We start from the raw sequence: 72,089 nt of genomic DNA on the forward strand, positions 1-72,089 counted from the left end.
TCTAGACACTCCAGCCAGGGGAAACAACCTCTCAGCATCTACCCTGTCAATCCCCCTCAGAATCTTATATGTTTCAATGAGATCACCTCTCATTCTTCGAAACTCCAGAGAGTATAGGCCCATTCTACACAATCTTCATTTCCCCGTCCCTTCACTCAACTATTGGTGGCAGAGTCTTCAGTCACCTTGGCCCCAGTCTCTGGATCTCTCGTCCTAAATCCCTTTGCTGCTCCACTTCTCTGTTCCTCCTTTAAAAGCCTTCGCAAAATCCATCTCTTTGACCACCTCCTTCGGTCACCTAATCTCTCCATCCACAGCTCAGTCTCCCTTTCCATGATTATTTCCATTTGTGAACCTCATTGGTATATTTTGTTACATTAAAGGTGCCATTTAAATGTAAATTATTGCCGTTGATAATGGCAATTATGGAACTTTAATAGTATAAAACTTTTCTGTGTGAGGGACCCACTCCAAGTATTGACACAGTTCCAAGGACCCTCTTTACAAACGTCGGAATGATGTTACCAGCCACACAAAGAAAACAATGCTATCATTGCAGTAATTTTTTTTATTAGCGTAGCACAACAGAAATAACATCAAAATTAGTCAGGAATACAGATTCCTTCCCTGTAAGAAAACATAAAATTACCCAAATCCAGGGAACTTAGACGTGGGTTGGTGAGAGCCAAAGTTTAGTTGCCCTGGAGTGCGTCTGGGGTACGACTGGAGTTTAACCAACTAAAACCATGCAGCCTTCCCACCTCCCCCAAGAGGATAAGCGAATAGTTAGCGGGTGAGTTCCCGCAGTGGTTCTCCCGATTGTCCGCTGCAACTTTGGTGGAAGAGCCGTGGAAACCCTGGAAAATTGCGTAAATGCTGGAGAATTCCCGTGGATCTTCACCCCCTCCCCCTGCCCACCAAGTCTATATGTGTAGAAAGTTTAATCTGATTAAGTGTTTCGATTATTAGCCTCATTAACTACATGCTGCCTGTTCATTCCTACTGCGAGGATGTTACACACCTACAAAAATTCTCTTTTGGCTTTTTTTGTACACAATGTAAGTAGTGATCCCAACGATCAAGCACACAAAAATTGTGACAACTACTGCAACACAAGCACTCTCTGATATATTATTGCCTTTTGGGTGCTCAATCAAAGGTACAAAGACAGAAACCTTGGCCACAATAGACATTTCAGAAGACTGATTGTTTTTATCGTATGCACGGAGAGCAAAGTAGAGAGTTGTCCCATTTTTCAGTTCTGTATTCTCAGGAACAATTGTAACTGTTTCCCTGGAGCCATATGGTCGTGGATTCAAGTTGGTCAAATTAACCAGTGCAGCCATTGAGAAATCGTCCCGCAGCTGTAGTAGGTTGTCACTCATTCTCATCTCATAGCGAGATGCTAAGAAAAGGAGAAATAAAAACATTGGAAATAAATGAATGCATTCACACGGGATCCTTGGCTTTATAAGTAGAGGCATAAGGCTGAATTTTGCTGGCGCTCACAGTACGGGTTTGGTGGCGGGTCTGCTGTCAAAATTGAAATGATTGACCGCGGGTTGGGAACCTGCTCCGAACCCGCCTCCATGTAAGTTTCCAAAGTGTCGGGTCTGCGATTTCAGAACAGCCCCGACACCAAGCGGCGGGGGAGGCATTTAAGATAGTTATTCATTATTCAATTTTATTTATCATATATGCAGCAGACTTGTGTACAGCACAACGAAATGTTGATTTTTACGAGTCCTCCCAACATTGGAATAAATATGGCATAACAATGATAAAATACTAATAGAAATACAGTAATAATAAATAAAACAGTAATAAATAATAATAAATTATACGTTCATGAGTCTTATGGCCTGGGGGTAGAAGCTGTTTCGAAACCTGCTGGTACGAGACCGGATGAGAGCAGGGCGAAGAGGTTGTGGCTGGGGTGGCTCGCGTCTTTAATGATTCTCAGGGCCTTCCCCCGGCACCTCTCGGGGTAGATATCCTGGACAGCAGGTAGTTTAATTCCTATAGTATGTTGTGCAGCTTTCACCACCATCTGTAGAGCCTTGCGGTCTGTGGCGGTGCAGTTGCCATACCAGGTAGTGATGCAACCGGACAAGATACTCTCGATGGTGCACCGGTAGAAGTTGGTGAGAATCTGGGGGGCCATTCCAAATTTCTTCAGTCGCCTTCTTCGTTACGACATCGATGTGATGTGACCACGTTAAGTCCTCCGTAATGAATACACCCAGGAATTTGAAGCTGCTGACCCTCTCCACCTCAGCCCCTTCGATGTAGATTGGTGTGTGTCCCTCCCCCTGCCGCTTCCTGTAGTCCACGATCATCTCCTTTGTTTTGCTGATGTTGAGGGAGAGGTTGTTGTACTTGCACCATTCTGCTAGAGCTCTTACCTCCTCCCTGTAGCCTGTCTCGTCGCCATCTGTGATCAGGCCTATAACGGTAGTGTCATCAGCAAACTTGATGATGGAGTTGGAGTTGTGCGTGGCCACGCAATCGTGAGTAAACAGGGAGTACAGAAGGGGGCTGAGCACACAACCCTGGGGAGCTCCCGTGTTCAGGATCAGTGTTGAGGAGGTGTTACTGCCTATTTTCACCACCTGGGGTCTGCCCGTCAGGAAGTCCAGGATCCAGTTGCATAGGGAGGTGTTAAGTCCTAGCTCACTGAGCTTGTTGACAAGCTTGGAGGGGATAATGGTATTGAATGCTGAACTATAATCAATGAACAACATTCTCACATAGGTGTTCCTCTTATCCAGGTGTGATAAGGCAGTGTGCAGTACAGTGGCGATGGCATCATCCCTAGATCTTTTTGGGCGGTAAGCAAATTGGAGTGGGTCCAGTGTGTCAGTTAGTAAGGAGTTGATGTGGGTTTTGACCAGCCTCTCAAAGCACTTCATGATGACAGAAGTGAGTGCTATGGGGCGGTAGTCGTTTAAACAGGTTACTTTTGTTTTTTTGGGGACTGGAATAACCGATGTCATCTTGAAGCAGGTGGGGACTACAGACTAGTACAGTGAACGGTTGAATATATCCGTAAACACGGCTGCCAGCTGGTCAGCGCATGCTCTAAGGACACGCCCAGGGATTCCATCTGGACCGGGTGCTTTGTGGGTGTTCACTCTCTTAAAAGTCTTGCTCACGTCAGCCATGGAGATTGAGAAGACCCGGTCGTCCTGAGCCGCGGGCACCCTTGTAACAGGCCAGTTGTTGTTGGCCTCAAACCAGGCGTAAAAAGTGTTAAGCTCGTCTGGGAGAGAGGCATTGCTGGGCATGACACAGCTGGGTTTCCCTTTGTAAATTGCTTGTTAAGTTAAATGCTTGTTAAACACTTGTTAACTACTATTTTACCAGCCTATTGCTATTTTCCGACTTGTGATGGGGATGTGATGAGTGGTACAGCAGGATGAGGTTGAGTGTGGCTTTGCAGTAACGTTTCGTGATCTACTGAGGTCATTGAAAGGTTTGCGCCACTGCAGCCAGGTATTCCTGACGACATCCCTGCTTTTGCCCTCCTGTGCAATGTGCAACCAGGCTGCATTGGTGTCCTGGGGAGGTCTCTTCCACCCTTGGAAGGGAAGAAAACCTCCCTGCATGCTGTGACTCCCTCCATAAGCATATGGAGGGATTCATGGGAGAGCCTGGGTGCAGCCGTGCACCTCTGTGCAGTGCTTGTCAGTGTTTGCAGCACCTCAATGCTGTAAAACACTAACAGCACAACTGTGAAAAAGAATGTGGCCATGGTCCCTTTAAGGAAACCGGCTGATGACGCGTCATCAAATGACATCATCAGACCCGCTTCCTTTTAATTGGCCGGGAAACATACAGGGCGGGCTTAACAAGCCCAATCTACGTAAAATCATTTTCACAGAGTGGCTGGAGCCGGGAGCGGGACCGGGACCCATCAACGACCTCTCCCACCGCCATCCAGCCTCCGATGCCGAAATCACGGCCATAGAGTACAAATCTGTTCAATTCACTCTTAGAAAGAAAAAACCCTTACAAGTAACTTGAATTCAGCAACAGTTACCTGTTCCCTGATCATAGTCTTCTCCTGGTGCTGTCCATTCCAGCTTAACTTTATTTTGAACTATTGTTGCTTGAAGGTCTGTGATTTTACATGGTGGAAAGTTTACAATGGGCGTTCCTGGGGGAAGTGTAATTGCTCCTCCTGATTTGACTCGGCTGAAGCTTCCTAACTGAGCCTCAAGATCTTCCTCGTTGACGGGAGGTCTTGGTGGGTTTGTTTGAATATTGCCTACATGAGAAGAAAGACATTGACGGAATAAGCCATATTCCAAGAGATACACCATCCTATGAACAGATTTCTGATATTATTAATACATGATATACTGGGTTTAAAAATCTAAAGGCTTCTGAAATGGGTTGGGTTTTGATAACACAAGCTGTAAAAACCACACAGGCTTTTGACATGGGAATTGATTGTTAATGCTAAAACAATGGCCCTATTGAAATAGCAGTTTGGTGCTTCCAGAAGGTCTGGAGTTTGGGAGAATGACCCAAGTAAAGTGTTAAAAACTAACACTCAGGGAAACAGAAACACAGAATATTAAAAAACCATGTGCCTTCGTAAAAGTAACATCAAATGAAAGACAGGAAACATAAGGTTATATATGCAACCAATTGAGATAGCTAGAAATGCATGAAACACCCTGGTTGAAGTGGTTTTAATTACATATTGTAAATATGATACCTACAGAACACTTTGAAAATATGACTTCAATAGATACACCAAGCAATTACATTGTGTTTGTATTGAACTTGGAACACCAGGGAGACAGGAGTCTGTGGTTATAAACAGTTAAGCCAATATTAAGAATTGAATGGAAAACATTCAATAAGAATGACATCAAATAAATACTACTGTCATATTGTTTTTATGATAAGTTTTTGAAATACCTAAACACAGAGGTAGGATTCTTAAAGTTAACGGCCAAGTTGACAGTAAGAATAGAAAAAAGTCAACAGAGGATGACTTAGAGATAATTAGCTTACACCAGCAGAAAACTTCAAAGGATAAACCACTAAAAAAAAGTATAAAAATAGAGCTTTTTCAGATAGACAGTCAGAAGTCGCTGGGAAGGGGCAAGTGATTCTTGGCTTCAGAACCACTCTGTAAGCCTACAACTCTGAGTCTCAGGTAATCAAGGTATTTGATTTTGGTGGATATCCTGGATTAGAATAATAAGAAATGTAAAAATGTACGAAGTTAAGATTTGAGAATAAGAATCTCTGAGGATAAGAAATGTAAGCTATTTGTTTTTGAGCTGTTATTGTTGCGACTGACTCAACAGCTGTTAACGGTATGTTGGCTCTTAAATAAATGTATATATTTTTAGAATTGTCTCAAGTAGTATTTCTGTATAAACTCGCAAACTCAATTTCTGTACACAGTGAGGAGTTGCAGAATTCTGGGGGGTATTCCGGACCCTCATAATATCCGGAAGGTTGCAGTCTAGTTAAACTTATTAAAAGTGCTATCCGGAGGATGGTAACATCTTCATGTCGTTTCTTTCCTTTAGAGAGAGATAGTCTGAACCTTTAGACCCAATTAAGCGTCTTATAGAATTCGGCTATCTTTAACTTTAGTTGAAGGTGAACGTCTGGGGAATACGTTTGATCTGGGGTAGCCCGAAAAGGGCTAGGACTAATAATTATCCCTTCAAGACAACATAGACTTAACTAGCACTACCCTTTAACAAAAGGTGCATTACGTCTTGGTCTACAGGACTGACCTGCAATTTCCCACAGGGCAAATTTCTGGCCTTGGCTAAACAGTGTCGGGGAGGTAGTGAGCTTGCAAATCCATTGGCAGGATAGGTGCACCAACGTCAGTGTTCTAGCTCAACATCCCCAGCATCGAAGCTTTGACCACGCTCGATCAGCTCCGATGGATGGGTCACATCGTCCACATGCCCGATACGAGACTCCCAAAACAAGCGCTCTACTCGGAGCTCCGGCACGGCAAGAGAGCCCCAGGTGGGCAGAGGAAACACTTCAAGGACACCCTCAAAGCCTCCTTGAAAAAGTGCAACATCCCCACTGACACCTGGGAATCCCTGGCCCAAGACCGCACAAAGTGAAGGAGAAGCATCCGGGAAGGCGCCAAACACCTTGAGTCTCCTCACCAGGAGCAAGTGGAAGCGAAGTGCACACAGCGCAAGGAGCGCATGTCAACCCAAGCACCCCACCCACCCGCCCCTTCAAACACCGTCTGCCCCACCTGTGACCAAGCCTGTAGGACCCACATTGGATTCATCAGTCACCTGCGAACTCATTTTTAATGTGGAAGCAAGTCATCCTCGGTTCCGAGGGGCTGCCTAAGAAGGAGAAGGAGAAGGGTAGTGAGCAGAAGCTCATCACTTTCTCACAGAGGGAGGGACAATCACACTTCAAGTCGCCCCAGGATCCTCTTGTAGTTGGGGACCAACAGGCAGAAGGCCCAAAGTTCTGATTTATTCTGACTCTTTCTCTCTGGTATTTTATCCTGACTTTCTTTCTCTAAAACAGAAAGTTAAATACTGCAGATGCTGGAAATCTGAAATACAAACAAAAGTACCAGGAAGGACAAGCAGCATGTTCTGATAAAAGGTCATCGAGCGGAAACATTAACCTTACGTTTCTCCCGCTACAGATGCTGCCTGACCCGCTGAGTGTTTCCAGCACTTTCTGGGTTTCCCCCCCTGCACCCTCTTGTTTTATTCCTAATTTCTTCTTTTTGTTTTATTTTCTTCTTATTCTGACTCGGGCTAATATTTATCCCTCAACCAACATAACAAAAACAGATTATCAGGTCATTATCACATTGCTGTTTGTGGGAGCTCGCTGTGCGCAAATTGGCTGCTGCGTTTCCCAAACTACAACAGTGACTCCACTTCAAAAGTACTTCATTGGCTGTAAAGCGCTTTGGGATGTCCGGTGGTCGTGAAAGGCGCTATATAAATGCAAGTCTTTCTTTCTTTCTTTTTTCTTTCTCTCTGCTGGTTATTCACTCATTCTTGCTCTTGGTTTATTCGGAGTCTTTTTTCTAGCAGTTTAATTCTGACTCTTTCTCTCTGCTGTTTTTTTCTGACATTTAATAACGATTAATATTTTGCTGTTTTGGCTCGAGTGCGGGTCAAATGCCTTATAAAAGGATTGGAGTACGTGAACCTTCTCAGATAGTTCCATGTAGCAAATGCAGTCCACTTTCATGGGACAAATTACTTTTATAGTACAGTAAATGTTTAGATGGGATTATAAGACATATACTGGTGTTGATTGTTAACATTTGAAACCTAACAACAAATATTTGATGCTATGACTTCTGAAGTTACTGCTGTACAGTTCAAAATTAGCTGAAGTACATCAAGTTCTTACAATGGTGACTCTGCCTAAGGATAGGTGGGTATAACATATTGAATAGAATAAACTAGTTGGCATTATATAGAATTTAAAAAATATTCATTTATGGGATGTGGGCATCGCTGGCAAGGCCAGCATTTATTGTCCATCCCTAATCGCCCTTGAGAAGGTAGTAGTGAGCCACCTTCTTGAACCGCTGCAGTCCGTATGGTGAAGGTACTCCCATAGTGCTGTTAGGGAGGGAGTTCCAGAATTTTGACCCAACGACGATGAAGGATCAGCAATATACTTCCAAGTCAGGATGGTGTGTGAGTTGGAGGGGAACTTGGAGGTGGTGGTGTTCCCATGCGCCTGCTGCCCTTATCCTTCTAGTTGGTTGCGGGTTTGGGAGGTGCTGCCAAAGAAGCCTTGGCGAGTTGCTGCAGTGCATCTTGTAGATGGTACACACTGCAGCCACGGTGCGCCGGTGGTGGAGGGAGTGAATGTTTAAGGTGGTCGATGGGGTGCCAATTGTTGTGTATGTACCTTTAAGGGAATAACTGGTCTTAGACTGCAGAACCGGCAATGACCACCCCTGTATAAAAGGCCCTAGCAGACTTCTTTAGTTTCAGTTTCAAGCTGCCTCTTGTTCAGTAAAGTACCTGTTAAACTGTTCTCCCGAAGTCCGTGTGTGATTGAAGCGCGGACTTTAAAGTGGCGACGAGTAAGTTTGAACTCACCTGCAGTGTGGCATCATCTCACGGGGATCTCGCCTGAAAGGAAGGTCCTGGAAGGTCGTAGTCTGAGCAACGGGCGTCGACCGAGGGCAACCGCCCAAAGAATCCATCGGTGTTTGGAGAATTGCGGGAGAGACTGTGGTCCCAGCGAATCGTGCTGGTAGCAGGTAGCGCGCTGACCCTTCCGGACTGCGGCGGGCTCAAGCTCGATCGAGCAGCTCTACAAATCGGGCCACGCAGCGTCGCCGGGAAAAGAAAACAAGAGAGAGAGGGTGGAGCGCACAGGGCGCGGTCGGTGCTCGAGAACAGGACAGCGGAGGGAAACTAAACGGGGGGGAAGGAAAGCGAGACGCGCCGAAGCTGCGGGTCGCTGTCATTACCCCGTAGAACGCTAGGAGCAGTGTGGCAGTAAGGGGAAGAAGCAAAAGCGCGGGAGGCGCCATTTTATCCCGCCGGGGAAGAAGCAAAAGCGCGGGAGGCGCCATTTTATTCCATTGGGGAAGAAGCAAAAGCGCGGGAGGCGCCATTTTAAATCGCCCAAGATGCCGAAAAGTGGCAGTATCACTGCTTTCAACAACGAGGTAGAAGACTGGACCACGTATGTGGAGAGAATTGAGGTGCACTGCAAGGCAAATGAGGTGGCCGATGGAAAGAGGGCGTCGGTATTATTAAATCTGATGGGTGCGAGTACGTACAGCCTATTGCGGAATTTAATTACCCCAGCTAAACCAATGGAGAAAAGTTTTGAGGAGATTGTTCATATTTTACAGGAACATCTAAACCCTACACCACTGCTGATAGCAGAAAGATTCAAGTTCCATAAACGAAACCAGCATAAAGATGAGAGCAATGCTGACTATCTTACAGAACTACACAAGTTATCAAAGCACTGCCAGTTCGGAGCAGGACTGGCAGACACCTTACGGGATAAGTTTGTCTGCGGGCTCCAGAGTGAAGGAACCCAGAAACGACTACTTTCAAAAAAGGACCTGACGCTAGAACAGGCTTTCAGCGTGGCAGTATCCTACGAAGCAGCAGCACGGGGAGCTGCGGAAATACAACAGAAACCACAAGAATACAGCGCTAACGAAATGGCATATGGAGCCGAAAAGTGCTATCGCTGCGGCAGAACAACCCATGAGCAGAAGGACTGCTGGTTTAAAGACAAAATATGCAGGCAATGCAGGAAAATGGGACATATAGCAAGAGTCTGCAGGTCGGGAAAGAAGACCAACATGACAAGAACTACTAAGGAACAGTACAGGAAAGTAAAGAAACTGACAGATAGTAGTTCAGAAGATCAGGAGAGTGCTAAGGACTCTGGGAGCAGGCGACTAAGTTGTTTAAAGTTACACAGCGTGCTCGCAAAAGGAGATCACTGAACCATTTGGGTCCCCAGTGAAGATGGAATTGGACACAGGATCAGCCCTAACTGTCATGAATCGACGAGACTATGAGCGGCTATTTTCACACATACCCCTAAAGGACACGTCCATTGTATTGAAGACATACACGGGGCAAAAGGTCTACCCCAGAGGAAAAATAAGGGTGCCAGTTGAATATAACGGAAAGGAAACACAGAAACTATACATGTATATACTACGTGATGGAGGACGTGAATGGATCCGAAGACTACAATTGGATTGGCATTCCATTCTGGCACTAACTGTGACTGACAAAAACGATGATGGCGTCGCACCTGGACGTCTGTCACAGATTCTATCTGACGCGGAAGAGGTGTTCCAACAAGGACTTGGGACTCTAAAAGGAGTAAAGGCAACCATCAAGATTGAGGATAACGCAACCCCTAAATTTTTCAAGGCCAGACCGGTGCCATACGCGATACGCCCAGCTGTGGAAGCTGAACTGGAGAGTCTGGAGCGTTCGGGGGTGCTGTCTAAGGTGGACTGGAGCAAGTGGGCCACACCCATCATTCCTGTAATGAAGAAAGCATTGAGCAGCACGCCTGGGGAGCCAAGGAAGGTTCGCATCCGTGGGGACTTCAAGGTGAATGTGAACCCAGTCCTGCACACAGTACAGTATCCGCTTCCGCGGATAGAAGATATTTTCGCCTCGCTATCTGGAGGGAAACGTTTTACAAAAATTGACCTGGCTCAAGCATATCTACAAATGGAGGTGGAAGAAGCATCTAGGAAATACCTCACGATAAACACTCACAAAGGCCTTTACCAGTACAATTGACTGGTATTTGGGGTGGCATCGGCCCCGGCTATGTGGCAGAGGGCAATGGAACAAGTCCTGCAAGGGATCCCGGGGACCCAGTGTTATTTGGACGACATCCTGGTTACGGGCGAAAATGACAATGAACACCTTGCCAACCTGGAACAGGTGCTCACGAGATTGCAGGAATATGGGCTACGAGCCAACTGTCCCAAATGCGAGTTCTTCAAGAGACAAATCTCGTATTGTGGCCACATGATTGATGAGGAAGGGTTGCATAAGTCGCCGGACAAGATTGAGGCTGTAGTCAAGGCTCCAGCACCAGAAAATATGTCGCAACTGAGGTCGTTCCTCAGGTTGGTGAACTACTACCATAAGTTCTTGCCGAATTTATCTACAATTCTGCACCCACTGAACGCCCTCCTTCAAACTGGTGTAACATGGAAATGGAGTGATGAGTGTAAGCGTGCCTTTCAGGAATGTAAATGCCAAATCACTTCAAAAGAAATATTGGCCCACTACAACCCAACACTACCGATTCGGTTGGCATGTGATGCGTCACCTTACGGCATTGGAGTGGTGTTGTCACACAAATTCCGTGACGGTTCAGAGAGGCCAATAGCCTTTGCGTCGCGCTCGCTAACCTCAGCCGAGCGTAACTACGCCCAGATTGACAGGGAGGCCCTCAGCCTGGTGTGGGGGGTGAAGAAGTTCAATCACTATCTGCACGGGCAGAAATTCACCCTACTGACTGATCATCAACACCTGGTCACAATTTTTAACCCAAAGAAGGGCGTTCCGGTGATGACGGCGCAACGGCTGCAAAGATGGTCACTTTTTCTAGGGGCACATCAGTATGACATAGAGTACAAAGGTACGAAACAACATGGAAACGCTGATGGGCTGTCGCGCCTACCGTTGCCTATGGCGGAAGAAGCACCTGCAGTGGACCCTGTGGAGATATTCCATGCGACCATAGTCGAATGTTTGCCTGTTACAAACGCAAGTATTGAGAAGGAAACCCGAAATGACCCGACACTCTCTCGGGTCTATGATTTGACGGTGAAGGGATGGCCAGCATATGGCGACTCACTGTTGCCAGCATTCTCGCCAAGGAGGGAACAGCTGTCAGTGTGCCGGGGAACCTTGATGTGTGGATCCCGAGTGGTAATTCCACCCAAGTTGAGAGATAGAGTACTCAATGAGCTTCACGAGGGTCATCTGGGAGGGGTAAAAATGAAGAGCCTAGCCAGGGTGTTTGTGTGGTGGCCGGGAATCGATAAAAGAAATCGAGGATATGACCAAGAGATGCACAGGATGCCAGAAGGTCCAAAACGCTCCACCACAGGCCCCGCTACATCCATGGGAGTGGCCCTCATCTCCATGGCAACGGGTACACATTGATTTCGCTGGTCCATTTATGGACTCAATGTTTCTAATTGCTGTGGATGCCCATTCGAAATGGCCAGAGGTCATTAAAATGTCCTCCACCACCACGGAGAAAACTATTGCAGTCCTAAGAACCATCTTCGCCAGGAATGGGTTGCCAGAACAGATCTGTTCCGACAATGGCCCACAGTTTGTGTCTGAGGATTTCCGGAGGTTCCTGAAGAATAATGGGGTGAAACATTACACATCTGCCCCATATCATCCAGCCACAAATGGATTGGCTGAGAGGTTTGTTCAGACCTTTAAAAAGGCCATAAAGGCAATGTATAATGACGACATACCACTGCAACACAAGGTGGATAACTTCCTGTTTGCTTACCGGAATGCAACACATGCAGTAACCAACCAAACTCCAGCCGTACTGTTTTTTAACCGGAGACTAAGATGTCGTTTGGATTTGCTCAAACCAAACATAAGACGAGATGTTGAGGATAAGCAGTTCCAGCACATAAATGAGAAGCCAACCAGGAGCTTCAAGATAGGGCAACCAGTCTTGGCCCGGGACTACCGAACAGAAAAATGGCAGCCAGGCACAATATGCACACAGCAGGGACCACTAATGTACACAGTGGACGTTGGAGAGAGCATCGTGAGATGCCATGCTGACCAGATTCTGGAGTCAAACTTGTACCACAAGCATGTGCACCTGGTAATGAGCCCGAAGTACAGATTGCGTCTACCTCAGAAGCAGGGGTATTGGAAGCTGACGAACCAACCAATAACAATGAGCCAGAATTGACTCCACCGCCAGAACAGGATACTCGAGAAAGGCGCTATCCAGTCCGGATCAGGAAGCCTCCTCAAAGACTGAACTTATAAATGACTATTTCTGTTGATGTATATATTACTGAGAAAATTGTAATTGTAATTAGTTATTATTTAGTTGTTAAATGAATGTTATGTACTGTTTATCTAAAAGGGGAGGAATTGTTGTGTATGTACCTTTAAGGGAATAACTGGTCTTAGACTGCAGTACTGGCAGTGACCACCCCTGTATAAAAGGCCCTAGCAGGCTTCTGTAGTTTCAGTTTCAAGCTGCCGCTTGTTCATTAAAGTACCTGTTAAACTGTTCTCCCGAAGTCCGTGTATGATTGAAGCGCGGACTTTACACCAATTAAGTGGGCTGCTTTGTCGTGGATGGTGTCGAGCTTCTTGAGTGTTGCTGGAGCGGCACTCATCCAGGCAAGCGTTATATAATATTGAGCTATAGTTGTTGTGTTAAAGCACAAGTCAGAAAGATGGAATTTACTGCAGTGTAGATAAGGGAATATGTTGTTTTTGCAATAAAGTTTGGAAGAGATAAGATATCAAAGGTGTGCACAGCAAAGGGTAACAGTTAGCAACTGTATGAACCCCAACAGAAAAAGCCTCAACAAATGCACCTTCGTGTGAAGCTAACATGTTCAGGAAGCGTACAATGCCAGTTGGCACTGGAGATGTAGAACGGCCCAGATTTCTATCAGTAAGAGATAGCAATCTCCCCACCACCCCACCCCCACACACACCATTATTTGCCTTAGGACTTGACGTGGGTTGCAAGGGCGGATATGAATTCCTGCGCTTTATTATGAGGAATTATAAGCATTATGTAAGTTATCTGGGCAGCTGCAGGAAGGAGCCCAGAGAGATAGTGCTCAGTTCATATAGCGAACTTACAACTCAACAGTTCACCCTGGTATAAAATCATACACCACTGTGATGGCATCTCTACACATTCTTCTTTGCCATTGCCAAATATTTATTACCATTTTCTGTGTATCCTGGTATGTACAAGGCATGTCCCCCTGTTCTGATTGCCATCTTCGTTGTCCCTTCATTTCCCTGTACACGCACTTTAAAGTTGTATCTTCCGTATCCAGCATATCTGGGGATATACTTAGTATAAATACCATCATTCTTGATAGTATCAGCAGCTAAAAGCAAGAAAGGGTAAACAGCTGTAGACTGAGCAGAACACGGAATACCAATACTGTACAAAGTTAGCACTTGTTAAATCCTACAAAATGGAGGTTCCTACTGTCACCATATGATTCACTGATGACACAGCAAAATGATAAGGCAAGACCTGATTTCAAAACCTAAAACTCTTTCAATGTTCTATGAATTGCTATAAATGTGATGCATTGAGTCAGAACACTTCTTTGCAACATTTATCAATGTAAATAAAAATGTGCTTTTTTGTTTAGTTGATCTGTACCGTCACAGTTATTGAAGTTGTCACATCTGAATGTGTCACCTCAGAGGTGTCACACCTCAGAACTCATCCGTCTATAGGGCAAAAAGGTCATGATCAGCTCAAATAATCATTATCTGTTAAATTAAATATCCCATTTACTAAACGCAATCAAAAACTATTTCTATTCCCTGGATTGCTAAGGAAGCTTCCAATCAGCAGTGGACAAGCACCATAAAACCAGCCAATCACATTCCTCAGCTTTTTTTCAAACCCAGCAGTCTGAAACTAGCAACTGCCAAAAAAATAAACCAATCAAATTCCTCATAATTTGTGCATACTGCTTTCGACCAGCACTGACTCAGGACAGTATAACAATAACATTTATATTACACACACTGAAAATGACACAAGTCTAAAAAAAATATCTAACCCCCCCTCATCTTCGATCCAGTCCTTGACCCTCAAGTGGGCCCCACTTCACCGGTTACCAGGGAGATTTGCAGACGACACAAAACTGGGTGGGCGTGTGTGCTGTGAGGAGGATGCAGAGAAACTCCAGTACGATTTGGACAGGTTGGGCGATTGGGCAGATGCACGGCAGATGCAGTATAATGTGGATAAATGCGAGGTTATCCACTTTGGTGGCAAAAACAGGAAGGCAGATTATTATCTGAACAGCAATAGATTGGGAAAAGGGGAAGTGCAATGAGACCTGGGTGTCCTTGTGCACCAGTCGCTGAAGGTAAGCATGCAGGTGCAGCAGGCGGTTAAGAAGGCAAATGGTATGTTGGCCTTCATTGCAAGAGGATTTGAGTACAGGAGCAAGGATGTCTTGCTGCAGTTGTACAGGGCCTTGGTGAGACCACACCTTGAGTATTGTGTGCAGTTTTGGTCGCCTTATCTGAGGAAGGATGTTCTTGCCATGGAGGGAGTGCAGCGAAGATTCACCAGACTGATACCTGGGATGGCAGGAATGACGTATGAAGAGAGATTGGGTTGATTAGACTTATATTCGCTAGAGTTTAGAAGAATGAGAGGGGATCTCATTGAAACTTATAAAATTCTAACAGGACTAGACAGACTAGATGCAGGAAGGATGTTCTCGATGGCGGGGGAGTCCAGAACCAGGGGTCACAGTCTAAGGATAAAGGGTAAGCCGTTTAGGACTGAGATGAGGAGGGATTTCTTCACCCAGAGAGTGGTGAACCTGTGTAATTCTCTACCACAGAAGGCAGTTGAGGCCAATTCATTAAATATATTCAAGAAGGAGTTAGATATATTTCTTAAGGCTAAAGAGATCAAGGGATATGGGGAGAAAGCAGGGACAGGGTACTGAATTTGGATGATCAGCCATGATCTCATTAAATGGCGGAGCAGGCTCGAGGGGCCGAATGGCCTACTCCTGCTCCTATCTTCTATGTTTCTATGAGATATGCCTGGTGAGAGCATACGTACCTCCACTGATCCTGCATCAGGTCCTGACTCCGAGTTGGAGCACAGGAATTCTTAATATAGGGAGTCTCCATCCCTCGCCCTACTTCACTCCTTACGTTGATGCTTTGTTAGAGTTATGGGGAGGCGCCACCCCTAATAGTCGATCCCAGAAAACTTTGCCTCATGGCTGGGAAATGCCCTGTCAGGTTCCTGCCAGAGTTTTTAACTGCTCAGGCAGAATCTTGCCAAAATTCCTTCAGGAATCTGGTGGAGCAGCTGAGGAATATCGACCCCATTGCATATTAAGTAAAAGAAAAAGCAAGACTTGAATTTATATAGCGCCTTTCATGACCACCGGACGTCTCAAAGCGCTTTACAGCCAACTAAGTACTGTTGAAGTGGAGTCACTGCTGTAATGTGGGAAACGCAGCAACCAATTTGCACACAGCAACGTCCCACAAACAGCAATGTGATAATGACCAGATAATCTGTTCTTGTTATGTTGGTTAAGGGATAAATATTGGCCAGGACACCGGGGATAACTCCCCTGCTCTTCTTCGAAATCGTGCCATGGGATCTTTTACATTCACCTGAGAGGGCAAACGGGGCCTCGGTTTAATGTCTCATCCGAAAGACGGCACCTCTGACAGTGCAGCACTTCCTCAGCATTGCACTGGAGTGTCAGCCTAGATTTATGTGCTCACGTCCTTGGAGTGGGACTTGAACCCACAACCTTCTGACTCAGAGGTGAGGAGTGCTACCAACTGAGCCACTGGCTGACACAAATGGATACTTTGGTTCTGTCTTCACAAAGGAGGACACAAATAATCTCCCAGAGATGTCAGGGAACATAGGGTCTAATGAGAGGGAGGAACTGAAAGAAATCTGTAGGGAAATGGTGTTAGGGAAATTGACGGGATTGAAGGCCGATAAATCCCCAGGGCCTGGTAATCTACATCCTAGGGTACTTAAGGAAGTGGCCCTAGAAATAGTAGATGCATTGCTGGTCATCTTCCAAAATTTGATAGACTCTGGAACAGTACCCATGGATTGGAGGGTAGCTAATCTTACCCCACTATTCAAAAAAGGTGGTAGAGAGAAAACGGGGAATTATAGACCGGTAAGCCTGACATTGGTAGTGGGGGAAATGCTGGAGTCCATTATAAAAGATGTAATAGCAGAGCACTTGGAAAACAGTGACAGAATCGGACAAAGTCAACATGGATTTACAAAAGGTAAATCATGCTTGACTAATCTACTGGAATTTTTTGAGGATGTAACTGGTAAAATAGATAAGGGAATACCAGTGGATGTGGTGTAATTGGACTTTCAGAAGGCTTTCGATAAGGTCCCGCATAAGAGATTAGCGTGTAAAGTTAAGGCACATGGGATTGGGGGCAAGGTATTGACTTGGATAGAGAACTGGTTGGTAGACAGAAAGCAAAGAGTTGGAATAAATGGGTCTTTTTCCGAGTGGCAGGCAGTGACTAGTGGGGTACCGCAGGGATCGGTCCTAAGACCCCAGCTATTCACAATATATATAAATGATCTAGACGAGGGAACTAGATGTAATATCTCCAAGTTTGCAGATGACACAAAGCTGGGTGGGCGTGTGTGCTGTGAGGAAGATGCCGAGAAACTCCAGTATGATTTGGACAGGTTGGGTGATTGGGCAGAAGCATGGCAGAAGCAATATAATGTGGATAAATGCGAGGTTATCCACTTTGGTGTCAAAAACAGGAAGGTAGATTATTATCTGAATGGCAATAGATTGGGAGAAGGGGAAGTGCAACGAGACTGGGAGAGCAGGTGATGTGTTTCTGCTGCAATATGTGGGAGCTGGTGAACACCATTGATGTTAACGGTGATTACATTTGCAGTAAGTGTTGGCTGCTCGAGGAATTCCGGCTCCATATTGATGAGCTGGAGTCCGAGCTTCAAACATTGCGACACATCAGGGAGGGGGAGAGTTACCTGAACTCTGTGTTCCAGGAAGTAGTCACACCAATTAGAGTAACTAATTCAGATGTAGTCCGTGGTCAGGGACAACAGGGTGTGACTATGAATGAGGCAGGTACAGTGATCCAGGAGGTAGTGTTGGAGGAGCCACAGCCATTGCTCTTGTCCAACAGGTTCGAGGCTCTTACTCCCTGTGAGGACGGGAACAGGGACTGCAGGAAGGATGAGCAACCTGGCCACAGCACCATGGAACAGGGGGCCATTCAAGTGGGGGGAGTAAAAAGAAATGTTGTAGTGGTAGGGGATAGTATCATTAGGGGGATAGATAGGGTTCTTTGCAACCAAGAGCGAGAGTCCCGAAGGCAGTGTTGCCTGCCCGGTGCCAGGGTTAAGGACATGTCCTCTGGGCTGGAGAGAAACTTGGAGTGGGAAGGGGAGGATCCAGTTGTCGTGGTCCATGTTGGTACCAACGACATAGATAGGACAAGGAAAGAGGTTCTGCTGAGGGAGTATGAGCAGCTAGGGGCCAAATTAAAAAACAGAACCTCTAGGGTAATAATCTCTGGATGTTCTTGCCATGGAGGGAGTGCAGCGAAGATTCACCAGGCTGATACCTGGGGTGGCAGGAATGACGTATGAAGAGAGAGTGGGTCGATTGTGCTTATACTCGCTGGAGTTTAGAAGAATGAGAGGGGATCTCATTGAAACTTATAAAATTCTAACAGGACTAGACAGACTAGATGCAGGAAGGCTGTTCCCGATGGCCGGGGAGTCCAGAACCAGGGGTCACAGTCTAAGGATAAGGGGTAAGCCATTTAGGACAGAGATGAGGAGGAATTTCTTCACTCAGAGAGTGGTGAACCTGTAGAGTTCTCTACCACAGAAGGCAGTAGAGGCCAATTCATTAAATATATTCAAGAAGGAGTTAGATATATTTCTTAAGGCTAAAGGGATCAACGGATATGGAGAGAAGGCAGGGACAGGGTACTGAATTTGGATGATCAGCCATGATCTCATTGAATGGTGGAGCAGGCTCGAGGGGCCAAATGGCCTACTCCTGCTCCTATCTTCTATGTTTCTATGTTTCTATAATACACCTGCCCTTAAAAAAACAATGAATCCTCTGATAAACTGCAAGGAATACCATGTACATTTATAATATATTAAACATTCTGCTCGTTTCAGTTGTCAGATTTTGAAAGTGCCCACCCTACAATGAAATCTGTTTTTAATTTGCTCAGATTAGCCAAGTAGTAAATATTTATCCTGATTGGCTCAGATTTTGAACCAATAAAAGTTTTTTAATTATCCACTTATTTCACGGTGCGTCACCAGATCTCTTTCAAACTTTCATCATATCCTCCATCTCACTATAAGCAACTTCACAGGAGTTCCATGTCTATTGTTTCAATATCAATGATCTGGAAAATTGAATCGTAAATACAAAATTCTTGCATCTAAATTCTTTTTATATTGGATTGGCAATGAAAAGTGCAAAGACCATTCAAAGCTAACCCATGTCGTGAAGCCTTTCTGTACTTTCTTTAATATACTTTTTGACGTAAGAAAACTACTAGGCACTTGGTCTAAGCGTTAAACAAAGCTTTAATCAACTGTTTTACAACATGGAGGTCTAGTTGTGTCCTTCACCAGTTCCTGTTAAGAATGTCCTGCGCAAGCTGGGCCCGTGCCCGAGTATTTATACTCTCCCTGGACAGCGCCACCCGCAGGCTGCTCAGTATTATTTCATAAGTTTTTCTTTCATGAATGACTGATTCATGTCACTTTTTGTGGAAAGGAAGCTAAAATTTGATGTATCCACACTTCTGATACTTACAATATAAGCACACTTTCTATTTCACCAGTATTATGTATCCTACCTAGGCCATCATCAGAAAGGCGCTCTTCAGCCGGAGCACCAGTGGGACGTTCAATAATAACTGTCACTTTTGCAAACAGGACTGGTAAAAATCCTTGACTGACTTCCGCATAGATTTTTATTGCGCCGGTTGAATCCTTTTTGCTGATATACACATTGACTGTGACTGGGGGAACTTTCTCATCTGCTGCTCGGGATGTTACTGTGATAGTTATAACCTGTTCAGTTCCAGGATTCAGGATACTGTACTCCCAAGTTCCTGTCTGGGAAACAGATATTCCGAGTTAATTTTAGGACAGTCAATCAATGTCGCAATGATTTTTAAAAAAAAATCATTCTCAGGGTATCAGTGAGAATGTATTGCCCATCCCTAGATGCCCTTGAGGAGGTGGTGGTGAGCCTCATTCTTGAACTGCTGCAGTCCATGTGGTGAAAGTGCTCCCACAATCCTGATAGTTAGGGAGCTCCAGGAGTTTGACCCAGTGGGCATGAAGGAATGGCAATGTATGTCCAGTTCAGGATGGTGTGTGACTTGGAGGGGAGCTTAGAGGTAAAGGACTTCCCATGCACCTGCTTCCCTTGCCCTTCTAGGTGGTAGAGGTCGTGGGTTTGGGAGGAGCTGAGAAAGTAGCCTTGGTGAGTTGCTGCAGTGCATCCTGTAGTTGTCTGATACAGTCCAGGAAAGTCCCAAAATCAATTGCTGGTCTGTGCCGACCGAGCTGATTTCAGCCAAGGTAGTGGAAGAGGATCTACATTTGGCCTCAATGCCACTTGTTGGGGAGGGAAACAATGGTCAGGGCACCTACTCCTAATCAACGCTAAGTTAGGTGGCACGGTAAGTAGTGTAGATGGGAGCAGAAAGTTGCAAAGGGACATTGATAGATTAAGTGAGTGGGCAAAACTGTGGCAGATGGAGTTCAATGTGGGGAAGTGTGAGGTCATCCACTTTGGACCTGAGAAAGAGATCAGAGTATGTTTTAAATGGTGAGAAGCTAGGAACTGTGGAAAAGCAGAGGGATTTAGGAGTCCATGCAGAGAAATCATAAAAAACTAGTGGATAAATACAAAAAATAATTTAAAAGGCTAATGGAATGTTAGCCTTCATCTCAGGGGGCTGGATTACAAAATGGTGGAAGTTATGCTACAGTTGTATAAAGCTCTGGTTAGACTGCATCTGGAGCACTGCGTTCAGTTCTGGGCACCGCACCGCGGGAAGGATATATTGGCCTTGGAGAGGGTGTAGCGCAGATTCACCAGAATGATACTGTAGCTAAAAGGGTTAAATTATGAGGAAAAGTTGCACAGACCAGGCTTGTATTCCTTCAAGTACCGAAGATTAAGGGGTGATCTAATCGAGATGTATAAAAGGAGTTGATAGGATAGAGAGAGAGAAACGATTTCCTCTGCTGGGGGAGTCCAGACAAGGGGGTATAACCTTAAAATTATAGCTAGGCCGTTCAGGGGTGATGTCAGGAAGCACTTCTTCACACAAAGAGTGGTGGAAATCTGGAAGTCTTTCCACCGAAAAGCTGTTGAGACAGGGGGTCAATTGGAAATTTCAAAACCGAGATTGCTAGATTTTTGTTAGGCAAGGGCATTAAGGGATATGGAACCAAGGCAGGTAAATGGAGTTAAGATACAGGTCAGCCATGATGTAATTGAATGGCGGGCAGGCTCAAGGGGCTGAATGGCCTCCTCATGTTCCTATGCTAGCGAGCCACCATCACTAGCAAAATGTCTGTGTGAAAGTCAGGTGAACTCAGGATTGGACTTAACCGTGATGCCCCCCCCATAGCTTAAGTCCCAAGGCTGTCATTCAGATGGAAGGGATGTTTCCTAGTACCCAGCTTTCTCACCAATGCACTGGAAGCTGTACCAGGTAGAAGTGATACATTTCACATTGTGGGAATAGGCAGGAAAAGAAACCATTTGCTTCATTCCATTTGCACTGTGTACTCAACTGGTCAATGACAGGCAGCACAAGAATGACTGTTGTGTAGAATGGGGACTTGTCTGGCTAGAGAATGGATGGCAGTAAGCAGGCTGCACCGAGACAATACTGCCAGAAAAAGGTTAGATTACGGGAAATAGACAGCAAAACATAAACAGTTCATTGAAGCACGTATTTTGATCCATACCTGTGCAGTGCCAATAATCTTAAGACGGGCTGTAAGTACAGTTTGATCTATCTTAAAGTCACCGTTGTTGTACACCATTCCACTGGGGTCAGATACAAACAGAGTCGGTGTCTGCGTCACCCACGTAACTACAAAAAAAGTGTCGTTCCCAACAGTCTTATCGATGACAACTGTACCGTTCAACCAACTGTCATCATCAATCCTCGTTCCAGAACTTTCAAGCTGGAACCAAACCAACAGAATGAGTTTCTTTACTGTAAAGAACTTGATTAACACAAGAATAATTGGAATGTCGTTCTCTGAAAGGTGATCAAACCTGGATTGACTGTTGGCTAATGTCGCCATTTCCTGATACTAATCCAGTGAAAGCGTCGATTAATCCACTTGTATCCACGTTATCAGTGGCTACAAACTTTAAACCCCCTAAAGATTGAAGAGCAAAAATATCATAAACACTGATAATACCCATGGCCAATGCCAATTAAGAACTAAATAAAGAAATCGGTATCATGGATTTCTGTAATGTGACAGAATCTGCCCAATGAAAAACAATTTTTTTTTATTCGTTCCTGGGATGTGAGCATCGCTGGCAAGGCCAGCATTTATTGCCCATCCCTAATAGCCCTTGAGAGGGTGGTGGTGAGCCGCCTTCTTGAGTCCTTGTGGTGAAGGTACTCCCACACTGCTGTTAGGAAGGGATTCCCAGGATTTTGACACAGCGACGATGAAGGAATGACGATATATTTCCAAGTCAGGATGGTGTGTGACTTGGAGGGGGTGGTGTTCCCATGCACTTGCTGCCCTTGTCCTTCTGGGGGTAGAGGTCGTAGGTTTGGGAGGTGCTGCCGAAGAAGCCTTGGCGAGTTGATGCAATGCATCTTGTAGATGGTACACCCTGAAGCCATGGTGTGCCAGTGGTGGAGGGAGTGAATGTTTAAGGTGGTGGATGGGGTGCCAATCAAGCGGGCTGCTTTGTCCTGGATGGTGTTGAGCTTCTTGAGTGTTGTTGGAGCTGCACTCATCCAGGCAAGTGGAGAGTATTCCATCACACTCCTAATTTGTGCTTTGTAGATGGTGGAAAGGCTTTGGGGAGTCAGGAGGTGAGACACTCGCCGCAGAATACCTAGCCTCTGACCTGCTCTTGTTGCCACAGTATTTATGTGGCTTGTCCAGTTAAGTTTCTGGTCAATGGTGACCCCCAGGATGTTGATGGTGGGGGATTCGGTGATGGTAATGCCGTTGAATGTCAAGGGGCGGAAGTTCGACTCTCGTTCGTTGGAGATAGTCATTGCTTGGAACTTGTGTGGCACGAATGTTACCTGCCACATATCAGCCTAAGCCTGAATGTCGTCCAGGGCTTGTTGCATGCGGGCATGGACTGCTTCACTATCTGAGGAGTTGCGAATGGCGCTGAACACTGTGCAATCATCAGCGAACATCCCCACTTCTGACCTTATGATGGAGGGAAGTTCATTGATGAAGCAGCTGAAGATGATTGGGCCTAGGGCACTGCCCTGAGGAACTCCTGCAGCGATGTTCTGGGGCTGAGATGATTGGCCTCCAACAACCACAACCATCTTCCTTTGCACTAGTTATGACTCCAGCCAGTGGAGAATTTTCCCCCTAATTCCCATTGACTTCAATTTTACTGGGGCTCCTTGATGCCAGACTCGGTCAAATACTGCCTTGATGTCAAGGGCAGTCACTCTCACCTCACCTCTGGAATCCAGTTCTTTTGTCCATGTTTGGAGCAAGGCTGTAATGCGATCTGGAGTCAAATGGTTCTGGCGGAACCCATACTGAGCATCGGTGAGCAGGTTATCGGTGAGTAAGTGCCGCTTGATAGCACTGTCGATGAATCCTTCCATCACTTTGCTGATGATTGGGAGTAGGCTGATGGGAGGTAATTGGCCGGATTGGATTTGTCCTGCTTTTTGTGGACAGGACATACCTGGGCAGTTTTCCACATTGTCCAGTAGATGCCAGTGTTGTAGCTGTACTGGAACAGCTTGGCTAGAGGCGCGGCTAGTTCTGGGACACAGGCCTTCTGCACTACAGCGGGATATATTCGAGAGACCAAAATTCGAGGAGCACAGATATCTTGGCAGGTTGTAGGGCTTGAGGAGATTACAGAGATAGGGAGGGCTGAGGCCATTGTGGGGAGAATCATTGAGGATGGGGATATTAATGGAGCCTCCTCCTCCCGTTAGCTGTTTAATTGTCTACCACCATTCACGATTGGATGTGGCAGGACTGCAGAGCTTTGATCTGATCTGTTGATTGTGGGATCGCTTAGCCCTGTCTATAGCATGCTGCTTCCGCTTTTTTGCATGCATGTAGTCCTGTGTTGCAGCTTCCCCAGGTTGGCACATTATTTTTAGGTACGCCTGGTGCGGCTCCTGGCATGCTCTTCTGCACTCCTCATTGAACCAGGTTTGGTCCCCTGGCTTGATGGTAATGGTAGAGTGAGGGATATTCCGGGCCATAAGCTTACAGATTGTGGTGGAATGCTGATAGATCTGTTCTGAATCTATTCCATTTAACACGGTGCTCATGCCACACAACACAATGGAGGGTGTCCTCAGTGTGAAGACAGGACTTCGTCTCCACAAGGACTATGCGGTAGTCCCTCCTACCAATACTGTCATGGACAGACGCATCTGTGACAGGTAGATTGGCGAGGACGAGGTCAAGTAGGTTCTTCCCTTGTGTTGGTTCTCTCACCACCTGCTGCAGGCCCAGTCTGGCAGCTCTATCCTTCAGGACTCGGCCAGCTCGGTCAGTAGTGATGCTACCAAGGCTTTGAAAATGGCAGCCGGGCGCCACTCACTGTGTTCCCGCTGCCCGCAATCTTAAGTAGAAGCTTGGGGACTCAAGTGTGACAGACCAGATATACGCCACACATGTTTTTATTATACTTTTATAGAAACTTATGTGACGTCGCTTATGATAAACTAAATAACACACTGGGGACAAATTCCTTCTTGTTACCGTTGTGTTTTTGGCTAAAACAGGGCAGCATCAGGACTAAACTCAGGGAAAAAAAATGTCCCACCAACTTCACGTCGATTGCCTGCCCAAAAATTTGGAATGGATTCATCTGAAATTCTTTTGTTCACTATTTGAGTTGAGATGCTGGCCAAATTATTTTAAACCTGTTAACGCCTCCATCACAATAAAAGAGGGAAGAACTTCAAACAAACACATGAAGTGTCCTCATGCTGGTCACCCAAGGCACCATTGCAGGGCCTTTCAGTGCTACTTACCTGTCATGCTTGATAGCTTTTCCAATTCTGCGGCAGCACTTGGTCCTAGTGCTATGGTGTGGATAACTGCTCCACTTTCTTCCACCTCTTTAAAGCAAGTATTCATTGAACTATCCTCTCCATCAGTCAGCAAAACGATTTCATCACCCTTTGTCCCACCGTCATCACCACGAAGTACCTGCAAAGCAGTCAGTCACCATCAACGCTGGAAAAATGTAATGACTGTGATAATAATAATAACTTCCGGGAAGTTATGTGCACATCACTTCCTGTGAACTGTGAACTCTGTGCATACACGACTTCCTGTGCATACGTCACTTCCTGTGTTTGGACTAGTATAAATACTGAACTGCTCAGTATGGTAAAAGGGCTTCACCTAGAGGCATGGTGAAGACCGCTCTTGTATATAGTTTAATTATAAGTTGCTTAAAGCTTACTTTAAAGTTCCTTGATGTGTGAGACTCTTTTGTTACATCAATTTAAGCAACTTAGTATTTACACTCACAAATACTAGACCTTCGGACAAACTCGGAGTTAAGGATCCAGGGAACCACCCATCATGGAAAACATCCTTAAACCTACTCGTCTGGACTTGGACCCAAACGCACCAGCAGCTGGCAGGGTATGGAAGCATTGGTACCGTACTTTTGAGAATTTTCTTGATGAATGTAAAGCGAATGCTTCTACTAAACTGAGGATACTTATCAACTATGTGACCCCAACAGTGTTTGAATATGTTGATGAATGGGATAATTACGATGAGGTGATCCGGGCACTTAAAAAACTATATGCCAAGACCACAAATGAGGTCTATGCTAGACATCTACTGGCCACAGCCCGACAAGGGCCAGGGGAATCGATTAACGAATTCCTTCAAGAACTTCGCAGGCTCAGCGTAGATTGTAACTTTCAGGCAGCCTCGGCTGAGCTGTACCGCGAAGAAATGATTCGTGATGCTTTCATCTGCGGGATTGCCTCTCCATTTATACGCCAGCGTCTACTAGAAAGTAAAACACTTGAGCTACAAAAGGCTTTTGACCTGGCTTGTTCTCTGGATTTGGCAAAGAAAAATGCAGACCTCTATCAGCTGCCCAGATCTCGATCTGCTGCTGTAACTGCAACCAGACGATTCAAGTGGCCTCAGGTGAACCCTATCATGGAGGAATCTAAACCTGATGATAATTCTGATGAAGAAGAGGAGGATGACCCCACTTTAGCAGCCTCTTGGCAATCTAGGAAGGAATGCTTCTTTTGTGGAGATTCTTTTCACCCTCGGAAATTCTGCCCTGCTCGCAATGCAATCTGCAGTCATTGCGATAAAAAGGGACACTTTGCAAAAGTTTACCAATCAAGAGCCTCTACGAGGGCCTATCCAGCTAAGGCCTACCGAACTGCCCCAATTAGGGCCTATCAAGATGCTCCGGCTAGGACCTATCAAGCTTCCTCTCGAGCTCTCTCCCGAAGAAGCACACCTAGAGTTTCAGCCACTCTCTGTGCAACCACACCAATTACAGCTGCTTGCCCACAGAACCTGTTTCATGCAGCTACAAAAGTTTCAATTAATGGGCATACCTTAGATGCCTTAATTGACTCAGGAAGTACTGATAGTTTCATTAGAGAACAGATTGTTGCGAAATTGAAACTACATATCTTCCCATCGGACCAGGCAATTGCGATGGCTCAATCATCACTTAATACCAGAATCTCCGGCTTTTGTATTATTGATATGACACTTAATGGTCGCATGTATCCCTCCACCCGACTTTCGGTGCTCAAGGACTTATGTAGTGATCTCATCTTAGGGCTGGATTTTCAAAAACAGCATAAGAAACTCACCATTGAGTTCGGCGGATCCAAACCTGGACTTACTATTTCTAATATACTGTCTAAATTACCGTTTTGTGCATTATCAACAGCTTCACTTGATGAACCCTCATTATTTGCCAGTATTCCTCCTCGATGCAAACCAATAATAACGAAATCGCGGCGCTTTAGTCAGGAAGACCAATCTTTTATTCAGGCTGAAATCTCTCGACTTTTAGCAGAGGATATCATCGAACCATGTTTGTCGCCCTGGCGGGCTCAAATCGTCATCGTCAAGAACCCTCTAAGACCTCACAAACAACGACTATGCATTGATTATTCGCAAACCATCAATCAATATACTGACTTGGACGCCTACCCATTGCCACGCATTGATGATATGGTTAATAAACTGGCCGAATACAAAGTGTTCTCAACTTACGATTTAAAAAGTGCCTATCATCAGGTACCCTTGAAGGTCTCAGATAAGCAGTACACGGCCTTTGAGGCCAATGGACGGCTGTACCAATTTTGTCGCCTCCCATTTGGGGTTACTAATGGAGTGGCTGTCTTCCAACGGGCAATGGATGGCCTGGTTAAGCAGGAAAACTTAAGGGACACTTTTCCCTATCTTGATAACATTACTATTGCAGGTCACGATCAACAGGAACACGACGCCAACCTCCAAAAATTTCGGGATGCCCTCCATCACCGTAACTTAACTTTGAATGAATCTAAATCTGTTGAGTCGCAACCGACCATCAACATCCTTGGCTACTGCGTAGGCAATGGTATCATTAAGCCAGACCCAGAAAGACTTCGCCCGCTCCAAGAGCTCCCGTCACCTAAGAATCCGGCTTCTTTACGTCGGGCTCTCGGTCTGTTTGCATACTACGCTAAATGGATTCCTCATTTTTCAGACAAAATCCAACCCTTGCTGCATGCTAGATCATTTCCATTGGAAACAGCGGCTGTTGCAGCCTTTAACCTTCTCAAAAAACAGTTGGAGAAAGCGGCTCTTCACTCCATTGATGAGAATCTCCCTTTCATAGTCGAATGTGATGCCTCGGAGGTGGCGATCTCGGCTACTCTAAATCAGGAAGGTCGTCCTGTAGCATTTATGTCCAGGACCTTACAAGGTGCCGAGCTACATTATCCTCCGGTTGAGAAGGAAGCCACAGCCATCATAGAGGCGGTACGGAAGTGGAACCATTTCCTAGCTCGCCAGCACTTTACATTAATCACGGACCAGCAATCAGTCGCCTTCATGCTCGATAATCGAAAACGAACCAAAATTAAGAATAATAAAATACAGCTTTGGAGGATGGAACTGGCCTCTTTTGGTTACACCATTCACTATCGACCTGGCAAGGAGAATGTGGCCCCGGATACCCTCACACGAGCATTCTGCTCCACTATGCCGTCCTCTACTCTCATAGATGTCCATAATGGATTGTGTCATCCTGGCGTTACGCGCATGCTACATTTCGTATGATCACGGAATCTCCCTTTTTCTATTGGAGATGTAAAGAAAATGTGCTCAGAATGCCGGCTTTGTGCAGAATTAAAACCTCAGTTCTTCCGCCCCTCAGATGGTATGCTCATACACGCAACCCAACCGATGCAACGACTTAGCATCGATTTTAAGGGCCCAGTGCCCTCTTCAACTCGGAACACATATTTGCTCACCATGATTGATGAATATTCACGTTTTCCGTTTGCCTTCCCCTGCTCCAATATGCTGGCGTCCACAGTAATCTGCTGCCTTGAGCAGGTATTTTCTCTCTGTGGCATGGCGGCTTACATTCACTCGGATCGGGGTCCATCCTTTATGTCAAGGTAACTCAAGGACAACCTCTCAGAACGGGGAATTGCTACAAGCAAAACGACGCCATATCATCCCATCGGAAATGGGCAGGTAGAGAGGTATAACGGTATCATCTGGAATTCCGTACATCTTGCTTTAAGATCTCGGGGCCTACCAAACCAGCAATGGGAAACAGTGCTTCCGGATGCATTGCACTCTATACGGTCCCTTTTTTTACAGCCACAAATACTACACCTCATGAGCGGTTCTTTGGATTCCAGCGTCGCTCATCTTATGGGACATCCCTCCCGTCATGGCTAACTACTCCTGGACCTGTACTACTCCGAAGATACGTTCAGACGTCTAAAAATGACCCTCTCGTAGACGAGGTCGAACTAACCGATGCCAACCCCACCTATGCATACATACGATATCCTGACGGCCGAGAATCTACCGTATCATTACGGGATCTGGCTCCCTGCCCACCAGGACCTAGTGGGACATCGAGTGATGGTATTTTACCAGGAGCCTCTTGGAACCTACCGGGTACCCCTCTCCAGGATCCTGATCTGACACCAACTAGCTTGGTGCCGGTAGAACCCCGTACTCAAAGTTGCGACCCTCCCAGTACCGCGCACCAAAGTACTGATCCGCCACAGACCAGCTCTGCACCTCCCTCTGAACAGAGACAGACTGACACTGCACCTATTGGGACTCGTACACGAAGCCATGATCTCCCCGACCCTTCACAGGGTAATCCAGGCCACACAGACTCTGACCAATGGCCAACAGCATATAAGCGGACCAGCGACCCTCTACGACGGGAACCCAAATGGGTGCGACTCTTCCTCGTTCGGCGGCTGCGGAATAAAAGGAAGACCACAGCCTTCTAATCTCGCAGGAGGGAAGAATGTGATAATAATAATAACTTCTGCGAAGTTATGTGCACATCACTTCCTGTGAACTGTGAACTCTGTGCATACATCACTTCCTGTGCATACGTCACTTCCTGTGTTTGGACTAGTATAAATACTGAACTGCTCAGTATGGTAAAAGGGCTTCACCTAGAGGCATGGTGAAGACCGCTCTTGTATATAGTTTAATTATAAGTTGCTTAAAGCTTACTTTAAAGTTCCTTGGTGTGTGAGACTCTTTTGTTACATCAATGACTATGGATTAATTAAGGAAAGCCAGCACGGATTTGTTAAAGGCAAATCATGTTTAACTAACTTGATTGAGTTCTTTGATGAGGTAACAGAGAGGGTTGATGAGGGTAATGTGGTTGACGTAGTGTACATGGATTTCCAAAAGGTGTTCGACAAAAGTACCACATAATAGGCTTGCCAGCAAAGTTGAAGCCCATGGAATAAAAGGGACAGTGGCAGCATGGATACAGAATTGGCTAAGTGATAGGAAACAGAGAGTAGTGGTGAATGGTTGTTTTTCGGACTGGAGGAAGGTATACAGTGGTGTTCCCCAGGGGTCGGTTCTTGGACCACTGCTTCACTTGGACATGGGTGTACAGGGCACAATTTCAAAATTTGAAGATGACACAAAACTTGGAAGTGTAGTGAACAGTGAGGAGGAGAGCGATAGACTTCAGGAAGACATAGACAGGCTGGTGAAATGGGCGGACATGTGGTAGATGAAATTTAACGCAGAAAAGTGTGAAGTGATACATTTTGGTAGAAAGAATGAGAAGAGGACATATAAACTAAATGTTACAATCCTGAAGGGGGTGCACGAACAGAGAGACCTGGGGGTATGTGTGCACAATCGTTGAATGTGGCAGGACAGGTTGAGAAAGCAGTTAAAAAGGCTTACAGGATCTTGGGCTTCATAAATAAGGGTATAGCGTACAAAAGTATGGAAATTATGACGAACCTGTATAAAACACTGGTTCGGCCCCAACTGGAGTACTGTGTCCAATTCTGGGCACCACACTTTAGGAAGGATGTGAAGTCCTTAGAGATGGTGCAGAAAAGATTTACGAGAATGATTCCAGGGATGAGGGACTTCATATAGGTTGATAGACTGGAGAAGCTGGGGTTGTTCTCCTTAGAGCAGAGAAGATTGAGAGGAGATTTGATAGAGGTGTTCAAAATCATGAAGGGTCTGGACAGAGTAGAGAGAAACTGTCCCCATTGGCAGAAGGGTCAAGAACCAGAGGACACAGATTTAAGGGGACTGGCAAAAGAACCAAAGGCGACGCAAGAAAAAACTTTTACGCAGCGAGTGGTTAAGATCTGGAATGCACTGTGGAGGCAGACACAATCATGGCTTTCAAAAAGCAGTTGGATTGTGAAGGAATAAGCAAATAACCTATTCAGAAAAATACACTATCTTATGAAAGAATTCTGGGCTTATCAAAACAGGACAAACTGGGTTTGGAAATTTAGAAACCAAACTATGAAATAGCTATGAAAGCATTCTGGCTATTGAGATAAGACAGTTGTTGACCCTGAATAAATAACCTTATTGAAACAGAAGGTGCATGGCTCTGACAAGCTGCCCTTTGGGAACAAAAACAATGGTTCACCCTGGATAAGGTGTTCTAATTTAAACTTCGTAAAGATGGCACATAAGATAAGGAACATCTGCCCTCGTAAAAATGACATAAAGTAAGGAACACCTGCCGTTCACACCATTTTTATATGGTCAACCCAGAACTCCTGGAGATGAGACAAGATTCTGGCTGATGTGGCAGTAAGAGTTTCAGAGGTCGGCAGAAAGATAAATAGAGATAATGAACTTGCATCAGCAGAAAACCTTAAAGGAAATACCACTGGAAAAGGGTATAAATATTGAACTCTCTAATGGGATATCAGACTCGCTTTAATTGGGCCAAGCGATTCTCAGCTTGAGAGGCGGCTCTGTAGTCTACCACTCTTTGTACCTCAGGGATCAAAGGTATTTGATATTGATGGATATCCTGTATAAGAAACCTTTAAGAACTGCAATACTGTAGCAAAGTTAAGATTTAAAAGTAAGATTCTCTGTTAAAAAGATCATATGTTTTCTCTTTTTAGAACTGTTAATGTTGCGATTGACTGATTCACCAGCTGTAAATTGCATGTCGGTTCATTTAATAAATCTCCAAATTTTTTTAGAATTGTCTCACATAAGCCTGCTGTATCAAAAACTCGCGAACTCAATCTCTGTACACTCTTTGGTGAAGAGTTGCAGAATTCTGATAGTGTATTTTCCAGACCCTCATAATATCCAGGACTTTACAGTCTAGCTAAACATATTAAAAGTGCTATCTGGAGGATGGTAACATTCTCGGGTTGTTCCTTTCCTTTAGGGAGAGATAGCCCAGACCTTTAGACCCAATTAAGCGTCTTTAGGATTCGGCTACCTCAAACTTTAGTTGAATGTGAACATCTGAGAAATACGCCTGATCCGGTGGGTAGTCCTAAAGGGGCTAGGACTAGTAAATATTCCTTCAGGATAAGTACCTGAAGGAAAGAAATTTGCAGGGCTATGGGGAAAGGGCGGGAGAGTGGGACTAGCTGAGAGTCGATACAGGTTCGATGGGCCGAATGGCCTTCTACTGTGCTGTAACCATTCTATGATTCTATGAACTGAAAGTAATAGGTTATTAAAAATTCCTTATGGTCTTACCTTAAAACCAGACTGAATCCCTGAGCAGATATTTGTTCCACCACCAGCTGATCTAGGTAGCAGTTGGACAAGTTCATTCCTCACACCATCATTATCAATCAATTTCAGTTTTGTTTGAATAGTTGCAGCACTGCTAAAAGTGACAATTCCGACTCGTGATCCTGTCTCAATGATCTGCAGTAAGAATATCTCGGCTGCTTGTCGGAGCCTGTTAATACGATTCTCCTATTTACCAAAAAGAACACAATGTAATGTCTAGCAAACAGCCATTTACTGTAATTGATTTCTTTTATACTCTGCATTAAAAAAAAAATTAATTTAAAGTTAGGGTTGCTCAAGCAGTCTGCTTTGCCCTGGATGCTGTCAGGTTTCTTGAGTGTTGTCGTAGCTGCACCCCCATCCGGTCAAGTGGAGAGCGTTCCTGACTTGTGCATTGTAGGTGGTGGAGAGGATTTCGGGAGTCAGGAAGTGAGTGAGCCACTCACCACCGAATACCCAACCTCTGACCTGCTCTAGTTTGCTGTGTGAAGCCACGCAAAAGCAGGGACTTGTGCCCAAATCAACATTTGCTGTGAAATAAATATCACAAAAGGCCTTACCGAACCCATGCTTCCTGAAACATCAAGGACTAAGCATAGCACGCGGTCTTTGGCCTGTAGGAGTTTAAATTTCGGTAAGGGTGAACCAATGTAGGGTGGGGAATTGTCTCTGAAATCTTCTGATTTGCTAATCACGTCCCAAGTGCTCCTGTAATTGCACATTTTGTTTTGCATGTTTGGTGCTTCAGCATTGTGAGTCTGATCGTCACAGAATTCAACCACCTGGAGATTTGAAAAAAAATGCAATATGTTAAGGGGGCTGTGGCTAGAACACTGGAAAAAAACAGCTCTGCTTAAAAACGCTAAACAAAATCTTGCAAAACGTAAAAATCGGAATATATTAAAACTCTTAGTGAGGCTTTAACTTGCGACTTTCTGACTTAGAATCATGAGTGTTGCCATTGAACCAAGCTGACACATGGGGAGGCGGCGGGGGTGGGGGGTTATTATTACCTTCACCCCCTGGGTGGTAATCTGATGGAGCCATCACCCGCCCGTTGTCGAACCTGCCTGATTGGCATCCCATTGATTCCGATGAAAATCGGCTGGGGTCTGTAACAGGCGGGAATCCACAATGCCAGGTTTACACCTGGGCGCAAGATTGAAAACTTACCCCATGTCGGTCATGTGTTTGTAAACAAGCAAAAGACAGAACTGCCAAATGCTTTTTCATGAAATCCCTCTTCATAGTAGATAACTTGCTCGCAACAACAGGTGCATACTGCCCGCCCCCAATCAATGTCATCCAATTATATAAAGAAGGCAAACTCTGCACTTTCAACATTCTCCAGGGCTCGACTCCTGAAGGAGAAGGCTGGAGCTATGGAAAATGCAAGTTTTTTCTATTTGTCATCCAATGGAGACTAGTTGCTCTCAATCTGCAGTAAAACGAGGAGCGCAGTGCTCAGAGATTGCAGATCTCCACGAAAGTGAAACCCTCCCAGAGCGCTGGCACCAATTCAAAGGCCCCCTTGAAATTAAAAAAAAAAATATATATGTTCATATTCATTCTCGGGATGTGGGCATCGCTGGCAAGGCCAGCATTTATTGCCCATCCCTAGTTGCCCTTGAGAAGGTGGTGGTGAGCTGCCTTCTTGAACCGCTGCAGCCTGTGTGGTGAAGGTACTCCCAGTGCTGTTAGGGACGGAGTTCCAGGAATTTGACCCAGCGACGATGAAGGAACGGCGATATATGTCCAAGTCAGGATGGTGTGTGATTTGGAGGGGAACTTGGAGGTGGTGGTGTTCCCATGCGCTTGCTGCCCTTTTCCTAGGTGGAAGATGTTGTGTATGTCCCTTTAAGGGAATAACTGGTCTTAGACTGCAGTACCGGCAGTGACCACCACTGTATAAAAGGCCCTAGCAGGCTTCTGTAGTTTCAGTTTCAAGCTGCCTCTTGTTCAGTAAAGTACCTGTTAAACTGTTCTCCCAAAGTCCGTGTATCATTGAGGCGCGGACTTTACAGTGGCGACGAGTAAGTTCGAACTCACCTGCAGTGTGGCATCATCTCACGGGGATCTCGCCTGAAAGGAAGGTCCTGGAAGGTCGTAGTCTGAGCAACGGGCATCGACCGAGGGCAACCGCCCAAAGAATCCATCGGTGTTTGGAGAATTGCGGGAGAGACTGTGGTTCCAGCGAATCGTGCTGGTAGCAGGTAGCGCACTGACCTTTCCGGACTGCGGCGGGCTCAAGCTCGATCGAGCGGCTCTACAAATCGGGCCGTGCAGCGTCGCCGGGAAAAGAAAACAAGAGAGGGTGGAGCGCACAGGGCGCGGTCGGTGCTCGAGAACAGGACAGCGGAGAGAAACCAAACGGGGGGGGAAGGAAAGCGAGATGCGCCGAAGCTGCGGGTCGCCGCCATTGCCCCGTAGAATGCTAGGAGCAGCGTGGCAGTAAGGGGCAGAAGCAAAAGTGCGGGAGGCGCCATTTTATCCCGTTGGGGAAGAAGCAAAAGCGCGGGAGGTGCCATTTTAAATCGCCCAAGATGCCGAAAAGTGGCAGTATCACTGCTTTCGACAACGAGGTAGAAGACTGGACCACGTATGTAGAAAGAATCGAAGTGTACTGCAAGGCAAATGAGGTGGCCGATGGAAAGAGGGCGTCGGTATTATTAAATCTGATGGGTGCAAATACGTACGGCCTATTGCGGAATTTAATTACCCCAGCTAAACCAATGGAGAAAACTTTTGAGGAGATTGTTCATATCTTACAGGAACATCTAAGCACTACACCACTGCTGATAGCAGAAAGATTCAAGTTCCATAAATTAACCAGCACAAAGATGAGAGCAATGCTGACTATCTTACGGAACTATGCAAGTTATCGAAGCACTGCCAGTTCGGAGCAGGACTGGCAGACACCTTACGGGATAAGTTTGTCTGCGGGCTTCAGAGTGAAGGAACCCAGAAACGACTACTTTCAAAAAAGGACCTGATGCTAGAACAGGCTTTCAGCGTGGCAGTATCCTACGAAGCAGCAGCACGGGGAGCTGTGGAAATACAACAGAAACCACGAGAATACAGCGCTAACGAAATGGCGTATGGAGCCGAAAAGTGCTATCGCTGCGGCAGAACAACCCATGAGCAGAAGGACTGCTGGTTTAAAGACAAAATATGCAGGCAATGTGGGAAAATGGGACATATAGCAAGAGTCTGCAGGTCGGGAAAGAAGACCAACATGACAAGAACTACTAAGGAACAGTACAGGAAAGTAAAGAAACTGACAGATAGTAGTTCCGAAGATCAGGAGAGTGATAAGGACTCCGGGAGCAGGCGACTAAGTTGTTTAAAATTACACAACGTGATCACAAAAGAAGATCACCGAACCATTTGGGTCACCCTCATGATAGCAGGGTCCCCAGTGAAGATGGAATTGGACACAGGATCAGCCCTAACTGCCATGAATCGACGAGACTATGAGCGGCTATTCTCACACATACCCTTAAAGGACACATCCATTGTATTGAAGACATACACGGGGCAAAAGGTCTACCCCAGAGGAAAAATAAGGATGCCAGTTGAATATAACGGAAAGGAAACACAGAAACTATACATGTATATACTACGAGATGGAGGACCACCATTATTGGGACGTGAATGGATCCGAAGACTACAATTGGATTGGCATTCCATTCTGGCACTAACTGTGACTGATAAAAAAGATGATGACGTCGCACCTGGACGTCTGTCACAAATTCTATCTGACGTGGAAGAGGTGTTCCAACAAGCACTTGGGACTCTAAAAGGAGTAAAGGCAACCATCAAGATTGAGGATAACGCAACCCCAAAATTTTTCAAGGCCAGACCGGTGCCATACGCGATACGCCCAGCTGTGGAAGCTGAACTGGAGAGACTGGAGCGTTCGGGGGTGCTGTCTAAGGTGGACTGGAGCGAGTGGGCCACACCCATCGTTCCTGTAATGAAGAAAGCATTGAGCAGCATGTCTGGGGAGCCAAGGAAGGTTTGCATCTGTGGGGACTTCAAGGTGACTGTGAACCCAGTCCTGCACACAGTACAGTATCCGCTTCTGCAGATAGAAGATATTTTCGCCTCACTATCTGGAGGGAAACGTTTTACAAAGATTGACTTGGCTCAAGCGTATCTACAAATGGAGGTGGAAGAAGCATCTAGGAAATACCTCACGATAAACACTCACAATGGCCTTTACCAGTACAATCGACTGGTATTTGGGGTAGCACCGGCCCCGGCTATGTGGCAGAGGGCAATGGAACAAGTCCTGCAAGGGATCTCGGGGACCCAGTGTTATTTGGACGACATCCTGGTTACGGGCGAAAATGACAATGAACACCTTGCCAACCTGGAACAGGTACTCACGAGATTGCAGGAATATGGGCTACGAGCCAACCGTCCCAAATGCGAGTTCTTCAGGAGACAAATCTCGTATTGTGGCCACATGATTGATGAGGAAGGGTTGCATAAGTCGCCGGACAAGATTGAGGCTGTAGTCAAGGCTCCAGCACCAGAAAATGTGTCGCAACTGAGGTCGTTCCTCGGGTTGGTGAACTACTACCATAAGTTCTTGCCGAATTTATCTACAATTCTGCACCCACTGAACGCCCTCCTTCAAACTGGTGTAACATGGAAATAGAGTGATGAGTGTAAGCGTGCCTTTCAGGAATGTAAATGCCAAATCACTTCAAAAGAAGTATTGGCCCACTACAACCCAACACTACCGAGTCGGTTGGCATGTGATGCGTCACCTTACGGCATTGGAGCGGTGCTGTCACACAAATTCCGTGACGGTTCAGAGAGGCCAATAGCCTTTGCATCGCACTCGCTAACCTCAGCCGAGCGTAACTACGCCCAGATTGACAGGGAGGCCCTCAGCCTGGTGTGGGGGGTGAAGAAGTTCAATCACTATCTGCACGGGCAGAAATTCACCCCACTGACTGATCACCAACCCCTGGTCTCAATTTTTAACCCAAAGAAGGGCGTTCCAGTGATGATGGCGCAACGGCTGCAAAGATGGTCACTTTTTCTAGCGGCACATCAGTATGGCATAGAGTACAAAGGTACGAAACAACATGGAAACGCTGATGGGCTGTCGCGCCTACCGTTGCCTATGGCAGAAGAAGCACCTGCAGTGGACCCTGTGGAGATATTCCATGTGACCATAGTTGAATGTTTGCCTGTTACAAACGCAAGTATTGAGAAGGAAACCCAAAATGACCCGACACTCTCTCGGGTCTATGATTTGACGGTGAAGGGATGGCCAGCATATGGCGACTCATTGTTGCCAGCATTCTCGCCAAGAAGGGAACAGCTGTCAGTGTGCCATGGATCCCGAGTGGTAATTCCACCCAAGTTGAAAGATAGAGTACTCAATGAGCTTCACGAGGGTCATCTGGGAGGGGTAAAAATGAAGAGCCTAGCCAGGGCGTTTGTGTGGTGGCCGGGAATCGATAAAGAAATCGAGGATATGACCAAGAGATGCACAGGATGCCAGAACGTCCAAAACGCTCCACCACAGGCCCCGCTACATCCATGGGAGTGGCCCTCATCTCCATGGCAACAGGTACACATTGATTTCGCTGGTCCACTTATGGACTCAATGTTTCTAATCGCTGTGTACGCCCATTCGAAATGGCCAGAGGTCATTAAAATGTCCTCCACCACCACGGAGAAAACTATTGCAGTCCTAAGGACCATCTTCGCCAGGAATGGGTTACCAGAACAGATCTGTTCCGACAATGGCCCACAGTTTGTGTCTGAGGATTTCCGAAGGTTCCTGAAGAATAATGGGGTGAAACATTACACATCTGCCCCATATCATCCAGCCACAAATGGATTGGCTGAGAGGTTTGTTCAGACCTTTAAAAAGGCCATAAAGGCAATGTATAATGACGACATACCACTGCAACACAAGGTGGATAACTTCCTGTTTGCTTACCGGAATGCGACACATGCAGTAACCAACCAAACTCCAGCCGTACTGTTTTTCAACCGGAGACTAAGATGTCGCCTGGATTTGCTCAAACCAAACATAAGACGAGGTGTTGAGAATAAGCAGTTCCAGCACATAAATGAGAAGCCAACCAGGAGCTTCAAGATAGGGCAACCAGTCTTGGCCCGCGACTACCGAACAGAAAAATGGCAGCCAGGCACGATACGCACACAGCAGGGACCACTAATGTACGCAGTGGACGTTGGAGAGAGCATCGTGAGATGCCATGCTGACCAGATTCTAGAGTCCCAGGAACAAGCCAAACCTGTACCACAAGCATGTGCACCTGGTAATGAGCCCGAAGTACAGATTGCGTCTACCTCAGAAGCAGGGGTATTGGAAGCTGACGAACCAACCAATGACAATGAGCCAGAATTGACTCCACCGCCAGAACAGGATACTCGAGAAAGGCACTATCCAGTCAGGATCAGGAAGCCTCCTCAAAGACTGAACTTATAAATGACTATTCCAGTTGATGTATATATTACTGAGCAAATTGTAATTGTAATTAGTTATTATTTAGTTGTTAAATGAATGTTATGTACTGTTTATCTAAAAGGGGAGGAATTGTTGTGTATGTCCCTTTAAGAGGATAACTGGTCTTAGACTGCAGTACCGGCAGTGACCACCCCTGTATAAAAGGCCCTAGCAGGCTTCTGTAGTTTCAGTTTCAAGCTGCCTCTTGTTCAGTAAAGTACCTGTTAAGCTGTTCTCCCGAAGTCTGTGTATCATTGAGGCGCGGACTTTACAGAAGAGGTCGTGGGTTTGGGAGGTGCTGCAGTGCAACCTGGTACAATTGAATTTCCGATCAACGGCAACTTCCAGGATGTTCATGGTGAGGGATTCGATGATGGTGATGCCATTGAATGCCAAGGGGAAGCGGTTAGATTCCCTCTCGTTGGAGATGTTCATTGCCTGACACTTGTGTGGCACAAATGTTACTTGCCACTTATTAGCCCAAGCCTGGATGTTGTCCAGGTCTTGCTGCATGCAGTCATGGACTGCTTCGTTATCTGTGCAATAACGAATCAAGCTGAACACTGTGCAATCATCAGTGAACAATCCCACTTCTGATCTTATGACGAAACTGCTGAAGATAGTTGGGCCTAGGACGCCGTCCTGAGAATATCCTGCAGTGATGACATGGGGCTAATATGATCAGCTGTGTAACAGTTGCTGGAACAAAACCGTTGACAATACGTGAGAAAGTTACCTTCCAGTAACTCCACTTACATTTGACAGTCCCTGTAGATACATTATTGAAGAGGTTGCATTCTGACTCTTGCGTGGAAAAAATTTACAAAGGTCCTTCGGCAACCCTGTGTTGACATCAGCGTCACATCCTGAACAGGAACTGCCTGTACAATTAGCAATCTTTCCTTTTATTTCCTTTGAACATCTGAAAGTCAAAATAACAAAAAGAAGTCTTTGATTCCGAGTAGCATTTCTACAACGAGAAACCATTTAACAAGATTGACCTATTTATGTAGAAAAGATCAAGGAGTGGAAATTCCTTTAGGTCCATTTTTGTTCCGCCCATTTGAGCCTCTGAATTACATCGGGGTCTTATGTATGTCATAGGACCCCAATTTGCACACAATAATGAGGCTCCCGTCTGATTCAGGTGGGCACTTGGACTGCCCAGTGGAAGGACTCGGGGGGGGGGGGGAAATGGTCATAGGACATTGTGTACTCCATAGCTGGATTACCCGCACTGCACTATTTATAGTGGTTAGGAGGCTGCATAGCTGGGAAGAATTTCACTACCTTTGTTGGCAGTTGTTTCCAGAAAAGCACGTCTTTCCTGTCCATGACATAGCGACACCACCAAGCTACCTGAGCAACTTGCTGGCTTAACTGAGTCATCACATCTACTGCAGCAGATTACAAGAGCGGAAAGGCATTTCTTGGGTATCGCAGCCTTGTCTAGAAATCCCAAAAGACTTTTTTTATTGAACGAAATCATACAATTAGAATTGTCCTACCTTGTTGCTTCAAGGATTCCATTGGCAGATATATAAAAGGGCACCAGATCGTTATATTCATCAAACACGCCCCACCGGAGATGGGCCCATTCATGAACAAAGACTCTACCTGTAGAAACAGATGTATTTCTGTTCCGAATAATGAAACCAATGCTTTCACATTCTGTGAGATATAAATGGTACTTCTGCATGACATTTCAGAAAGTGTAAGTATTGGTACGATTCTCTCATGTATACAAAATGTAGTCAGTGGCATGAAGTTATTTCGTGGCATCACAAATAGATAATGTTCTGTTCTCTAGAGTGGTGGTACTGGGTTCTGCTGCAGTGTCTCTGAGAATGGCGTAGAATTGTTGTGCCAAAGGATTTAGCTGAAAACTTTAGTGCTCCACTGATTTGAATGGAGAGGAGCTTAGGAATGTATTGTTTTGTTTGTAATATTGCTTAATGAATTCTTTAACCAAGACTGCTTACTTCCATTTTGGCCTTCATCGTACCTCCCCTTGCTTGTTGCCACAGAAAACCCTGTCCACACTTTCCTCACCTTCAGTGTTATCAACTGGAATCATGTCCATCAAATAAACAGGCATAATTCAGCGTTCAAAGCATGTGGTACAACGGTGTTAACTTAAAGTAATTTACCTTTTGAGCCATAAACTGGGTTCAGACTGTTGTTTAGTATAAAGTTTGGGGTGAAGTGAATGTACAGTCCCTTCTCACCACATCCGCCGTACTGCAGGGTGTACGGGTCATCTCCGTATTTACGGTATGGTTCAGCAATGATCACATCGGCCTTTGAAGAGACAATTGCATGCTTCCACATGAAAATCACTGCAACACACGCACACACACACGCACACTACAAAGGAGTGCACTACCTAGAGCAGAAGTGTAAATACTGTTACAGTACTTGGGGTAGAATTTCTGTGAGGATTCTCCCAATCTGTTGCCATAACTTTGGCTTGTGTTGTCCAATTGTAAACATTCTAATTAATTACAGCTGTGTTTATTATAGAATACGTACACAGTCAGCAACTATAGTGTTAAAGTACCTTGTGTGCTCAAAGCTGGCTGGACATGACTCATAGCCGTAGATCTATATGCGGGAGTGCCTGGTAGCCTTGAGCAGTCCAGCCCGCACCCCACCCCTCCCGCTACTGCCAGACTTCAAAACCTCCCCAAGTGGAGCCATACAGCCCCACCTCCCAGATCCTGGAGCCACTCTCCTGCACTGTTCGTACGTCCTCCTCCCACTATTACTGCCAGAACCCTCTCCCAATGTTACTAATGCCCAACAACCCCAATAACTGCTACAGAATCCCTCAACCCAGTCGCCAGTGCTGCTGAACCTGTGCATGCTAGGCTTTAAGAACATAAGAACATAAGAAATAGGAGCAGGAACAGGCCACTTGGCCCCTCGAGCCTGCTCTGCCATTCAATAAGATCATGGCTGATCTAGGGCTCAAAGCCACTTCCCCGCCCACTCCCCATAACCCTTCACTCCCTTATCTTGCAAAAATCTGTCTATCTCCACCTTAAATGTATTTAATGACCCAGCCTCCACAGCTCTCTGGGGCAGAGAGTTCCACAGATTTACGACCCTCTGAGAGAAGAAATTCCTCCTCATCTCAGTTCTAAAAGGGCGACCCATTATTCTAAAACTGTGCCCCCACATTCTAGATTTACCCACGAGAGGAAACATCCTCTTTGCATCTACCTTGTCACGCCCCCTCCGTATCCGATATGTTTCAAAACGATCACCTCTCATTCTTCTAAATTCCAATGAGTATAGGCCCAGCCTGCTCAACCTTTCCTCATAAGTCAATCCCCTCATCTCTGGAATTAACCGTGTGAATCGTCTCTGAACTGCCTCCAATGCAAGTATATCCTTCCTTAAATAAGGAGACCAAAACTGTACGCAGTACTCGAGGTGTGGTCTCACCAATACCTTGTACAGTTGTAGCAGGACTACCCTGCTTTTATACTCCAACCCCTTTGAAATGCTAACTTTTTGTGTTTCATGCACAAGGACCCCCAAGTCCCTCTGAACTGTAGCAATTTGTAATCTCTCTCCATTTAAATAATAATCAGCTTTTTTATTTTTCCTGCCTAGATGTATAACCTCGCACTTTCCCACATTATAAAGGAACATGAAAGATTCTAAGCCACTGTGTTACTGACTTCATGAGAAAATAGACAGGGTTGTGGAACTCAATCCCCAAAGCACCAGTAATAATTCCAAAACACATTGTAATAAAAACAGAATTTATCTTATTCTGACACTAGTGACTCTGATAATATAATTGTTCACTACAAAGTATAATTCCCACTTTTGTTGTCAAATAGCATATCCACTGACTCGCAGTGAGCAACACCATGGAAAATTTGCTAATTAATAGATGATCTTTAAGGTAAAGTATGCATTGAAGCAAATCTTTAGAAATTGTCAGATTCCGCCAGGAATTTCCTCGGAGCTTTTCCTGCTCCTCACGCTGTAACTTAGGCAGAAATTCGGCGCAAGAAACCCACTTACACGGGATTTCAGGAGAAGTTATAACGGCTGAACGGGAGAAGCCCCGAAGAGATTTTAGTCTTCACCGCTCAGTTCTTACCTTCTCGTAGGATTCAGTAGTCGGTCTCTGAACCAGGCTAGAATTAACTGGCCATGTAAGAGGTAGCAGGATTTTTACATCTGAAAAATAAACTTGCTGTTTGGTGGCTCGGTACAGGTAGGAGGAGGCTTCAGTCACCATTTCCTGAAAGCAACCACAGGTTTAAAGTCAATACCTCGCTGCATTTTAATCAGATGCTGAGGGGGGAAAGAGGACACAACGTATTCCTTTAACTCTCCCTCCTCGCACCAAATCCTAAATTCAGAACAATAAGATACAACATAAAGAACGCACAATGCCAGAAAGCAACGGCTAGTAGTTCTCTTCAGTCACAACTTCAATACCTCACCTGAATGTTGTCAATAAGATTGGCATTATATTGGATACTAGGGTTAATAGCAATAACTATGTCTCTATATCCATTATTCACCAACTTTACTCTGGAACAGTGTATAATACAAGCACACAGAAGACAGCCCAGCGATAAGCCAAAGGTTTTTTGGAGCACCATCATTGCACCGAGTCTCTGGTCTGCTCAACAATGCTTCCTGCAGGTTATATAACACATTTGTCAGTGACGTCCACATACCGAGAATTAATTTAAAAAAAACTAATTGAGGCTTATACTTGTACTAAGAAAGGGGTGTGAAATTGGACCACACGCCTGTCCTAAATACTCAGAGTTTGCAAGGCTCAAAATGATAGCGAGTTGGATCAGAAATAGAACTGAAAATACCAGATCTGCAAGAAAACATGAGTCCATTCCATTCCTGGAATTAATCCAACCAAAAGGCCAGAGGAGGTCAACAGCAGGGATATGGTCAGGAGGGTTTGGGTGCAGTGCTGGAAATATTTCAATGATCTCATTAGATCAGGAAAGGTGAGGGCAAAGCCACACTCAACTTCATCCTGCTGTGCTTCACATCACATCCCCATCACTCTGCCTTCCCAACCCTACTCCTGCACATCATTACTCACACCAACATACCTTGCATGTCCACCCACCCCTCTCTCTCAATCTACATGATCACATCCCCATCTCACTAACCACCCCTCACACTCGCCCTCATCCTAGTGCAATCATACCAACTAACAACACACAAGGAGGCCTCTTGGCATTGGCACTCCATTCCATCATAGTCTTCCTCTAAAGATCTAACCCATCCATTCCTTGCACTCATTCCATCACTCTCACTCAGCCTTCTCTTCTTTCCCTCCTTGCAGGAAAAGAGAGCCCACAATAAGAGGGAAAGGGAGAGAAGTGGAGGTGGAATGCCATCATTTGCCACCCTCACAACAGCAGTGGAGGCTGCGTTAGAAATATCTGGATTTGCTGCGCATCTCAAGGTGGGAGATGGCGAGAGGGGGACATCTCAGCAACCTGGTGACAGAATTACATATCAAACAGCTACATGGCGTAAATCAGTCACTCATATGGGGACTGATGTCATCAGCCACGGAATGGTCATCATGTGCATAATGGTATCTGTACCCATTCTTCATATGACATATTTAACTCATCTCTTTACTCACCCACAAGTCCATCAAGAGCCCCCCACCACCCCTGCAGTGTATGTACCTTTAAGAGGAACTATGTTTTTGAAGCCCCTGTATACTGTAGTACCAGTAGTGACCACTTGGGTATATAAGCCTGTGTAGCGTCTTGTGTTGTTAGTTCACCTCCAGACTTTGTTCAGTAAACACTTGTTAAATCAACTCCTGCATTCCCTGTCTCCATTAACACACGGATCTAACAGTGGCGACGAGTTAGAAACGAACTTACCTGCAATTCGGCAGCACCTCAAGGGGATCGATTCCTCAGACGAAGGTTGAAGCTAGAAGCAAGAAACAACAAAAAAAAAATAACTCGAAGAAACTCGAAAACGAGGGCCAGGCTTGGTCTCCAGTCTGTGGTTTCCCCAGCTAAACGGGCTGGTGGCAGGTAGTGCACTGATCCTTCCTGGGCTGCGGCGGGCTAGAGCTCGATCGGATGGCTCTGCAACGGGGCCGGGCAGCGAGTCGGGAAGCAGAAACAAAGAGAGAGAGAGGGTGGAGCACTCAGGGCGCGGCCGGTGCTGCAAAGCAGATCGGCGTTCGGACCGAGCAGAGGGAGGGGAAAGTCCCAGAGGGTCCGCTCCACGACGGGAACGGTTCTCCAAGTAACGGAGAAACTATTGAAGCGATATATAAAAAAAATATATAGAAATACCGCAAAAAGCTACAGGTCACAACGGGAACCGTGGAGAACAGCGTTGGCAGCAGCGGCAGCGGCGGGAAAGCACGGGAGATGCCATTTTGATCCATCGGGGACGGAGGAAAAGTGCGGGAAGCGCCATTTTAGATTTTCAAGATGCCGAAGACTGGCAATATTACTGCTTTCGATAGTGATATAGAAGATTGGACCACATATGTGGAAAGAGTGGAGGTATATTGCAAGGCGAATGAAGTAGCGGATGATAAAAAGGCATCGGTACTTCTAAATCTGATGGGCGCAAGGACATACGGGCTGTTACGAAACTTGATCACTCCAGCCAAACCGATGGACAAGAATTTTAATGAGATTGTTGATACCTTACAGGAGCACTTAAACCCAACACTGCTGCTGATAGCGGAACGATTCAAATTCTTCAGGAGAAATCAGCACAAGAATGAAAGTAATGCTGATTACCTCACCGAATTATGAAATCTGTCAAAGCACTGCCAATTTGGGACAGGACTGGCAGATTCTCTACGAGACAAATTCGTCTGCGGTCTCCTAAGCGAAGGAACACAGAAAAGACTACTTTCTGAGAAAGATTTTGTGGTGTATGTGCCTTTAAGAGCAATTATGGTGTATGTGCCTTTAAGAGCCCCAGGTGTGCGTAATGCCGGTAATTGCCACTTGGGCTATATAAGCCTGTGTATTGTGTATATCCTTTAGAAACCCCCCCCAGACTTGCTTAGTAAATACCTATGAACCAACTCCTGTCTTCAGTGTCTTTCTCTACACACGGACACTACAGTGGCGACGAAGTGGAAACGGACTTACCTGCAATTCGGCAGCACCTCAAGGACATCGATTCCTCCAGCGTCCAGAAGACTCAAGGAAGTAAGAGAAACTGTGGTTTCACCAGCTGGCCAAGCTGGTGGCAGGTACTGCGCTAATCCTCCCTGGGCGTCAGGCTGGAGCTCCAGCGACGGGCTCTACAGCTGAGACAGGCAGTGAAATCGGAGGCAAGCAATAACGGACTGGGAGGGTGCACTCGAGAGATGGCCGGCGCGGCAAGCAGGTCAGCGTTTAGACCTCCGTCGGGAACGAGTCTCCAACAGTGAATAAACGGAAACCACAGTAAAACAGCATTGTTATCGGTAGCAGCGGCGGGAAAGCGTGGGAAGCGCCATATCGTTGCTACAGAAAAAAAAAGCGCGGGAAGCGCCATATCTTTTCTGAAATGCTTAAATCTGGTAATATTGAGGCTTTTGATGGCGAAATAGAAGATTGGACCACATACGTGGAAAGAGTAGAGGTTTATTGCACTGCAAATGGAATAACAGATGAAAAAAAAGCTTCAGTACTTCTGAACTTAATGGGCGCGAAGACATACGGGCTGTTACGAAATTTAATCACTCCAGCCAAACCAAAGGACAAGACTTTTAAAGAAATTGTTGATACCCTGCAGGAACATTTAAACCCAACACCGCTGCTGATAGCGGAACGATTCAAGTTCTTCAAGAGAAATCAACACAAGAATGAAAGTAACGCTGATTACCTAACCGAATTAAGAAAGCTATCAAAGTACTGCCAATTCGGAGCAGGACTATCGGATTATCTTCGAGACAAATTTGTTTGCGGTCTCTTAAGTGAAGGAACACAAAAAAGACTGCTTTCTGAAAAAGATTTAACATTGGACAAAGCTTTCAATATGGCTGTATCATACGAAGCAGCAGCAAAAGGAGCTGCAGAGATACAACAAGAGACACAGGACTTCGGCACCCATAAAATGACACAGGAGTTCGAAAGATGTTAAATTGACCCTTAGTGTTAGGGGGATTAAATACGTGGGGTTACGGGGATCGGGTGGGATATGTGTCGGTGCAGGCTCGATGGGCCGAAATGGCCTCTATCTGCACTGTGGGGTTTCTGTGGGTTTCTGTGGTTATCGCTGCGGCAGATCCACCCATAACCAGAGGGACTGCTGGTTCAAGGGCAAAGCATGCAGGCAATGTGGTAAGATTGGACACATTGCACGGGTATGCCAATCTGGACAAAATAAATCCACTGACAGAAAACAAAAAATCAATAAAGAAAAGTACAGGAAGGTACAAATAATGACGGACAATAGCTCCGAAGACCAGAATAGCGATAGTGACTCCGGAAACAAGAGACTAAGCTGTCTCAAATTACATAATGTACTTGCCAAAGAGGATTACCAAACCATTTGGGTTACCCTCACAATAGCAGGGTCCCCAGTTAAAATGGAGCTAGATACAGGATCAGCTCTAACCGTAATAAATCGACGCGATTACGAGAGGCTATTTTCGCATGTACCTCTAAAAGACACATCCATTATCTTAAAAACATATACGGGGCAGAAAGTCTACCCCAAAGGAAAAATAAGGGTGCCTGTGGTATACAACGGCAAAGAAATACAAAAGTTGTATTTATACATTTTACAAGATGGTGGTCCACCGTTGTTGGGACGTGAATGGATAAGGAAGATACGTTTAGACTGGCACTCCATTCAGGCACTGACGGTGACCAGTAAGGAAAAAAACAATGATGACACCATACCTGAACGATTAAAAGACATCTTGGCCAACTCCAAAGAAGTGTTTCAAGAGAAACTAGGAACCTTGAAAGGCATCACCGCCTCAATAAAAGTGGAAGATACAGCAATTCCAAAATTTTTTAAGGCAAGACCGGTGCCATACGCAATACGTCCGGCAGTCGAGGCAGAGCTGCAGAATTTGGAAAAGGCAGGCGTATTATCCAAAATAGATTGGAGCGAATGGGCAACACCCATCGTTCCAGTCATGAAAAAAACATTGAAAAATAACTCTGAGGAACAGAAAAAAATTCGCATCTGTGGGGACTTTAAGGTGACTGTAAACCCGGTCCTTCACACGGTACAGTATCCTCTTCCGAGGATAGAAGATATTTTCGCCTCACTATCCGGAGGGAAACGTTTCACAAAAATTGACTTGGCACAGGCATATCTACAGATGGAGGTTGAGGAGACCTCTAAAAAGTATCTCACAATAAACACACACAAAGGCCTGTACCAGTACAATAGACTGGTTTTTGGAATAGCATCAGCTCCAGCTATCTGGCAAAGAGCTATGGAGCAAGTCCTGCAAGGGATTCCGGGGACTCAATGCTACCTAGACGACATCCTTATAACAGGAGAAAACGACAACGAGCACCTTGCCAATTTGGAGCAGGTGCTCACTAGGCTGAAAGAACGGGGCCTACGAGCAAATCGCCCCAAGTGCGAATTTTTCCAAAATCAGATATCATATTGTGGCCACATAATTAATAAGGAAGGGTTGCATAAGTCACCTGAAAAAATTGAAGCAGTTATAAAAGCCCCAGCACCTGAAAATGTTTCATAATTAAGGTCATTCCTGGGATTCATAAATTACTATCATAAATTTTTACCGAACTTATCAACTATTCTACACCCTCTTAATGATCTTCTACAGACAGGAGTGATTTGGAAATGGAACGAAGACTGTAAACGTGCCTTCCATAAATGTAAAGACTTAATCACATCCGAGAAAGTTTTGGCTCATTACAACCCATCACTACCAATCAGACTGGCGTGCGATGCATCCCCTTACGGCATAGGAGCGGTATTGTCCCATAGATTCCCTGATGGCCCGGAACGGCCGATAGCTTTTGCGTCACGCTCATTGAACTCAGCTGAGCGTAACTATGCCCAGATAGACAGGGAAGCACTCAGCCTGGTATGGGGAGTGAAGAAATTCAACCATTACCTACACGGACAAAAATTTACCTTGCTGACTGACCATCAACCCCTCATCTCCATATTCAACCCTAAAAAAGGTGTCCCCATTATGACGGCACAAAGACTACAGAGGTGGTCCCTTTTTCTAGGGGCACACCAATACAACATTGAATACAAAGGGTCAAAACAGCATGGGAATGCTGACGGTTTATCGCGCCTACCGTTGCCAACGATAGAAGAGGCACCTACAGTAGACCCAGTAGAGATATTCCACTCTACTCCTGTCTTCAGTGTCTTTCTCTACACACGGACACTACAGATTTAACACTGGACAAGGCTTTCAGTGTGGCTGTATCATACGAAGCAGCAGCAAGAGGAGCTGCAGAGATACAGCAAAAGCCACAGGACTTCGGCACCCATGAAATGACACAGGGTTTCGAGAGATGTTATCGCTGCGGCAGATCCACCCATGGCCAGAAGGACTGCTGGTTCAAGGACAAAGCATGCAGGCAATGCGGAAAGATGGGACACATTGCACGTGTATGCAGATCTGGAAAGAAATCCGCTGACAGTAAAAAGCTCAATAAGGAAAAGTACAGAAAGGTACAAATGATGACGGACAGTAGCTCCGAAGACCAGAAGAGCGATAGCGACTCCGGAAACAAGAGACTAAGCTGTCTCAAATTACATAATGTAATTGCCAAAGAAGATTACCAGACCATTTGGGTTACCCTCACAATAGCGGGGTCCCCAATCAAAATGGAGCTAGATACAGGATCAGCTCTGACCGTCATGAGTCGACGGGATTACGAGCGGCTATTTCCGCATATACCTTTGAAAGACACATCCATTGTCTTGAATACATATACGGGGCAGAAAGTATACCCCGTTGGGAAAATAAGGGTGCCTGTTGTATACAACGGCAAGGAAATACAGAAGTTGTATTTATACGTTCTGCAAGATGGTGGTCCACCGTTGTTGGGACGTGAATGGATCAGAAAGATACGTTTAGACTGGCACTCCATTCAGGCACTGACGGTGACCAGTAAGAAAAAAACCGATGATGACGTCATACCTGGACGATTAAAAGAAATCTTGGCTAACGCCAAAGAAGTGTTTCAACAGGAACTAGGAACCCTGAAAGGCGCCACCACCTCAATAAAAGTGGAAGATGCGGCAATTCCCAAGTTTTTTAAGGCAAGGCTGGTGCCATACGCAATTCGTCCAGCCGTCGAGGCAGAGCTGGAGAATTTGGAAAAAGCAGGCGTGTTATCCAAGGTAGATTGGAGCGAGTGGGCAACACCCATCGTCCCGGTCATGAAGAAAACGTTGAATAATGATAAATCTGAAGAACAGAGAAAAGTTCGCATCTGTGGGGACTTCAGAGTGACTGTAAACCCGGTTCTTCACATGGTACAGTATCCTCTTCCGAGGATAGAAGATATTTTCGCCTCACTATCTGGAGGGAAACGTTTCACCAAAATTGACTTAGCACAGGCATATCTACAGGTGGAGGTTGAGGAGGCCTCTAAAAAGTTTGAGGACTAGCAAAGATCGAAACATCTGATTAATACTCTTTATTTATCAAATCAGTTATATAATAAAACTTTTCCCATTACATGCAGTACCCATGAGATTGGTGCCAATTACAGTTCACATGCAGAGTACTCATTGGGAGGTCGTGAGCAAGTCACCTTGACTGTTTATGCAAGCCTGAGCAAGACGAGGTCAAAGTCCCTAAAGAGCTCGGGTGTGCCATATAGGGTTAATCAGATCCTCTAACATGATGCTATTGGGCCGGATATTCCGATCCCTATGGGTGTGTATGCGCCATGTACAAATCCGTAGGGACATCGGAAATCTGGTTTCATGCATGCGCTGAAAATCGGCATTTCCGATCTGTCAAGAATTAGCTCCCCCGCGGCCGATTTTCCCAGGTAGCGCCCCGGCCGGCACCTCACCTTTAATTAGCTCCGCCCCGGTCGCAGTTAGGCCCCCCGATCCGGAGATAGCGTCCGGCGGTAAGTCAGGGGGCGCTACCAAAGATCGCGGCCGGGGTGCGAGCGGGGCGCTGCGCATGGCGATGACATCATCGCTGGCGGCGCAATGCCGCGGGGCACTAACGGTTACTGTCACCACTAACCTCCCGCTGAATTTCGCGGGAGGCGCTGGCGGCGCCGCGCCCGGGCACTAGTTGCTTTGCGCCCCGTTAGCGCCCTCTTAGCGCAGAGCAACCAAATTTTTCCCCCTTAGTCTTTAATATGTCTGTGTTTCTGTTTTATAATAAGAAAAGCTTGCTATGGCAATTAAAGCTGGTATACCTACCCTTACATAGAGGAATGCAAAAAAGGCCGGAGTTAGAGGACCAAGATGAAGAGATGATATAAGGCTGGAGGAGGTTTAAGAGAAAGGGTGTGTCAGGATGTGAATTGATTTGAAGATACGCGAGGGCAGGGAGGACAGTGAGGTTGGGGTTGATGTGTGAATGGGACTACAGGCGGGTCATTTTGGATGAGTTGGAGTTTGTGGAGGATGCGAGGCCAGAAAGGAGGCCATTGGAATAATTGAGTTGGGAGGTAACAAAGCCGTGAATAAGAGTGACAGTGTGGAGGGGCTCAGGTAGGGGCAGAGGTGGGCATCATTGCTCAGCTGCAATGAGGCAATGGTTAGGATTCAGGATTTGAAGCTCAGCTTGGGTTTGAACAGGATGCCAAGGTTTTCCATGGTCTGGTTCAGCCTGAGCAAGTGGCCAGATAGGGGGATGGAAACCGTGGCAACGGAGCTCTATGTATGGCTGAAAACGGTGGACTCGGCCTTCCTGATGTTATGTTGAGGAAAGTTGTGTTCCATTACTAGATGTCCGTTAGACAGCCTGACAGCCTGGTGTGATCTAGAGAGGTGGTGGAGAGGTAACGTTGGCTGTCACCAGCTGATCCTGTACCATAGATACTTCCACTAAGCAGCAGCATGTGGATGAGGAAGCTGAGGGCGGAATAAGGTAGAACTTTACTGTACTCCAGTGGGGACAGTTTGAGGCCAAGAAGAGGAGATGTTTATTTTAATTCATTCTCAGAATACAGGTGTTGCTGGCAAGGCCAGCATTTATTGCCCATCCCCAGCTGCCCTTGAGAAGGTGGTGGTGAGCTTTCTTCTTGCACCGCTGCAGTCCGTGTGGTGAAGGTGCTCCCGCAGTGCTGTTAGGTAGGGAGTTCCAGGATTTTGAGCCAGCAACAGTGAAGGAACTGCGATATAGATATACAGCATGGTGGCATAGTGGTTAGCACTGTTGCCTCACAGCGCCAGAGACCCGGGTTCGAATCCGGCCTCGGGTGACTGTCTGTGTGGAGTTTGCACATTCTCCCCGTGTTTGTGTGGGTTTCCTTCGGGTGCTCCGGTTTCCTCCCACAGTCCAAAGATGTGCGGGTTAGGTTGATTGGCTATGATAAATTGACCCTTAGTGTTAGGGGGATTAAATACGTGGGGTTACGGGGATAGGGTGGGATATGTGTTGGTGTAGGGGTTACGGGGATCGGGTGGGATATGTGTCGGTGCAGGCTCGATGGGCCGAAATGGCCTCTATCTGCACTGTGGGATTTTTGTGATTCTGTGATATGTCCATGTCAGGATGGTGAGTGACTTGGAGGGGAACTTGAGATGAAGGTGCTCCCATGCATTTATTGCCCTAGCCCTTCTACATGGTGTAGGTTGCGTGTTTGTGAGGTGCTGTCAAATAAGCCTTGGCGAGTCGCTGCAGTGCATCTAGATAGTACACACTGCTGCTACAATACTTGGATGGGGGAGGAAGTGAATATTTAAGCCAGTGGAAGGGGTGCAAGTGGAAGGTACTTTGTCCTGGCTAGTGTCGAGCTTCTTGAATGTTGTTGGAGCTGTATCCATCCAGGCAAGTGGGGAGTATTCCATCACATTCCTGAGTTGTGCTTTATGGGTGGTAGAGAAGCTTTGGGAAGTCAGGAAGTGAGCTATTTGCCACAGAATACCCAGCCTCTGACCTGCTCCAGTAGCCATGGGATTTAGGTGGCTGGTCCTGTTCCGTTTCTGGTCAATGGTGACCCCCCAGGATGTTGATGGTGGGGGACCCAACGATGGTAATGCCATTAAATGTGATGGGGAAGTGGTTATGCTCTCTTTTGTTGAAAAGGGTCATTGTTTGACACATGTGTGGTGTGAAAGTTACTTGCCGCTTATCAGGCCAAGCCTGGATGTTGTGCGGGTCCAGCTGTCTGCGGGCATGGACTGCTTCATTATCTGAGGAATAGCGAATGGAACTGAAAACTGTGATATCATTAGAAAACAGCCTTACTTCTGACCTTATGATGGAGGGAAGGTCATAAGAACATAAGAACATAAGAAATAGGAGCAGGAGTAGGCCAATCGGCCCCTCGAGCCTGCTCCGCCATTCAATAAGATCATGGCTGATCTGATCCTAACCGCCAATCTACTATCACAGAACCATCTCCTGAATCTATCAGAATTAGACACACGAAATAGGAGCAGGATCAGGCTACACGGCCCCTGGGCCCGCTCCGCTACCCACAGGGCCATGACCGATCCGAACCTAGACTCATGTCCAAATTCCTGCCTGCTCCCCATAACCCTTTATTCCCTTTACTTCTAGGAAACTGTCTATTTCTGTTTTAAATTTATGTAATGATGTAGCTTCTACAGCTTTTTGGGGCAGCATATTCCATGGACCTACCACCCTCTGAGTGAAGTAGTTCCTCCTCATCTCAGTTTTGAAAGAGCAGCCCCTTATTCTAAGACTATGCCCCCTAGTTCTAGTTTCACCCATCATCGGGAACATCCTCCCCGCATGCACCCGATCCAACCCCTTCACAATCTTATATGTTTCAATAAGATCGCCTCTCATTCTTCTGAACTCCAATGAGTAGAGTCCCAATCTACTCAACCTCTCCTCATATGTCCATCCCCTCATCCCCGGGATTAACCGAGTGAACCTTCTTTGTACTGACTCGAGAGCAAGTATGTCTTTTCTTAAGTATGGACACCAAAACTGTATGCAGTATTCCAGGTGCGGTCTCACCAATACCTTGTACAACTGAAGCAATACCTCCCTATTTTTACATTCTCTCCCCCTAGCAATGAAAGCCAACATTCCATTGGCCTTCTTAATCACTTGCTGCACCTGCATACTAACCTTTTGAGTTTCGTGCACCAGGACCCCCAGATCCCTTTGCACTTCAGTACTTTCCAGTTTCTTGCCATTAAGATAATAACTTGCTCTACGATTTTTCCTGCCAAAGTGCATAACCTCACACTTTCCAGTATTGTATTCCATCTGCCAAATCTCTGCCCACTTACTTAGCCTGTCTATGTCCCCTTGCAGGATTTTTATGTCCTCCTCACTCACTACTTTCCCTCCCATCTTAGTATCATCTGCAAACTTTGATATGTTACACTCGGTCTCCTCCTCCAGATCATTAATATAGATTGTAAAGAGTTGGGGACCCAGCACTGACCCCTGCGGAACACCACTAGTTACTGATTGCCAGTCCGAGAATGAACCATTTATCCCAACTCTCTGCCTTCTGTTAGATAGCCAATCCTCTATCCATGCCAGAATATTACCCCTAATCCTGTGATTTTTTATCTTAAGCAATAATCTTTTGTGTGGCACCTTGTCAAATGCCTTTTGAAAGTCTAAATACACTACGTCCACTGGTTCCCCTTTATCCACCCTATATGTTACTTCCTCAAAGAACTCCAGCAAATTTGTCAAACATGACTTCCCCTTCATAAAACCATGCTGACTTTGTCCTATTAAATTATGATTATCCAAATGTCCTGTCACTGTCTCCTTAATAATGGACTCCAATATTTTACCTACCACAGATGTTAGGCTAACCGGTCTATAGTTTCCAGCCTTCTGTCTACTGCCCTTTTTAAATAAGGGCATTACATTAGCAGTTTTCCAGTCTGCCGGGACCTTTGCTGAGTCCAGGGAGTTTTGGAAAATTATTACCAATGCATCCACAATCCCTACCGCCACTTCCCTCAAGACCCTAGGATGTAAGCCATCAGGTCCAGGTGATTTATCCACCTTGAGTCCCATTATTTTACCGAGTACCACTTCCTTAGTGATTTTGATCGTGTTTAGCTCCTCCCCCCCTATAGCCCCCTGTTTGTCCAGTGTTGGGATATTCTTAGTGTCCTCTACTATAAAGACTGATACAAAATATTCATTCAGTGTTTTTGCCATCTCCATATATCCCACCATTAATTTCCCGGTCTCATCCTCGAAGGGACCAACATTTACTTTAGCCACCCTTTTTCTTTTTATATAACTATAAAAACTCTTACTATCTGTTTTTATATTTTTTGCTAATTTACTTTCATAATCTATCTTCCCTTTCTTAATCAATCTTTTTTTATTTTTTGCTGTCTCTTAAAGTTTTCCCAATCCTCTATCCTCCCACTAGATTTGGCTACCTTATATGCCCTTGTTTTTAGTCGAATACTATCCTTAATTTCTTTACTTAGCCACGGATGGCTGTCTTTTCTTTTACACCCTTTTCTTCTCAGTGGAATATATTTTTTTTGGAAGTTGTAAAATAACTCCTTAAATGTACACCACTGATCATGTATCGTCTTACCCTTTAATCTATTTTCCCAATCCACTCTACTCAATTCCGCTCTCATACCTTCATAGTCTCCTTTATTCAAGCTTAGCACGCTTGTTTGAGATCCAACCTTCTCACCCTCTAATTGAATATGGAATTCAACCATGTTATGGTCACTCATTCCAAGGGGATCCTTTACTAGGACATTTTTAATTAATCCTGTCTCGTTAGACAGGACCAGATCTAAGGTTGCTTGCCCCCTGGTCGGTTCAGTTACATACTGCTCAAGAAACCCACCCCTAATACACTCATCCTCAAGGCAGCCCTGCCCAATTTGATTTGTCCAATTAATATGATAGTTAAAATCCCCCATAATTATAGATGCTCCCTTATTACAAGCCTCAACTATTTCCTGATTGATACTCCGTCCAACAGAGTTGCAACTGTTCGGAGGCCTATAGACTACGCCCACTAGTGTTTTTTTCCCCTTATTATTCCTTACCTCCGCCCAAACTGTTTCATTATCCTGATCTTTTGACCCAATATCATTTCTCTGTATTATAGTGATTCCTTCCTTTATTAACATAGCCACCCCACCTCCCCTTCCTTCCTGCCTGTCCTTCCTGATCGTTAAATAACCTGGTATGTTTAATTCCCAGGCATTGTCACCCTGCAGCCATGTTTCTGTAATGGCCACAAGATCATACCCATATGTAGTTATTTGTGCCATTAACTCGTCTATTTTGTTACGAATGCTACGTGCATTCAGATAGAGAACTTTCAAATATGTTTTGTGACACTTAGTTCCTGCTTGTGCCCTTTTTATTACTTTACCTTTTACTCCATACCTTCTGCCCCTTCCTGACACGATCTGGTTTTTAATTTCCCCACTGCTACCTAAGTCTATGACCTTCTCTGTTGTCATTTTTATTATTTGCTCTCTAGGAACCTCCCCCCTACTAGTTAGTTTAAAGCCCTCTCTACAGCCCTAGTTATATGATCCGCCAGGACTCTAGTCCCAGCACTGGCCAAGTGAAGCCCGTCCCAATGGAACAGCTCCCTCCTGCCCCAGTACTGGTGCCAGTGTCCCAGGAAGCAAAACTCATTTCTCCCACACCAGTCTTTGAGCCACGCATTTAACTCTCTAATTTTATTTGTCCTAGCCAAATTCGCTCGTGGCTCAGGTAATAATCCAGAGATTATTACCCTTGAGGTTCTGTTTTTTAATTTGACCCCTAGCTGCGGTATCCAAAAAACGTTCAAAATTCCGCTCATTAGCATCTCATTATCCGCTCATTAGCGATAGAGTGACGTCGAGGTTGACCAATCGTACGCCGGGTTCCTGGCCCTCCTACAGTCGAGTGACGGGACGATTGACCAATCCCACGCTTTGGTGAGCTGACGGTCGACCAATCGGTGCATGTGTGGGCGGGCCTTATCGTTCTGAACCGAGGTGAGTAGCCGCCATCTTGCTTCCATTCTTTTTCCCGCTTTCTGCGTCTTTCTTTTCAAATATACATTTCCAGCAAAAAAAAATTGCTTTTATTAAATTGTTTTTTAAAAAACCTCTTTCATTTGTAAATATTTTCTCTAACCTGAAGATTCTTTTTCCTACCTTTCCCCGTTTTGGTAAGGCCTCAGAACCTAGGCCTCAAAGCCTGGGCCTCTCCTGCCCAGCCACGCCCGAGCTAGGTAATTGTCCCACGGCTTCTGCTAAGCTCCCCGCCGTGTCACGTTACCCGGGGCAACGGCGTCAGCCACGAGGGTCACGGGACATACACAGGGTGCGCGCGCAGCAGGAGCAGCTGAGACGCAGCGTCTCTCTCTGTTCCCCACTCGGCTCGGGCAGGGGGGCGGGGCTCTTGGGACTGCGGATCTCGGGCGGGGCTTGGAGAGCGGGAAGGGTTACCCCGGCAACTGGGCCCACTGGCGGTCTCTCACAGCCTCAATCGGCGGTCTTGAAGCCAGCTCGGGAGGACTGGGCTCCAGAGAGCGGGAGGGCGGGGCTCAGGACATCGGGGGGCGGGGCTCGGGACATCGGGGGCGGGGCTCGCGACATCGGGAGATCGGGGGACGGGAGATCGGGGGCGGGACATCGGGAGATCGGGGGGCGGGACATTGGGAGATCGGGGGGCGGGACATCGGGAGATCAGGGGACGGGAGATCGGGGGGCGGGACATTGGGAGATCGGAGGGCGGGGCTCGGGGACTCCCCCTCTCCCCCTCCCCTTCCTCCCCCCCTCTCCTCCACCCCCTCCCTCCTCCCCCCTCCCTTCTCCCCCCCTTCTTCCCCCCTTCCCCCTCCCCCTTCCCTCCCTTCCCCCCTCCCCCCATTCCCCTCCCCTTTCCCCCCTCCCCTTTCCCCCTCCCCTCCCCTTCCCCCCCCTTTCCCCCCTTTCCCCCCAGTCATGCTCTCTCTTCCCCTGTCGCTCTCTCTCTTCCCCCCAGTCGCTCTCTCTCTTCCCTCCAGTCGCTCTCTCTCTTCCCCGCGGTCGCTCTCTCTCTTCCCCCCAGTCGCTCTCTCTCTTCCCCCCAGTCGCTCTCTCTCTCTCTTCCAACAACAACATGCCCTCAAAAGACCCTCGGCACCGCCGGGCACTCCAGCTAGTAAACTATAAACCACAGACTTAAAGTTTTAAAACATCATCAATAAAGCATTTGAAGATAGTTGGATCGAGGACCAATGTTCCCTCTAAGTTGCTCCTCATTGTGCGCAGCCTGTTTATTTCATTGTGCGGCCCCTTTAAATTTCTGCGCAGGCACGGTATTTCCAATGGAACACTTGTGAGTGGCCTACACGGTATCTTGCAGATTACTGCGTGGCTGCGCATGCGTGCAGCTTAAAGGGAACATTGCCTAGGACACTGTCTTGAGGAACTCCTGCAGCGACGTCCTTTAAAAAGAGCGCCGAGAGCGGGAGAGGCTGATTTAAAAAGAGCGCCGAGAGCGGGAGAGGCTGATTTAAAAAGAGCGCTGAGAGCAGGAGAGGCTGCCTCCCTGCGGAGCGAACGGACCTGTGAAGGGAAAACCTGTGAGGCAGCGGACCTGAGCGGGACCTGTGAAAGAAAAAAATATCAAAGTGGGACATCACAGGAAAGCAGTTAAAGAACAACAAAAAACAAGGAGCGACATCACAGGAAAGCAGGGAAATGATTGGTTGGTCAGTATTTCTCTCTTTATCTTGTGCATTGGTTTAAATTAAGAGCCGGGATTAAAAACTAAACGTCCAAAACTTAAACACTTAGGGGGAGAAATTTGGTATCGTCCCGTTTGGGGCGCAATTATCGGCTGTGCGCAAAGTTTAGCGCCTGGCGCTAATTATCGCCTCCGACTGCAAACTTGGCTTCTATCGCCCCTGGAGGTGATTGGAGCACTAAATCAGGCGCTACACACCTGTCTTAAGGCGCTAACGCCGAGGAGCAAGGTGCTACCTCAGAGCGCTGGCGAAGCTCAAGTGATGTCAGTTAGCGATGGAACACAGACACACTGGCGCCAGCCAGTTCTTAAAGGGGAGGGTCGATCTTGCTCTCCAGCCACACCCTGCTAATTGCAACCTTCAATCTTGGCCTGGACAGGCCTGAACTTGAATTCTGCTGCAAAGAAGAATAGAGAGGCCCAGGGAACGAGATCAGCACTTCAACGAGTGGGCCTTGGTGGCTCTGGTTGGCGCAATGGAGCGCCGAAGGTCAGTACTCTACCCACAGAGTGGCAGGAGGCCATTGTCCCATGACTATAGAAGAGAGTGGAGGGAGGTGGTTCAGCACATCTTCTCCAGGAGCATGGTGCCCAGGACCCACACACAATGTCGTAAGAAGTTCAATGACCTCACTCGGGTGGTCAGGGTGAGTGGCTGCTTTTCAATACCTCTACATCCCTCCATCTCAATTTCACTCTGTGCCCAGAGGGTTTAAAAATCCCAAATGCCCAACACTCATCGAAGACCTATGGCCATCTCATAAAACACACATGCACATTCCACACCTTGCATACATTAAGAGCTATTCAACTAAGGGAGGTGTAATGATCAGTAACCTGTCATTCTAGAATGGTACACTAGGTGGAGCTGTATGTTGCTGTATGTTTAGCTGTATGTATATAAGAGTGGGCTACCCACAATGCACTAGGCTACCCAGAAGGCAGTAGTCAAGATGGATGCTGTACAGAAGTCCACATGGCATGAATAAAGTGACTAGCTAGAAGCTAGCTGTTCATAATGAAAATGACTAGTTATTAATTAACATAACATGATACCAGGATTGGTAAAATCTGCTGAATATTGTGAAACGCGACATGGAGACTTTGAAGCCACCGGAGGGTTTGAAACTCACGGGGAATGTCGACTGCAATTGGCGGGCTTTCAAACAACAATTCGAACTCTACATTGCTGCCATCGGATTCGGTACGAAGCCAGACGCAAGGAAAATAGCTCACGGTTGCAGGCCCACAGGTGATAGAGGTATTTAATACATTTGTATTTGATCAAGAGCAGGACAGAAAAAAATTGGACGATGTGCTAAAGAAATTTGATACACATTGTTCTCCCAAAAGAATGAGACCTATGAGAGATATGTGTTCCGTTCACAGACACAGCAGCAAAATGAGACTTTTGATAGCTTTGTGACCGATCTGAAACTGAAAGCACAGACATGTAATTTCTCTGAACTGAAATCATCCATGATTCATGACCAGATTGTGTTTGGTATTCATGATAAAAAGGTCAGGGAACATCTGTTGAGAGAAACCGAACTAACATTGGAAAATGCTGTGAAAATATGCCAAGCCAGTGAGCAAGCTCAAAAGCACGCAAAGACTTTCAGTGAAAATAATAATAATGCGATTGTAGTAAGTGATAGTGCTGCTGTCGGTGCTGTGTCCTACAAAGGAAAGAAATGTGGGCAGAACAGAAATGAAAAGCAATCGGAGGAAGGAATTTTTAATTGTAAACGCTGTGGTTACAAACACCAGTCATGACAATGCCCAGCATTTGGAAAAATGTGCACAAAATGTCATGGAAAGAATCACTTTGCCAAACAATGCTTTTCAAAAGTAAAAACAAAGAAAGGGCAACAAGTCCAAGTCAATGTGATCGAGGACACAGATTTAAGTGAGACATTTTCTGTAGGAATGGTGTCATGTGACAATATCAAAAAGGATACAGAAAATGTGCAGCCCTCAAGAATAGACAATGCTGAACATAAAGTTAATGCAGTAAAAGAGGACAAATGGATAATGTCACTGCAGGTAAATGGAGCATTAGTTACATTTAAACTAGACACTGGGGCAAAAGCAAACTTAATCAGTATGAGTGACATTAAAAACATGAAAGAAAAGCCCAAAATACAGAAAAAGTACTAATGAAGGACTATAATGGACAGAAAATAGATAGCTTAGGTGTATGCAGACTTAAAGTGACAGTCAAAGACAAAGTGCATCATCTCATGTTTTCTGTTGTGGCTGAAGGACTTGATTCACTACTAGGTGACAAAGCTTGTGAGGACTTAGAACTGGTCAAGAGAGTCTACCGTATAAACTGTGCCATAAGCAGACCAGATGACTCGATGGATTCTGTAGTGAGTAATTTCCAGGATGTGTTCAAAGGATTTGGAGTTCTACCATTCACTTACAAGATCCAGCTAAAGGAGGATGCTCAGCCAGTGGTACATGCTCCACGGAGAGTTCCAGCACCCCTGCGTGACTGGCTCAAGAAAGAACTGGACAGAATGACCACACTAGGAGTCATCAGGAAAGCCAAAGAGCCAACAGACTGGGTTAACTCCATGGTATGTGTAAAGAAAAAGAACAATGATCTAAGAATATGCATGGATCCAAAGGACTTAAATGCAAACATAAAACGTGAACACTACCAGATTCCCAAGTGAGAAGAAATCACCAGTGAAATGTCAGGTGCCAGATACTTCACAAAGCTCGATGCCTCACAAGGATTGTGGCAACTAAAGCTGGATGAAGAGAGCACCAAATACTGTACCTTCAACACACCATTTGGCAGGTATTGTTTCCTCAGAATGCCTTTCAGGATAATATCTGCATCTGAAATCTTTCATAGAGTGATGGAACACATAATTGAAGGTCCGGAAGGAGTTTGGGTCTATGTTGATGGCATCATCATCTGGGGCTCCACACTGAAAGAACACAATGAGAGACTGACTAAAGTGCTACAGAGCATACGCCGGAGTGGACTGAAGCTCAACAAAGCCAAGTGTCAGTTTGGTGTTCAGGAAGTCACTTTCCTAGGAGATAATCTATCTGGTAAAGGAATAGAGCCAGATATGGAAAAAGTAAATGCCATACTCAACATGGCCCGACCCACTGACAAAAAAGGAGTGCTACGCATCATGGGGATGATAAGCTTCATTGGAAAGTTCATTCCTAACTTGTCAGCCAAGACAGCCTGTCTGCGAGACCTGCTACGTAAAACAAATGAGTTCGCATGGACAGAAAGACATGAACAAGAGTGGATGAATCTCAAAACAGTACTGACAACCACACCTTTACTCACCTTCTTTGACCCAACAAAGAGAATCAAAGTGTCAACGGATGCATCAAAAGATGGCCTAGGCGCGGTCTTGCTACAAGCAGAGGGTGAAGATTGGAAGCCTGTTGCCTATGCCTCCAGGCCTATGACTGATTCTGAGTGTCGATACGCCCAGATTGAAAAGGAATGTCTAGGCTTGGTAGTTGGACTAGAAAAGTTCCATGGCTACATATATGGACTTCCCACCTTCACAGTTGAGACAGACCACTGCCCACTGGTTGCCATCATAAAAAAGAACCTGAATGAGATGTCTCCAAGGATACAACGACTCATGATGAAGCTGCAAAGATATGACTTTGAACTGATCTACACACCAGGCAAACACATAGTGTTAGCAGATGCACTATCCCGAGCACCCACAATGAGTCATGTGAGCTCTACTGAAGAAGACGTGGATGTTCATGTGAGTATGGTCACTGCTGCGCTGCCCGTGTCAGACACAAAATCAAAGCAAATAGCAGAAGAAACAGTAAAAGATACAGTGTTACAAACAGTAATAGAGAACATTCACAATGGTTAGCCAAAAGGTTCCTGTCCAAAGTACTATCACATCAGGTCAGAGTTGAGTGTCGCAAGTGGACTATTACTAAAACAGAACAGAATAGTCATTCCACAGGCTCTATGTCAAGACATGCTCAAAAGGATTCATGAGGGACACCTCGGAATTGAAAAATGCAAAAGGAGAGCAAGAGACACTGTTTATTGGCCTGGCATAAATAAGGACATTGAGAACATGATAGGCAAATGTGAGACATGTCAGAAACACCAAAACAAACAAACAAAGGAACCAATGATAGTAGCTGACATACCAACAGCAGCATGGCAAAAGGGTGGTTTGGACCTTTTTCATTTGAATGGTAAAGAATATCTAATAGTGATTGACTACTATTCTAACTATCCTGAGATGGCGCTGCTCTCAAGCACCACAGCAAGCAGTGTCATAATGCATGTTAAATCCATCTTCGCCAGACATGAAATTCCCAGGATTGCCATTAGCGACAATGGTCCGTGCTTCAACTGTAAGGAGTGGCAACAGTTTACAGCACATTATGACTTTCAACACATCACATCCAGTCCTTTGTATGCCCAGTCGAATGGTAAGGCAGAAAAAGGCGTTCAAGTTCTCAAACAGCTACTGAAGAAAGCGACAGAAAGCAAGTCTGATCCTTATCTCGCCCTGCTGAGCTACCGAGCCTCAACTTTAGACTCTGGTTCTTCACCTGCTGAACTCCTAATGGGTCGCAATTTGCGTACCACGCTACCCTGCTGTGCAAAAGCAAAGCAGAGTAAGGAACTGAGACAGAGACTTCAACTGTTAAAGCTGAAACAGAAATCATACTATGACAAGTCATCCAAAACTCTGAAACCATTGACAAGGGATGATGTTGTCAGGATTAAGGATCCAGATGCATGGAACAGGAAAGCTACAGTTCTTGAGGAAGTAGGACCAAGGTCATACACTGTTAGAACTGAGGAAGGACAGATTCTCAGGAGGAACCGCCGTTCCCTCCTAAAAACACAAGAAACTATCCAAGAGCAAATCGATGACAATGCCGCAGCTGAATCTTGTCAATCACCACTAGAACAATCTAACACAAACACACATACAGGCTCTCATGAAAACACATCAGACTTACCCATGCTGAGAAGATCCACACGTGAAGTAAAAAAGCCCGATAGACTTAATCTTTGAGTATAAAGTAAAGCTTTGAAAATGTGTTGACTGTTGTGAAAATGTTTATGTTTATAGAGCACTAACAAAAGTGTTACTGATATCATCTTTATCGTTTTTCTTGAAAGTTGATTGATATTGATTTTGTTTAACCTCAAAGAAAGGGGGATGTAATGATCAGTAACCTGTCATTCTAGAATGGTACACTAGGTGGAGCTGTATGTTGCTGTATGTTTAGCTGTATGTATATAAGAGTGGGCTACCCATGATGCACTAGGCTACCCAGAAGGCAGTAGTCAAGATGGATGCTGTACTGAAGTCCACATGGCATGAATAAAGTGACTAGCTAGAAGCTAGCTGTTCATAATGAAAACGACTAGTTATTAATGAACATAACAGGAGGCACATCAGGCAAGCACATGGCTGCATACATTAAGGGCTATTCAACTTTGGGAGGCACATCAGGCAAGCACATGGCTGCATACATTAAGGGCTATTCAACTTTGGGAGGCACATCAGGCAAGCACATGGCTGCATACATTAAGGGCTATTCGACTGAGGGAGGCACATCAGGCAAGCACATGGCTGCACATTTACTCAGACACTGTCCTTTTTCTTGCACGCCAAGCTATCTCGTAACAGGGGGCAGCAGCAACGGACTGGTGGAGGGCCGGCTGAGCTGCAAACCCTCAGCGATTTGGAGGTGCACGTCCACAGGATCATCGCAAGCCAGGTGACAGGTGCCGTGGCTGCTGGAGCGGTCGACCCCTTTGGGGACAGCAATGGTAAGTTTATCAGCTTTCTCTCTTCTCTCATTGCACTTGCCCCTCACAAAACCAGCCTTTTACACCTTCAATCCAACTTACTAAATGTCTCCAGTCCTTGCTCCCTTACTGCCCCCCTGTCCTGACGCTAAAGCCACTCTTGTACCTCCCTGCTTTCAGATAGTGAACCACTAGCTGACCAGCCTGGCCCTCAAACTACCAGTGGGAGCGACGCCCCAGGCGAGGAGGAAGAGGAAGCCGGAGCCTCAGTGCCTGCGTCTCCCGAGGGAGCCCATGCCCACACTGGGACCAGGCCTTCCCTGGAGGGGAGCAGGAGGAAGGGTCTGATGAGGGTGAAGCTCCGGGACCAAGTGGGCTGCAGCAACGCGATGGGGGTAGGGAAGCTCAGGGGCCATCTCCCCGGAGGGAGAGCAGGCCAGCAAATCCTGCTGCACTGGACGCAAAGGAGGAGCGCCTCATCGCGGAAATGAATACTCAGGCGTTGAACATGCACACTCAGCTCATGGGTGCAATGGGAAGGGTGCCCGAAAGCATTGATGGACTGGCTAGGAGTGTGGAGCACTCCGCTGCAGCACAGGCAGATGCAACGCAACGGCTTAGTGCTGCAATTCAGTCACTGGCTGCTGCCATCCAATCTCAGACTGCTCTCATGCAGTCTCAAATTGAGGTAACGCAAGCACTGACTGCCGCCATCATCGCTGGTTCGGCCACATTTCCCCGGGGCTCTCACGGCGCCGCAGCAGGCCAGCAATGTGTGCTTGAGCAGATTGCTCCGGATGCTGAGGTGCTGCCCCGTGGGAGTGCCAGTGTGTCGGTCGAACAGGAAGGTGCTGTCCTCTCTCAGGATAGAAGACACAAAATACATTCCGGAAATAATGGGGAACCAAGGGTTTAGAGAGAATGAGGAACTTAAAGAAATCAGTATAAGTAAAGACATAGTACTGGAGAAATTAATGGGACTAAGTGGCGATAAATCCCCTGGACCTGACGACCTGCATCCTCGGGTTTTAAAAGAGGTAGCTGCAGAGATAGTGGATGCACTGGTATTAATCATCCAGAATTCCCTAGGTTCTAGAACAGTCCTCAAGAATTGGAAGGTAGCAAACATAACCCTGCTATTTAAGAAAGGATGAAGAGAAAAAACAGGGAACTATAGGCCAGTTAGCCTGACATCAGTAGTAGGCAAAATGCTCGGATCTATTATTAGGGGCGTGGTAACGGGGCACTTAGAAAATCGTAATATGATTAGGCAGAGTCAACATGGTTTTATGAAAGGGAAATCCTGTTTGACAAATCTGTTAGAGTTTTTTGAAGATGTAACTGGTAGGATGGATAAGGGGGAACCAGTGGGTGTGGTGTATTTGGATTTTCAAAAATCATTTGATAAGGTGCCACACAAGAGGTTATTACACAAAATTAGGACTCATGGGAATGGGGGTAATCTATTAGCATGGATTGAGGATTGGTTAATGGACAGAAAACAGAGAGTAGGAATAAACAGGACTTTTTCAGGTTGGCAGGTACCGCAAGGATCAGCGCTTGGGCCTCAGCTATTTGCAATCTATATTAATAACTTAGATGAAGAGACTGAGTGTAACGTATCCAAGTTTGCTGATGATACAAAGTTAGGTGGGAAAGTAAGCTGTGAAAAGGCTGCAGAGAGATATAGACTGAGTGGGCAAGAACATGGCAAATGGGGAAGTGTAAAGTTATCCACTTTGGTAGGAAAAACAAAAAAGCAGAATATTTTTTGAATGGTGAGAGACTGGGAAATGTTTGCACTCAGAGGGACCTGGGTGTCCTTGTACATGAATCACAGAAAGTTAACATGCAGGTACAGCAAGCAATTAGGAAAGCAAATGGTAGGTTAGCTTTTGTTACAAAGGGATTACAGTATAAGAGTAAAGAAGTCTTACTACAATTATACGGTGTATTGGTGAGGCCACACCTGGAGTACTGTGTACAGTTCTGGTCTCCTTACCTAGGGAAAGACATACTTGCCTTAGAGGGAGTGCAACGAAGGTTCACTAGACTCGTTCCTGGGATGAGGGGATTGTCCTATGAGGAGAGATTGAGTAGACTAGGCCTATATTCCCTAGAGTTTAGAAGAATGAGAGGTGATCTAATTGAAACATATAAAATTCTTAAGGGGCTTGACAGGGTTAATGCTGAGAAAATGTTTCCCCTGGCTGGGGAATCTAGAACACGGGGTCACAGTCTCAGAATAAGGGGTTGGCCATTTAGGACTGAGATGAGGAGAAATTTCTTCACTCAATGGGTTGTGAATCTTTGGAATTCTCTACCCCAGAGAGCTGTGGATGCTCAGTCGTTGAGTATATTCAAGACAGGGATCGATAAATTTTTGGGAATTGAGGGATATGGGGATAATGCGGGAAGGTGGAGTTGAGGTAGAAGATCAGCCATGATCTTGTTGAATGGCAGAGCAGGCTCGAAGGGCCAAATGGCCGACTCCTGCTCCTATTTCTTATGTTCTTATGTAATTTGGTTTTACCTGCAAATTTTAAAATTATACTCTCGATTCCCGAGTCCAAATCGTTGATGTAAATGGTGAACAACAGTGGTCCCAGCACCGATCCTTGTGGAACACCACTTCCCACTTTTTGCCAGTCTGAGTAACTATCTTTAACCCCTACTCTCTATTTTCTGTTTTGTAGCCAGCTTGTTATCCATTCTGCCACTTATCCCCTGACTCCACATGTTCTGATCTTAGTCATGAGTCGACTATGCAGTACCTTATCAAAAGCCTTTTGAAAATCCAAATATATTACATCTATTGCATTACCCTTGTCTACCCTTTCTGTTACTTCTTCAAAGAATATAATAAGGTTGGTCAAGTATGACCTCCCCTTTTGAGGTCATTCAGCCCATCGTGCCTGTGCTAGCTTTTTGGTAGAGCTATCGAATTAATCCCACATCCTTGCTCTTTCCCCATAGCCCTGTAAATGTTTTCCATTGTGACGGTCCATCCTCAGAAGGAATGCGTTCCTCTGAGGAATTGTCCTCATGGATGTCCTACAACATTTGCTGAACATGTGAAGGCCCTGGAATACAAAAGAAATGCATATGATTTAGTCGTGGCAAAGTCACCATCTTGACAGTCACCACACTCCATCTTCTCATAGTTTAGTCATTGATGAAATAAAGTCAGCCTATGTGTGTCAGAGATATTTGTAATTCCGTCACCAGCTACCTGTCTCTCCATTTCTGACTGAGAGGGACGCAGATATGCCACTTATCTCCAGGGCCTCCTGCTCTGCATCTGTTCGCTGGAATATTTGTGATGGCCCACCTCCAGTCCTGTTCCTCTCCCTTGTGTTTTGTGCTCTGTTCGCCTACAAGGGGCAAAAAACCAAACCTGTTGGTGAGTGAAGGTGAGTTATTCACTCGATGGATGCAGTGCATTCAGTGAGAGTGACCAGGAGACTGATGCTTCACATTGCATAAAGATTGGGGTTAGTGGCAACGATGAACGGATAAATGAGGAGGTGATGAAGTGCATAGAAAGTGGAGGCTGGGTGGTGCTAAAAATTGAGTGGGTGTGAGAAGTGATGTCCCTGTACAGGAAACACAGAAAGTTAGCATGCAGGTACAGCAAGCAATTAGGAAAGCAAATGGCATGTTGGCCTTTTTTGCAAGGGAGTTGGAGTACAAGAGTGAGGAAGTGTTATTACAATTGTACAGGGCTTTGGTGAGACCACACCTGGAGTACTGTGCACAGTTTTGGTCTCCTTATCAGAGAAAGGACATAGTTGCCTTAGAGGCGGTGCAACGAAGGTTCACTAGATTGATCCCTGGGATGAGAGGGTTGTCCTATGAGGAGAGATTGAGTAGATTGGGCCGATACTCTCTGGAGTTTAAAAGAATGAGAGGTGATCTCATTGAAACATATAAGATTCTGAGGGGGCTTGACTGTGTAGATGCTGAGAGGCTGTTTCCCCTGGCTGGAGAGTCCAGAAGTAGGAGTCATAGGGGGGATTTTAACTCAGGTGCAGGATGGTGTCGTGTTATCCGAATTTCGTGTTTCCCACATGAATCTAAATGGATGTGGGAGATTGATGCAATTTTAACTTAAGTGGCCAATTGATTTCCAGCGTGTGAGAAGTCTTTGCAAATGGGTTTTTCATGACTGAAAGTCCCCTCCGATGACGTTATCATTGCTGCTGCATTTAAGGTCCACAGCAAGCCTTGCTTCCTCTGCAGACTGCCAAGCTTCTTGACTGTGCAGTGTGAGGGAGCTGCAGCAAAAATGACAAGTGGGAGGGCAAGATCAGCCCCTTGCTTTGACGAGGTGGCCCTGCAGGCATTCGTGGAAGGGGCTAGGGTCAACAGGGAGGTGCTCTTCCCTTCATCAGGGAGGAAGAGGCCTCCCACTCAGACCAAGGCTGTGTGGATGCAGGTGGCTGAGGAGGTCAACTCCTTGGGAGTCACCCGCAGAACCTGGATACAGTGCAGGAAAAGATTTCATGACCTTCAGCGCACTGGAAAAGTGAGTATGAATTTACCATCACCCTCAATCTGATCCCCATTGCCTTTCCTCACCAGCACTCAGCTTTAGCAATCTCTTCCTCCACATCCCACTTGACACTGACATCCATGCACCCTTACCCATTCCCTCTCTCTCTATGCTCACATTCACATAACTATTCCACCATGCAGCCCTCACACTCCCTATCACTCTGATGCTTTGAACACAACTGACAATACACAGGGAGGGCCCTTGGTCTTGCAACCTCACTCCATCTTTGTCTCCTTCTAAGTATCAAGGCTATGCAAACTCTACACTCACTCCTTCATTCTCACTCAACCTCCACTTGTCTCCCTCATTGCAGGAAAAGAGAGCTCACAACAGGAGAGAGCGAGCCAGGACAGGAGGAGGGACAGCCTCAATAGCCCACCTGACCTCCTGGGAGGAGGCTGTCCTGGAAATCATGGGCATTGAGGATGATTCGCGTGTGGGGAACGGACAGACAGATGCAACACAGCAAGCTGGTGACAGAAAAGTTTCCCATCTCTCTCTTTGACGTTGCATGAGTCGCTGATAATGATTGTGAAGCTGTAACAGATGCACTTATGAGCGTCTGCAAAAAGCTTTGTGCATGTAGCCTTTGCATCACATCTCTGACTCTTTCCTTTACTCCCCCACAGGACCATCACAAGCATCCATCCCCCCTAGCCAGGAAGAAGAGGCTGAGCAGCCAGACTCCTCAGAGGAAGCTGCAACCTCTGAGGGCGCAGCATCATCAGAATTCAGCGCACCCAGCACCAGCGCAGACACTCACACCTCGGTGGGACTTTCGAGACATAGAGTAATGTTGTCACCTGGTGTATCACAGCTCACAAGTGAGCATCAGCAGATTGTGGAGACAGGGACAGCAGTGGAGAGTCCTAGTGGGAGGGCGCAGGACTCTGCCAGCTCGGCTCAGCAGCATGTCGGCCCTCTGCGTCTGGGTCCATCCATAAGATCAGAGGTGATGGAACTCCAGGCACAGATGCAGGAGTCTCTGGCAGGTTTTGTCTCTAGGGTCGCTGCAAGTGTGGAGCGAATGGAGGAGTCCATAGCGAACATGAGCAGAGCCTTTGTAGAGTCATTGGCGCATGAACGCATCAACACGGAAAGGATGGCTACCTCCATGGAAACGATTGCTACCTCCGTGGTAAGGCTGGCTACCGTAGAGGAGAGGATGGCTATGGTAGAGGAGAGGTATGGAAAACATGGTCATTGTTCAGAATAGAATGACATCTCTTGAGGAGCGATGGGCATCTATTGAACAGAGAAACCAGACCTTCATGAAAGTCCTTCTGAGTAGGACTGCCATTGCAGATACAGGTCCCCATGGCCCCCCTGATGTGCAGCAAGGTGCTCTCCAGCCACTTGCAGGTGCTGAGGAGGACCTGACCCATGAGAGGGAGGTTGGTGGCAGACCTCAAGGAAGTGGGGGCTCCTCTCCAAATGCTCACACTTCCATGCCACTGCAGAGCCCTCGATCAGAGCCCCACCGGAGTCCTCACCTAAGTGAGATAGACATCTCAACTCCTGCACAGCCGCAGGAGCAGCAAACTGTTGACGAGCCCTCACAGGCTCGAAACCCCAGAGGACGCCCGCCAAATGTGTCGAGACAGGAGCAGCAGGAAAGTGAGCAAGGGGCCTCCACATCTGCTGAAGCCGCAGGGGAGGCACCACGTAGGAGCACGCATAAGAGGAAGATAAAGCACAAGTAGTCACAAGGGTAGTCACTTGGGTGGAATTTTGTGTTTAGTGTAAAAATGCCATCACGTCGTAATTGTACAAAAAAATTCTGATGGCAAATGTTGCAGTTGTGGCGTCTGTCATTTTACTATTGGTACTTCCACATTGAGGCCTTAGGAATACTTGCAACTGTCAGTATGGTGGTCAGAGTGCTAGGAATCCTCTGGTTCTTGGCCATTGGCAATGCTCTGGTAAGAAGCTGCGAGGCAAAAGTGTTTGTTTGACTAGGCTAAGCAAATCTGGCCAGGATGAGTGCAACCCTTGCATCCTGGGCAGCAATGTTGTCACCTTCTGGCCTGTGCATCTTCAGGTGGGTGACTAGCAGCTTGCCGCTCCTGTTGATGCTCCTGCTGTTGGTGCTGCTGTTGCTCATGGTTCTGCTGCTGCCGCGGCTGGTGCTCGAGCTCCTCTAATGCCCAGATGGGAAGGAAATAAATGGCTCCCATGCTTCTGGTATATGCCTCCGTTGAGGAAGCGCTGAGTGAAGGTGGCGAGAGGGGTTTCCCAGGAGGTCACACTGGAGATGAGTGTGAGGCTCCAACCTTCCACAGGTGTGGTTAAGCCTTCTAAAAGTTGCCCCAGACCTGAGACAACTATGTCCTGCCACCTGCAAATGATGGCTGATCAAATCTCCTCTTTAATGGTTGACCTGCAGTTGATAGTCAGCAATCCAATAGTGCTCCCGCCAGGATGCACATTCGTGTTTCCCACCAGGCGTGTTTCATGTGGGAAAAGGGTTAAATTCACAAGGGCCTTTCAAAAGAGGATTATAGAGGCCATTTAGTGGTTGTTAAGGGCCTTAAAGACCAGTCCCGCCTGTTGGATGCGGGACGGATTCGGGACCATCAGACACGCCTGAGTCAAAATTGCTCGGAGTCGGGAACCAGGCAGGGGAGGGGGGGAGTTCCGCCCGCCAGTTTTTGCAATTTTAACCCCCCGCACACCTCCAAGCCCGACTCCACGGCTCAATGAAAATCGAGCCCATAGCCTCAGGATAAGGGGTCGGCCATTTAAGACTGAGATGAGGAAGAATTTCTTCACTCAGAGGGTTGTGAATCTTTGGAATTTCCTACCCCAAAGGACCCTGGATGCTGAGTCGTTGAATATATTCAAGGCTGAGATAGATAAATTTTTGGAATCTAGAGGAATCAAGGGATATGGGGATCGGGCAGGAAAGTGGGGTTGAGGTCGAAGATCAGCCATGATCTTACTGAATGGCGGAGCAGGCTCGAATAGCCATGTGGCCTACTCATGCTCCTATTTCTTATGTTCTTGTGTTCTCATGTGATGCAGAATGTTTCCTACATTGCCTGTATGACCTGGGCGCAATGTTTCTGCTGCTCATCTCCTCAGCTACCTCCAACGACGCCTTCTTGGTGAGAGCAGTATGTTTCTTCCTCCCATTGCTGGGGAAAAGTATGTCCCTTCTTCACCTCCTGAATGCACCCAGCAGTAATTCTAGTGATGCACCATTGAATCTGGGTGTTGCCCTTGCTCTGTGTGTACCATCCATGCTGAACACCTCCAATTTTCATCTGTATATTGTCCCTTTAAATACAGCTGAGATCACCACATAGGATGTGCATCACACCCGCTGCGCAGCTTGGCGACGCGAAACCTGCAAGTCAAAATTAATTGGTGCAATTGAGTTTAGATCGCAGATTCCGACCCACCGAGTTGACTTCCGGGATTCCCCCACACAATTCCACGCCCACCCCACCCCCCGCTCGGAAGCCGTCTGTATATTAATATCGGGGCCAATGCATCACAGATATAGCAATTCATATTTGAAATCAGG

General features: G+C 46.2%; 1 protein-coding gene across 1 annotated transcript; it reads right to left on the reverse strand.

Moving 5' to 3' along the window:
* Positions 1-553: 553 nt before the first annotated feature.
* LOC147122357 (calcium-activated chloride channel regulator 1-like) lies at positions 554-42,978 on the reverse strand. Its single transcript, XM_085983439.1, has 14 exons — positions 42,817-42,978; positions 42,468-42,611; positions 40,498-40,648; positions 39,856-39,964; positions 39,104-39,269; positions 32,409-32,630; positions 31,810-32,034; positions 24,576-24,753; positions 21,626-21,732; positions 21,310-21,531; positions 19,173-19,434; positions 13,469-13,636; positions 4,043-4,270; positions 554-1,405 (listed from the first exon to the last, which is right to left on the reverse strand). Exons 1-14 carry the CDS (start codon positions 42,976-42,978, stop codon positions 1,014-1,016), a joined length of 2,736 nt encoding a protein of 911 aa, XP_085839565.1. The 3' UTR covers positions 554-1,013.
* Between the last annotated feature and the right edge of the window lie 29,111 nt (positions 42,979-72,089).

Source organism: Somniosus microcephalus, chromosome 3 (genome assembly GCF_052327205.1).
Source record: "Somniosus microcephalus isolate GS21.2 chromosome 3, FLI_Smic_1.0, whole genome shotgun sequence".
NCBI classification, from domain to species: Eukaryota; Metazoa; Chordata; class Chondrichthyes; order Squaliformes; family Somniosidae; genus Somniosus; species Somniosus microcephalus.

Coding starts and splice junctions, on each gene's coding strand:
- LOC147122357 (XM_085983439.1), bottom strand. CDS start 42,978: ATGGTGCTCCAAAAAACCTTTGGCTTATCGCTGGGCTGTCTTCTGTGT. Junction 40,649..42,467: donor CTACTGAATCCTACGAGAAG/GTAAGAACTGAG, acceptor GTCTCTTCAAAG/GCCGATGTGATCATTGCTGA. Junction 32,631..39,103: donor ATCTACAGGGACTGTCAAAT/GTAAGTGGAGTT, acceptor TCAAATCTCCAG/GTGGTTGAATTCTGTGACGA.